At 46.1% G+C, this 58,913-nt stretch overlaps 1 protein-coding gene across 1 annotated transcript; it reads right to left on the reverse strand.

Moving 5' to 3' along the window:
• Nucleotides 1–30,211: 30,211 nt before the first annotated feature.
• On the reverse strand, nt 30,212–49,417 carry LOC141166508 (ras-related and estrogen-regulated growth inhibitor-like protein). Its single transcript, XM_073653250.1, has 4 exons — nt 49,145–49,417; nt 47,121–47,174; nt 45,998–46,074; nt 30,212–32,794 (listed from the first exon to the last, which is right to left on the reverse strand). Exons 1-4 carry the CDS (start codon nt 49,407–49,409, stop codon nt 32,366–32,368), a joined length of 825 nt encoding a protein of 274 aa, XP_073509351.1. The 5' UTR covers nt 49,410–49,417; the 3' UTR covers nt 30,212–32,365.
• Nucleotides 49,418–58,913: the final 9,496 nt, after the last annotated feature.

Below are 58,913 nucleotides of genomic sequence, written 5' to 3' on the forward strand. Positions count from 1 at the left end.
TGCTGAGTTCAGTCAGAGAGGAGAGGAACGGAGGAGGCTCCAGGAGTGGAGTGAAGGGACCCCAAGGGTGCGGACCGGCCAGTCGTCACCGTACACTACCAGAGTAGGGGGGTCAGGCCAAGAAAGGGAACCGGATCCCTCATCTAGTGGAGAAGAGCAACTACCCTCAGCTAGTAACCGGAAGCCGTGGCATTGCACGTGTTACAGCCCCTCACTACACCCGTTAGGAAGGCACCATATAGGGCCCAGGGAAACGGAACATATGTTTGCCCGCCAAGGCCCGAGGCAGCTGGACAGAAACATGGTCAATTGTGGGGTACAACGAGCCAGAGAAAGGACACACGAAGGGGGTCCTGAAAAGCATTCCAAAGGTACCTGGGAGTTGGCCGAGCCCCTCACCTGGTGAGCACAGTACGATGTGGGCAGCCATTACCTGCAGAAGTGGCTTGGAGTGTAAAACTGTGAGTAAAGACCCTGGACTGCATCACTGGACTCTGAGTCATTACTGTTGCTCCCGCGCACCATCACCCCCACCATCTGCACTCACTGCCCTGAGGCTATACTCCTCCCGTGGGGAGGTATACTACCCTCTGCTGCACACACAACATCAGCCTCAGCGGTCTGCCCCGCAGCGGCGGTTCTCAGTGACCGCAATCCACGGGTGGCGTAGTCGGACATTTAAACATTAAAAACCAAATAAACAGATCCGCCACTGGTTTGACCACCCTGAGCCACGGGACCGGGTCGCCGCCACGGAGACTACTACCCCTAGCATTACATAGAGACCCGGCTCCGGGTACTCCCCCACACACGGCCCAGGGGGCGCATCACATGCGCCTTACCACTGATATGACGTAGGCCCTGCTAAAGTGGTTTTAAAGTCCTCTTTTTTACTATTCATGTATATTAATATGACTGTTAACTGTGTCTTACATTACTTTTTACATTTGATGCTATTTGTGCAAATAAGACTAGCATGTTATATAACCTGTATTTATGCATGATGACCACTTTAGGGAGATATGGACATACATATGTTATGTTGGGTTATTCTGTAACCTATAAACTGTTTTCCTTTTTCTGTGTGTCGCTTAACACATGTACCTTCTTTTATATACAGTATAGACTAATATACTTAGATTCCCTAACTATATTGAGGCCTCACTTTTTCCTACAGTGTATCCTTTCACTCAGATTGACAGTTGGAGGATCAGAATAGCACTCCACTTGCATATGGACTGGCCACCCATTTGGCACCAAATGATGCATTCACGACCACAACCTATATCACCACTATCCTCCCTACTTACCATTGCCTTGGTGCTCCGTACATGCGCTGCCGCACGTCCCGGGCGTCCTGGGCGGTTCCTGGGTTGCCTTGGCAGCGGGAGGGATGACGTGTTCCTCCTTCCTGCTGTGCTCAGTGTGCTCGGACCCGCCTGGACGCCTGAGTGGGTGTGGCGCCGTGATTCGAGATGCGCCCATTGGCTGGACATTGTTGTTCCCTCATATATCTACACCCACCTGCTCAGTCATAGCCACGCCTCCTGACGAAGCCACGCAGGGGAAACGCGCGTTGAGGCACGCTATCCTTTCATCCACAGCCGCTTCTCCACACTTCTGACTAACATGTCTCAAGGTAATGTTTTTCAGTATCAGATCTGTATACACTAAACAATGTTAAGACATCTTGCATATATTCTCAAAGATCGTCACTGAATGCCCTTGCAGCTTTTGAGCTTTATGCATATAGCTCTGGTGTCTCTCTTACAAGTGGGACACAAGTTACTTTGTGCTTGTCCGAATATATATCCGGGCATGCTTGGTGTGGATTACTCTGGGGTTGGAGAAATGGTCTCTTTTTCCTTTAGGCTATTTCCATTCTATCCCTAGTTTGGCCTCTTACCTCAGTCACTCACAATATGTTTATACTTGTTGTTTATTATATAAAATAATTTATGCATAATAAAATTATTTATTTTTTTCTCATCAATAGCTATATCTCTGGCTGTTTTTGTTTGAGAGTGGTGTCCTCCATATACATCTTAGTGGACCTTGGTTACACTCCTCTCTATTTTCTTGGTGTTACATTCTGTCTACTTTGCTTATTTGTATTACTGACTTAGGAATTAAAAATTAAAATAATGTTTCGCCTTTAAGTAACTAGCTATGATGCACAAAGATCACACTCCGTGACAATAACTTAGTAATGGCTGAATTTCATTTTAGTATTTCATAAAGCATGTGCTGACTTTATTTTCTGAAATCCCCCCGGCTTAGGCTTCATATTTTGACTTTGGAAAGAACCATTTTAGATTATGCCGTGTGACGGGAGAATCCTGAGTAAAACCTGGTAAAAACAGATCTTGATTCTTGAAGCGGCACTGGAAACATTGTGTACTTCCAAGATGTGTTCCTGCTCTTGGTCTGATTCCTAGTGGATGATGAACTGTTACTGACAGCCCATCCATCATTGATCTGCAGAATAAAAACAGTCCTGTCTTCTGTACTTATCTTGTGGTCTCCCTCTGCAAATAAGGACACTGAAAATTAGACAGGGAGCCACAGAAAAATACTGAGGCTTATTCACACCTTGTGCTATTTGGCCAAAAGTTGTTTTACTATTGAGGCTGCGCTACACACAAAGATGAAATGATATGTAATGTGCAATGTCAAGTTTTGCAATACAGATGTTCAGAGGCGTAGCTAGAGGTGTGGTTAAGGGGGCGCGAAACTTCTGAGTGGGCCCCTAACCAGGTAACCCTGACTACAACTATGATAGTTCACTCTAATTGTGGATGGAGGAGAACCTCAGTAGATGACCGTGCTCTTACTATGTTACTAAAAAAAATCTCTATACGAAGACCAACACTGACATTATGCCATATGGTGACCATATAGTGGTAGATACCAGTGCTGCAGAACATGTAAGAGATTACAGTACCTTATAGATGGTGACTTACAGCTGACGTTCTTTCTGGTGAAGTAATTCACTTTTCCCGTCTTTTCCATCTGGCCCAGACTGACTGAGCAACTTCTCCAGCCAGGGCTCGACTGCAGAGATTACAACAAAGACACATATGACTTCTCACATTTCCAGCACTGTCCCCATCTATCCCCAACATGCACAAACTCCTCATTTTCTATACCCCAATGCTGAGCTGCTGATGTCATATGTGTCCATATTATTGCACTTACTGTGTGGTACTGTCTGCCCTCTAATTTTCCTCCTACTGGAGCCCTTGATTATTATTACTAGATTCCCCTTTCATTGCACTCGTAAAGTATGATGTCAACAAAAGTGCCCCACAAAAACTGTAAGATACCCCCACAGTGAATTCCTCTACAGCACCCTCCACATGCACAGTATGATGACCCTACTGTACCCCACCCGTCAACTCCACCGGAAAAGTATGGTGACCCCAACACAGCATTATCCACCAACTGTGACCCCACAGAGCCCTCCATGCAGTATAATGGGCCTACATACAGTATAATGGCCCCACACCTCTTCACATTGTATAATGGCCCCCACACAGCCTTCCACTCAGTATGATGGAACCCACACAAACGTTCACACTGTATAATTGTTTGCATACAATATAAAGGCTCCCACATAGCCCTCCAAATATTATAATAGCCCCCACATAGAATTCCATACAGTATACTGCATTCCAATAGTCCTCCATATAGTATTCTGCACTCCCCATATTTCTCCATATAGTATGCTGCACTCCCCATAGTCCTCCATATAGTATAATGCACTCCCCATAGTCCTCCATATAGTATATTGTACTCCCAATAGTCTTCTATATAGTATACTGCACTCCCCATAGTCCTTCATATAGTATTATGTACCCCTATAGTCCTCCATATAGTATAATGCACTCCCCATAGTCCTCAATATAGTACAATGCACTCCCCATGTGCCTCCTTATAGTAAAATGCACTTCCCATAGTCCTTCATATAGTATAATGCACCCCATAGTCCTCCATATAGTATAATATACTCCCCATAGTCCTCCATATAGTATAATGCACTCCCCATAGGCCTCCATGTAGCATAATGCATTCCCCATAGTCCACCATATAGTATAATATACTCCCCATAGTTGTCAATATAGTATAATGCACTCCTTATAGTCCTCCATATAGTACAATATACTACCCATAGTCCTCAATATAGTATAATGCACTCCCCATAGGCCTCCATATAGCATAATACATTCCCCATAGTCCTCCATATAGTATAATGCACTCCCTATAGCTCTCTATATACTACAATGCACTCCCCATAGTTCTTCATACAGTAAAATGCACTCCCCTTTGTCCTCCATACAGTATAATGCACTTCCCATAGTAGTCCTCTATATACAATAATGCACTCCCCATAGTCCTCCACATAGTATAATGTACTCCCTATAGTTCTCCATATACTATAATGCACTCCCCATAGTTTTCCATACAGTAAAATGCACTCCCCAATGTCCTCCATACAGTATAATGCACTCCCCATAGTAGTCCTCTATATACAATAATGCACTGCCCGTAGTCCTCCACATAGTATAATGCACTCCCTATAGTTCTCCATATACTATAATGCACTCCCCATAGTCCTTCATACAGTACAATGCCCTCCTCATTGTCTTCCATACAGTATAATGCACACCCCATAGTAGTCCTCTATATACAATAATGCACTCCCCATAGTCCTCCATACAGTATAATGCACTCCACATAGTCCTCTGTATAGTATTATAGCCACCATAATGTTCTCACTGATTAAATATAAAAAATATTCACCTCTCCTCCTCGTTACCCCGCTGCTCCCGTCTCTGCAGCGAGCGTTCTGAAGCACTGAACATCTCAGCGCAGTGGGCACCATGTAGTGACATCATCATGCCCATTGCGCTAAGACATCAGACGTTGAGGAAGAATGATAGGGGAGGAAGCAACAGCTGACGCTCGCTCTTTCATCATTGCTTTCAACTGTATCCAAAATCCAGGATTTTTTAATCAAATTTTTTTTGCAGTGAAAAAAACTTCCATTTTTATTTTCAGCCATACTGGTATTCATTGAGCTTTTCCAGCAACAGATATATTAAAGGGAATCTGTCACTAGGTTTTTGCTGCCTCATCTGATAACAGCATAATGTAGGAAGAGACCCTGATTCCAGCGACGTATCACTTAGTTTTCTTGGTGCAGCAGTTATGACACAATCAGAGTTTTTAGATGTAGCAGCACTCAGAAAGCTAACCTTCCCCACACCACAGATTTCTATGTACATTGTCTATTGACAGGGAGCTGCTTATCAGAGGAGGAGGTGTGGCCGGACCAGGGCTGCCATATAGTCCAGGCATTGATAATCTCCTGGTGATAAAACTATCATTGTAAGTAAACAAGAGCGAACAGTCTATTAAGTGGCACATCGTTGAAATCTGTGTTTCAGTCCCAATCTCATGCTGTCCTCAGATTACATAGCAAAATCCTGCTGACCGATTCCCTTTAAATAGCTATTTTTTCTACAATTTTAAAAGCAAAACATTCCAGAATCCTTAATTTGAAAGAAAAAAAAACCTGTTACATGCCTTGCATAGCATTTATTAGGTGCTGTAGACATTTTTTCTGACTTGCTTGACAAGTGGGAGTACGTTTAGCTAAAAGTAGGTGTATCTTACCAAGAAAGGGAACAAAATCAAAATTGTGCTAAATTTGGCACAAGTTATTGTCACAAAGTAAGCTAACTATTAGATGGCTTAAGTTTAAACTAGCAATCTATAAATCCACCCAATTTATCACCAGCATAAGCCAACTTTGGGGCATTTTTAGGCTGTCTAGCCATTGTCTAAATATGTCTATGTGTCTCCATGGTAATCGAGAAAAAACTGTAGTTTAGTCCTTACTTCTTTCTAACATACATCTCGCAGGTTAACAAGACATGAGGAAATTTTTAGGAAAATTAGTTTCTATATGAAATCCTACTGCCCAAATCTCTTACTGAAAAAACAATCTGTCTTTGCTCCGTTTGTTGATTTTTGCTACTTTCCTAGACGCGGGTTAACTACCCATGGTCACGACAGTTATGCGCATAAAACTAACGTGAGTCTAACTTTCATAACATCCCGGTGATGTCGGCTTATATTTACAAAACTTGTGGGGCAATGTTGAATTTATTGGAAAATGGCAGATGGTTGTAGAATGCAGTCATACAAAAGCATTCTTTTCACAGTTTGGTTCTGGAATAATGAAGCTGAAAATAAACAAAGCCCTTTGCCTGCACTTGTACGCGGGTTCATTTATTTTGCACGTGATGTTCTCCTTTTCATTCACAGCTGTAAGTAATTCAAACAGAAGGTTAGGAAAGTCCATGTTATGCTGTATGATATACATACACAGGACTGGTGCTCAGTGTTGTGTTTATACTATATATAATATTGAGCACCAATGTCTATATATGTATATATATATATATATATATATATATATATATATAACACACACACATATATATATAAAGAAGGGGGCTGGAAGCAAGTAAGCAAGTGTAACTAGAAGGAAGCCCCACATGACCGGGATGGGCCACGAGGGTGTAATTTTAATCCCAATATCGGGATTGGTTATAAGCCTGGAGGGGCGGGCATTGGGAAAGGGGGGGGGGGATATAATAAGGAAAAGTGCGGGAAAACGGTCAGTCCAGGAAGGAAGTCAGCGGGGAAAGTTGCTGAACTTAAAAAAAAAAAAAAAAAAACTGCCAATTTCCCATTGTTTGGTACACTTACCAGGACTATGGAGACCGTTGATTCCCTGATCACCAAGCTGAGGGAGGCTGCTAGATCCAGGCGTGGAGGGTGGCTCAAGTCCCAGCTGTCGGGATTGCTGGGGAACGCCGGGGCAGAAGAACCCCCGTCGGGATCTGGAAGAAGCGGCAGGAGGACGCAGCCCCCCGAGAGGCTCTCCCCGGAGATGGTTAGCACGGGCAGCAGGCGCAGGCTGCGGAGCCCCTCAGGGGACCCTGCGTCCGGTGAGCGGGCCAGCGGAAACCCCCGCTGGCGCGCCCGCCGCGGCAGGAATCTGCCCAGCCGGCCTGCGGGCTCCTCCAGCATCGGGTCGCGGTCCGCGACCAAGGCGCCCCGCTCGGCTGTAGTGCGGCCTGCTACGGCGGCGCGCCGCAATACTAGAGCCCGGGCTGCGCCGGAAGCAAGGCTCGCGCTGCAGCCGCGTCACCTTCCGGTGGGCGGGGTTTTACCGGAAGTGCGTCAAACGTCACTTCCGGAACCGGAGTCATGTGACAGGGGTGCTCAGGAAGCGAGCGGAGGGCGCCTGGACACGCCCCCGCTGCAGAAGCCGGCATTGATGCACGGCACCGCTTGCCCACCAGGAATCGGAGCCCCAGAGCGGATGAGCGGACCAGAGGGACCACCAGCACGGCAGGCACACCTGGCGATGTACCAGTCGGGGTGCCTGCCAGGGACATCAGCAGAAGGAGACAGCAGCCCAGGTGCACGGGCAGGCAGCAGCAATTCGGGTTCTGCTGCCTGGCTCGAGTCAGCAAATTCATGCCAGTGGAGCGGCGGGCAGCAGCACAGGGCTACCTGGCAGTCACCCATGGACCACCACGGATCGGGCTAGGGAGTCCGGGTCTGGAATTCAAGGAGTGCCGCGGATGGCGGGGAGGACCGGAGCCGGGACCGGCGGGAGACGATTGACGGGGACATCGGCACGTGCTCAGGTCCCCTCTGGTGACGAGGAGGCCAGGGGCGCGGGCCTTGAGCAGCAGCAGGAGTCTGGCGAATCAGAGTGTGGCAAGGATGAAAGCGAATCCAGGATTCATCAGGACTCGGGACGTTCGGCTGGCAGGGACACAGCACCTGCGCAGCTTGGTGAGTATGCGTCCATGTATTGTTTGTCGCCCGCTGGGTCATTAGTGGATGGGGGAGGTGATAGGCAGTTGGCTGGGCCCAGCGGGGAAAATACTAGGGGAGGTCGTGGGTCAGATGTAGTGGGTCTTAGGGACATTTTGTTTAGTATGTCGCAAATTTTGGCTAGAATAGACGGTGGTGGAGTTAATCAAGGGGGTTTGTTACCTACGGCGGCGTGGGTACCTAGTCAACCGGTGTTGTCGCAGGTGGGGAGCGAGTCGGCCAGGTCGGCGGTGAATGCAGCCGGGACACCTTCTGGGGCATCGGTTTGCGTACAGGCAGAGAAGGACAAAGCGGATACCGTAAAGCTGGATGATAGGGCAAAAGGGGAGATATATGTGTGCTTTGAGGGGCCGTTGGGGGCACACTTTAAAAAAAAAAAAGAAGAAGAAAGGAAAAAGTTTGGCAGGATGACTATGTTGAAATTTTTTCCCTTCTTCCGCTGGAAAAGTTTAATCTGGATAAGGGTAAAAAGGACGATAGTAAAAAAGAGGAAGAAGAGAAGCATAGGTGGAGGTTGATTCCTCAGACGTTTGTTAATTGGTTACAGGCTTTTGCAATATTGGCTAGCGTTATTGGGGAAAAAGCTCCGGATAATTGCTCAGGTTTATTTTGCTATCTTGATTCTATTGGGGAGGCTCATCGTACTTATGGGGGTCAGGCGTGGTTACGATATGACGAGCAATTTAGGCAGAGGAAAGCTGTCCGCCCAGAGATCAGATGGGATCAAAAGGACATTGGGTTGTGGTTGAAGGTTATGGCCCCACTGAGGTATGGACAGTCCTTTCACGGGAGCAACAGTAGCGGGAATCAGTCAGCAGGACACGGGGGAAGTAGTCAAGGGGCACACAGCACAAAAAAAAAAAAAAAGGAAGCGGGAACTTGCTGGCAATTTAATGACGGCCAATGCAAGTTCGGGACCTCCTGTAAATTTAAACATGTGTGCTCCCATTGTAACGGAAGTTTACACGGAGCATCAAAATGCTTTAAGAAGGGTAAGGGAAAGCCGACAGTGGGTACCGGTTAAAGGGGTGACTCCGGTGAGGGTTCACGCGATGGCCCCCCTTTCTAAGTAGGTATCCGGATCAATTGAAGGCTAAGGTCATTGCAGATGGTTTTTTGGAAGGGTTTAGAATCCCTCCTCCTGATCATGAGGCCCCCCTTTTTAGTTAAAAATTTGACATCGGCTTCCCTTCATCCGGAAGTGGTTAGTGTGAAGTTGGCTAAGGAGGTGGAAATGGGCAGGATGGCTGGACTGTTTCAGGAATTGCCTAGTAGAAAGGTGATTATCTCGCCTTTGGGGGTTGTGCCCAAGAAAGAGCTGAATAAGTTTCGTTTAATTCAGCATTTGTCGTACCCGAAGGGGCTTTTGGTTAATGATGGTATTGCGCAGGAGTTGTGTTTGGTTGAATATATGTAGCGCCGGCGTCCCTGCCCTCTGCTAGGCAGGGACGCTGTTCCCCTCACCTCTCTGCTCCGTGCCCGGCGTCCTCCTCCCGCTCTGCTGGCAGCGCGCGCTCCTTCCCGGCCACTGTGCTTAGGGCGCGCGTGCTCGCTCTCCCTCCCTCTTAAAGGAGTCCTAAGGAGTCCCCGGCCAATGGCCGGAGGACTTCACCATATATAAGGCACCTCCTCCAAAATGGAGGTGCCCGAGCAATGTTGTTGCACTGTTCACTACTCTGCTTCAGCCCTCAGGTCCCGTTGCCAGTTACCTGCCAGATACCTGCCAGATTCCTGCCAGCTTGCTTATCTGCTACCTGCCTGCTAGTCTGAGGTCCGACGGTCTGCCTTACTACTCCTGTCAGTCTGTCTAAGGACCAGCCTGTTCGCTCACCTGGGAGCGCACTTCAGCCACCTGCCTGCTTGCCTGAGGTCCGACGGTCTGCCTTCCAACTCCTGTCAGTCTGTCTATGGACCAGCTTGCCTGCTCACCTGGGAGCACACATCTGCTACCTGCCTGCTAGCCTACCAGGAGGCTCCGCCGTCACGTGCTGTGACCACCTGCCTGTCCAGTGACTCCTGCCCGCTCACCTGGGAGCGCTCATCTGCTGCCTGTCTGCTAGCCTACCTGGAGGCTCTGCCGTCACGTGCTGTGACCACCCGCCTGTCCAGAGACTTCTGCCCGCTCACCTGGGAGCGCTCATCTGCCGCCTGTCTGTTGGTCTTCCTGGAGGCTCCGCCGTCACATGCTGTGACCACCCGTTCATCCAGAGACTCTCGCCTGCTCACCTGGGAGCTCACGTCTATCATCAGCCGCCACAGGTCGTACCAACCCTTTACCCAAAGACTGCCCCGGTCACTTGCCGTGACCATCTGCCCGTTCTTCCAGAGACTGCCCCGGTCACTTGCCGTGACCATCTGCCCGTTCATTCAGAGACTGCCCCGGTCACTTGCCGTGACCATCTGCCCGTTCATTCAGAGACTGCCCCGGTCACTTGCCATGACCATCTGCCCGTTCATCCAGAGACTGCCCCGGTCACTTGCCGTGACCTCCAGCCCGTTCACTCAGAGACTGTCCCGGTCACCTGCTGTGACTTCCTGCCCGTCTTCCCTGGTCGCCACCCGCTCCCTTACAAGGACCGCCCCCTTGTATAGTAGCTCAGAGGTTCCGCCTCCCAGACCCGTTACAGTTTGCTCGGGCCATGGAACCCGGTGGCACCCAAGCTCCCTCGCTCTCGGACCTGTGTCATGAACTGTCCCGTCAAAGGTCCCAACAGGAGTCCATCCTGGGTCACCTGCGGAATGTCAATACTCGCCTGGACACTCTGACTGCTCCACCAGCAACCTCCGCCAGTGCCATGTCTCGCAATCCGGCAGCTCCGCGGCCCACTAATACCATGGTATCCTACCCCGGACCCCGGCTTTCTGCACCTCCTCGCTTCGGAGGCGACTCCGCCCAGGCTTGGGGCTTCATAAATCAGTGCACCCTGCACTTTGAACTATTGTCCCACCAGTTTAACTCCGACCGAGCCAAAATTGCATTCATCATGTCCCATCTCACCGGGGAGGCCCTGGCCTGGCTAAATCCTCTATGGGAGAGAGGAGACCCCCTGGTGTCCAACTTGCCTGCTTTTCTCACGGCTTTCCGGAAAGTCTTCGACGAACCCGGACGGAAGACCTCATCCGCATCATCACTGCTACGCCTCCGTCAGGGAAGTCTCACCGTGGGCCAATATGCCATACGGTTCCGTACCCTTGCCTCGGAGCTGGCCTGGGATAACGACGCTCTGGTATCCGTCTTCTGGGAGGGTCTGTCCGGCCGTATTAAAGATGAACTTGCCGGTCGGGACATCCCTACCACTCTCGATGACCTAATAACTCTTGCCACCCAGATTGACCTACGGTTCCAGGAGCGTGCCAAAGAGGTCACCCGTGAGAGGAGGTTACCACGTCTAGCTCCTACTTTTCAGAGACCCGTCACTCCCTCCGTCTCTACCCAGGTACACTCTCCTGAGCCTATGCAGGTCGACCAGACCAAGATGGTCAAAACCCGTCAGGACTTACGCCGTGCCGAGGGGAGCTGCTTCTACTGCTGCAGTAAGGAGCACCGGATCCATACCTGCCCGGAGAGGTCGGGAAACGCCTGTGTCTAGGTTCGCTCAGAGAGGTCGACCTAGACAAGAATAAATCCTCTCCATCTTTGCTGTTGTCAGTCTCAATCGTCTGCGGGGAGAACCGTTATTTCGAACTAGCCCAACTTGACTCTGGAGCAGCCGGGAATCTTATTTCACAGTCCCTGGTAGAGAAATACCGCATCCCCACCAAACCTCTGGCTGTACCCTTGTCTGTTGCTGCCGTGGATGGGGGTCTCTTACCACGCCCCATCCAACTCATCACCGAATCCATTACTCTGCAGGTGGGAATGCTGCATTCTGAGAGTATCTCCTTTCATGTTCTGCCTGGACTCTCCCACGCCCTCTTGCTAGGCCTACCTTGGCTCCAGAGACATGCACCCGTGCTTGACTGGCAGACCGGAGAAGTCCTTCGCTGGGGACAGGACTGCCATAAGACCTGTCTGGTTCCCGTCCATCCCGTCCGTCCTTCTCCTACCCCAGCTAATCTACCTGGACTTCCGATTCCTTATTGGTCTTATGCTGATGTCTTTAATAAAAAGGAAGCAGAGACACTACCCCCTCATAGACCATACGACTGCCCTATCGACCTGTTACCTGGTACTACTCCTCCCCGTGGGCGTATTTATCCATTATCCGCTGCTGAGACCCGGTCGATGTCCGAATATATTGAGGAGAATCTGGCCAGGGGATTCATCCGGAAATCTACCTCCCCGGCGGGAGCAGGCTTCTTTTTCGTCAAAAAGAAGGACGGCTCTCTCCGTCCCTGTATAGACTATAGAGGCCTCAACCAGATCACGGTGAAGAATAAGTACCCCCTTCCGCTCATTCCGGAGTTATTTGATCGTCTGAGGGGGGCTAGAATCTTCACCAAACTGGACCTCCGTGGGGCGTACAACCTGGTTTGTATCCGTCAGGGGGATGAATGGAAGACGGCATTCAACACCCGGGACGGCCACTATGAATATCTGGTAATGCCCTTTGGTCTCTGTAACGCTCCTGCCGTCTTTCAAGAGTTGGTCAATGACATCTTCCGGGACCTTCTCTACTCCTGCGTAGTGGTGTACCTGGACGACATCTTGGTCTTCTCTCCGGATCTCCAGACTCACCGGAGGGACGTTCGTCAGGTCCTGCTCAGGCTCAGGCAGAATCACCTCTTCGCTAAATACGAGAAGTGCCTCTTTGAGCAGACCTTGCTTCCGTTTTTGGGCTACATTATTTCTCAGACCGGCCTACGAATGGATCCAGAGAAACTGTCTGCCATCGAGAAATGGCCTCGACCGGAGGGGTTGAAGGCCATTCAGCGATTCCTGGGCTTCGCTAACTACTACCGCCTCTTCATACCACATTCTCTTCCCGGACTGCCCCAATTTCCGCGCTCACCCGTAAGGGTACTAATCCCAAAGAGTGGCCGCCCGAAGCAGAGGAGGCCTTTCTTTCCCTAAAACAGGCCTTCTCTTCCGCCCTGGTGCTGCATCGCCCGGACGGCAACAAGCAGTTCTTCCTGGAAGTTGACGCCTCCTCCTCTGGAGCCGGAGCGGTACTTACTCAAAAATCATCTTCCGGGAGAATGGTAACTTGTGGCTTCTTCTCCAAACTCTTCTCCTCTTCTGAGCGCAACTATTCCATAGGAGACCGAGAGTTATTGGCCATCAAGCTGGCGTTGGAGGAGTGGCGTTACCTACTCGAGGGGGCTCTTCACCCGGTAATAATTTACACTGACCACAAGAACTTGGCTTACCTCCAGCATGCCCAGAGACTTAACCCGCGCCAAGCCCGGTGGTCCTTGTTTTTTGCTCGCTTTGATTTTGTTCTTCATTTTCGCCCGGCTGACAAAAACGTCAAAGCAGACGCCTTGTCCCGATCCTTTCTGGTGTCCGATCTCGAGGAAGAACCTAAACATATCATCGATCCCGCCAGAGTAATGCAGGTGGCTCCCGTGAGTCTAAATCGTCTCCCTCCCGGTAAGACGTTTGTTTCAGTACCTGATCGGAAGAAGATCCTACACTGGGGCCATTCGTCTAAACTAGCTGGCCACGCCGGTCAGAAAAAGACCCTCCAGCTTATTGCCCGGCACTACTGGTGGCCTACCCTGCACAAGGACGTAATAGACTTTGTTTCTGCCTGTGTGTCCTGCGCCCGCAACAAAGTCCCGAGACACCTGCCAGCCGGTCGCCTCCTTCCGCTTCCTGTGCCTGCTGCCCCCTGGCAGCATATTGCTATGGACTTCATAACTGATCTCCCCATCTCCGCCGGTTGTACGGTCATTTGGGTGTTCGCTGATCCCTTTTCCAAGATGGCTCACTTTATTCCCCTGCTAGCCCTCCCGTCTGCACCCGAGCTGGCTAAAGACTTTATCCGCCACATCTTCCGTCTTCATGGCCTGCCCCTCCACATCGTGTCGGATCGTGGGGTACAGTTCACCTCACGTTTCTGGAGAGCCACTTGTAAACTGCTAGACGTCACCCTGGACTTCTCTTCCGCTTACCACCCACAGTCCAATGGTCAAGTGGAGCGGATCAATCAGAACCTGACCAGTTACCTCCGGCACTTCGTTAATGCCCATCATTCAGACTGGGTGGATCTCCTACCATGGGCCGAGTTCTCTTATAACAATCACGAGAGCGAATCCTCCTCCAAATCCCCGTTTTTTGTAGTCTTCGGTCAGCATCCTCGGATTCCTTTTCCTGTCTCCACCTCTGTGGACAACCCGGCTGCGGAATCTCTCGTTAGCAAATTTTCCTCCATTTGGGAGAGTACCCGATCCACACTCCTTCAGTCGTCCGAACGGATGAAAAGACACGCTGACAAAAAACGCCTGGATCCTCCACAATTTCGTCCTGGAGATAAAGTCTGGCTCTCATCTAAATATGTCCGACTCAAGATACCTTCTTACAAGTTAGGGCCTCGGTTCATCGGTCCTCTGGAGGTCATCAGTCAGATCAACCCGGTGGCCTATAAATTGAAACTCCCGGCCAACTTACGGATCCCTAACTCCTTCCATGTATCTCTCCTCAAACCTGTGGTACTTAACTCTTTTTCCAAGTCTACAGGTACGCCTCCTGCTCCGGTTTCTGCTGAGGACGAGTTTAAGGTAGAGAACATTCTTGCCACCAAAAGGGTAAGAGGAAAGACCTTTTTTCTAGTAGATTGGAAGGGGTTTGGTCCTGAGGAGAGAACGTGGGAGCCCCGGGAGAACATCCATGCCCCTCTTATCCTAGCTAAATTTCTGTCTGGCCTAAAAAAGGGGGGGCCTAAAGGGGGGGGTACTGTAGCGCCGGCGTCCCTGCCCTCTGCTAGGCAGGGACGCTGTTCCCCTCACCTCTCTGCTCCGTGCCCGGCGTCCTCCTCCCGCTCTGCTGGCAGCGGGCGCTCCTTCCCGGCCACTGTGCTTAGGGCGCGCGCGCTCGCTCTCCCTCCCTCTTAAAGGGGCCGCGCGCGCCGTCCTAAGGAGTCCCCGGCCAATGGCCGGAGGACTTCACCATATATAAGGCACCTCCTCCAAAATGGAGGTGCCCGAGCAATGTTGTTGCACTGTTCACTACTCTGCTTCAGCCCTCAGGTCCCGTTGCCAGTTACCTGCCAGATACCTGCCAGATTCCTGCCAGCTTGCTTATCTGCTACCTGCCTGCTAGTCTGAGGTCCGACGGTCTGCCTTACTACTCCTGTCAGTCTGTCTAAGGACCAGCCTGTTCGCTCACCTGGGAGCGCACTTCAGCCACCTGCCTGCTTGCCTGAGGTCCGACGGTCTGCCTTCCAACTCCTGTCAGTCTGTCTATGGACCAGCTTGCCTGCTCACCTGGGAGCACACATCTGCTACCTGCCTGCTAGCCTACCAGGAGGCTCCGCCGTCACGTGCTGTGACCACCTGCCTGTCCAGTGACTCCTGCCCGTTCACCTGGGAGTGCTCATCTGCTGCCTGTCTGCTAGCCTACCTGGAGGCTCTGCCGTCACGTGCTGTGACCACCCGCCTGTCCAGAGACTTCTGCCCGCTCACCTGGGAGCGCTCATCTGCCGCCTGTCTGTTGGTCTTCCTGGAGGCTCCGCCGTCACATGCTGTGACCACCCGTTCATCCAGAGACTCTCGCCTGCTCACCTGGGAGCTCACGTCTATCATCAGCCGCCACAGGTCGTACCAACCCTTTACCCAAAGACTGCCCCGTTCACTTGCCGTGACCATCTGCCCGTTCTTCCAGAGACTGCCCCGGTCACTTGCCGTGACCATCTGCCCGTTCATTCAGAGACTGCCCCGGTCACTTGCCGTGACCATCTGCCCGTTCATTCAGAGACTGCCCCGGTCACTTGCCGTGACCATCTGCCCGTTCATCCAGAGACTGCCCCGGTCACTTGCCGTGACCTCCAGCCCGTTCACTCAGAGACTGTCCCGGTCACCTGCTGTGACCTCCTGCCCGTCTTCCCTGGTCGCCACCCGCTCCCTTACAAGGACCGCCCCCTTGTATAGTAGCTCAGAGGTTCCGCCTCCCAGACCCGTTACAATATACATCATTCGATGCGGCAGTGCATTGGGTACGGAGATACGGGCCAGGCTCGTTGCTAGCTAAGACTGATATCGAGTCAGCCTTTAGGTTGTTGCCAGTTCACCCGGATAGCATCCCGTTGTTAGTTTGTTTTTGGGAAGGGGAGTACTATGTGGATAGGTGTTTGCCAATGGGTTGTGCGATTTCGTGTTCTTTGTTTGAAACGTTTAGCTCCTTTTTGGAATGGGTAGTGAAGGACCTGGCTTCTGTTAAGTCGGTCATTCATTATTTGGATGACTTCTTGTTTATAGGCCCCCCGCAATCGTTGTTGTGTAGGAATTTGTTAGGTACTATGGTGTGGGTAGCAGAGAATTTTGGCGTGCCGTTAGCAGAAGAACAAACGGAAGGACCTGGCACAATTTTAAGTTTTTTGGGCATTGTAATTGATACCGAAAGAATGGAGTGTCGGTTACCGGATGATAAATTGAGTTTGCTTAAACAGGAGGTCGATAGGATCAGGAAGTTGCGCAAGGTGACCCTGAGGGAGCTACTGTCGCTGTTAGGGCATTTGAATTTTTGCCTGCTGGATTATGCCAATGGGCAGAATATTTTGTCGCAGGTTGTCAGGAGCGACAGCAGGAGTGCGCGCGCCGCATCATTTCATTCGCCTTAATAAGGACCACAAGGAGGATCTAAAAGTTTGGAAATTGTTTTTGGAAAGTTATAACTGCAGGTCAGTAATCCCGCAGGAGTTCTTGAGCAGTTTTGATTGTGAGATATTTACGGATGCGGCAGGAGGTGTCGGTTACGGGGGCCTACTGGAAAGGGCGGTGGAGCGTTGGCGAGTGGCCGAAGGTGTGGAAAGAGTGGGGTCTTACGAGGAACTTGGCATTTTTGGAATTGTTTCCTATTGTTGTTGCGGTTACCATTTGGGAGAGTGTTTCGCCAACAGGAGAATTCGGTTTCACTGCGATAACATGGGAGTGGTGTCTGTCATCAACAGTTTGTCGGCCTCGTCTCTGCCTGTGATTAGGCTACTGAGGGAACTAGTACTTTGTTGTCTTAAGCTGAACGCTTGGATTTCAGTGGTACATGTTCCACGTGTACAAAATTCCATAGCAGATGCCTTGTCTCGTTTTCAGTGGGATCGTTTTCGGACGCTAGCTCCAGAGGCAGAGGACGTGGGACAGGAATGCCCTTCGCGCTTGTGGCAGCTGGTTATGGAAGAGCGGGATGGTTAATAACGGGAGTCCATCACGAGACAGACCTGGGCATTATACGAGGCATCGTGGCGAGTATGGCAAAGTTGGATTATGCAGTGGGGTGTTATGGAGAGTGATGGAGATAGAGAGATGGCGGTGTTGTTTCTCGTGGGAAGGGCAGCGGAGAGCGGATGGTCGGTTTCAAAAGTTGGCAAGTTTGTTGCAGGTTTAGCGTTTGGTTTTAAATTGCAGGGGATAAAGGATGTTACGAAGTCCTTTTTAGTGAAGCAAGCTCTCAAGGGCTTTAGGAGAAGAGGTAAAGAGTTGGATAAAAGGAGGCCGGTTACCTTTAGTATTTTGGAACGTTTGGGTTTTGTATTGGATAAGATTTTTTGTTCAGTTTTTGAAGCCACACTGTTTAGGTTGGCTTTTTCATTGGCGTTTTTTGGCGCGCTAAGAGTAGGTGAATTGGTGGCACCAAGCAGGAATAAGGTTGGGGGTTTGTTTGCTGAGGATATGAGTGGTCGAGATGGGGGTATTGAATTTTGGATTAGGTGGGGGAAGACGGATCAATTGGGCAAAGGTAAACGAGTAATATTGGGTGAGGTTATGGGATCTTTTCTTTGTCCTAAGAGATGTTTATTGGCTTATTCGCAGGTTTGGCCAGGGCGGAAGGGCCCATTATTGTGTCATGAAAATGGAGACTTTTTGTTACGTTTTCAATTCATAGCGGTGTTTAAAAAGGGGATTGCTGAGCTGGGCTTTAGCCCTGAGGTATACGGGTCACATTCATTCAGAATTGGTGCGGCATCAGAAGCGGATGGCTTGGGGTTAGGCAAGGATGTGATAAAACGTATTGAGAGGTGGAGTTCTGATCGTTACCTGTCTTATGTAAGGCATTAGGTATGCGGTCTTAGGTAATTTGCCCTTTGAGATTCGAATACCTTTTGGTTGTCTTGTTGCTGGTGGCGTCCCATTGTTAGTTTGGATGCTAGGACACTCTTTCGTCAATTGGGGGGCGCTGAGGGTGGACGTGAGGCCGGACGGTAAGCAAATGGGTTTTAGCAGGGAGCAAGCGGTGGTTCGGTGGTTGGGTTTTTCGAGGGATGGTTTGGAGAAGGGTGGTGCCAGAATTCCATAAAGCAGCTCGTTTGGATCGGGCTCCGGATATTTTGGTGGTGCATATGGGGGGAAATGATTTGGACGGCTCGGCCGGTTAGGGAATTGATGAGGGACATTCGAATCGGTCTGTTAAGGTTATGGACATCTTTTCCTGAGGTGTTGACAGTGTGGTCTGACATTGTGCCCAGAGGAAAATGGAGGGAGGCCAGATCATTGAAGGGAATTAATAGGGCACTTATAAAGTTGAACAGAGCTATATCAGCTTTTGTTACCAGGAACGGGGGAGTAAGCGTGCGGCATCTTGATCTGGAAGTGGGAGTTGGAGATTTTTGGAAAAAAGGAAGGCGTACATTTGAATGATATTGGCATTGATTTATGGGCATTGGTCATACAGGAGGGGATCGAAAGGGCTTTTGTTGTGTTGGGGCGCTCACGAGCCTGAGGTGGTCAGGGCTGTTCGTTGGTGGCGGGGGGGTGGGGTTCTTGGAGTTGGCACAGAAGTGGCGGTGGAAAGAATATTGGATAATCACAGGCAGTGCCTTGATTAACCGGGGTGATCTGGCATTTGGTTTTGGGCTCTGGACGGGGTTTTACCCTGGGAGCTTTAGGTGCCCTTGAGCTGGTGATGGACGGCTGAGGGTAATATGGTGGTTCGAGTTCGGTTTAATTTATGCCAGATCTAATTTTAACTCCAAGAACCCTCCCTTCTTATTTATTTTATAACACTGTTAATATGTTAATGTTGTTTGTTAATAAAATGGCCGCTGTGGCCAAATTTATCCAGAGAAATACAGGTGCAGTGTTTTTATTTGGTGGGGGAAAGGTGAGTGCTGGAAGATGGGGGCATGTTGAACCATGGAACCCGTGTTGGCAGTACACGGTCAAGAAGGGGGCTGGAAGCAAGTGTAACTAGAAGGAAGCCCCACATGACCGGGATGGGCCACGAGGGTGTAATTTTAATCCCAATATCGGGATTGGTTATAAGCCTGGAGGGGCGGGCATTGGGAAAGGGGGGGGGGATATAATAAGGAAAAGTGCGGGAAAACGGTCAGTCCAGGAAGGAAGTCAGCGGGGAAAGTTCCCACCCACCCACCCCTTCTTTCTGTTGGTATTCTGTGAAGTTAATGGTGAAAGGGTGGTTTTACTGAGGAGGAGATAAAGGAGTTATTGATATTGTGTATTATCGATGGGTTATATTAAAAAAGGACATGTAAAGTTTTATGAAGGTTTGTCGCAGTGGCTTGGCGGGGGGTGGGGTTCTTGGAGTTGGCACAGAAGTGCCGGTGGAAAGAATATTGGATAATCACAGGCAGTGCCTTGATTAACCGGGGTGATCTGGCATTTGGTTTTGGGCTCTGGACGGGGTTTTACCCTGGGAGCTTTTGGTGCCCTTGAGCTGGTGATGGACGGCTGAGGGTAATATGGTGGTTCGAGTTCGGTTTAATTTATGCCAGATCTAATTTTAACTCCAAGAACCCTCCCTTCTTATTTATTTTATAACACTGTTAATATGTTAATGTTGTTTGTTAATAAAATGGCCGCTGTGGCCAAATTTATCCAGAGAAATACAGGTGCAGTGTTTTTATTTGGTGGGGGAAAGGTGAGTGCTGGAAGATGGGGGCATGTTGAACCATGGAACCCGTGTTGGCAGTACACGGTCATGTAAAGCACTAGTATTATGAATGTATATCATGCAAGTTAACATAGTAAGAATATGAGCATCTGTTTTTAGGACAAAATAGATTATCTTGACTGTCAAAATACCATGAGCAGAAGACAAAATAGTTAAAGGGTTTTTCTGGGCTCAAGAAATTTCTGCAGGTGCTCAATATGACGGTACATTGCCAAGAGAAGTAGACATCAAGCAAGTTACCATAACTATGCAAATCAGCCACTTACTCTAGAAATAGAGGGGTATCCTGACAGTGTGTACAACATACACTGTCAGGATTCATCAATCAGCAGTCAAATAGAGTGACTGCAGAAATGTCTCTTAAGCCCAGAAAACCCCCTTTAAAGGGGATCTGTCAGCAGGATTCCACCCCCACATCCCTCAAACTATTTAAATGTGCATGTAGTTCTTTGAAAGATAAGTCCAGCAATAATTTTACCTACACAGTCGGTTCCTCCATTGCTGAGAAATTAGCTTTTGAATTGATAAGTAAATAAAGCTTAAGATCTGAAGCCTCTGTCACTCCAGCTCTATTCCCCACTCAGAGCTGCTTCCCCCTGCTTGATTAACATCCTCAATGCTGTGGAAAACTTGCAAGAAAAAATATATGACGTATAATCCCACAATATAAAAATATAAATCTTTATTAAATATATATGAATAAAAATCCATGAAATTACATACAGAGTATGAAAACACAAGAAGTCATGTGCACGATTGAAAGAACAAGGGACACCACAAAAATCTCCAATAAGTATAACCCAACAACAATAGAGTAAAAGTACTAGATGAGATCATGTGACAAAATCATCATTTTATATAATTATTTATATCAGAAAGGGACCATTCCCAAAACATGATCATCAATTAATATATAATTTATTATGGCTGATAGTTGAATTACCAAGGGAAACTAACGCAGGCAAGAAATAAACCTAGGGCTAGTTTGGACAAGGCTCAGGATCATATAAATTGTGCTGAAAAAAGTGCTTAAGTACAACAGTAGTTGCAAAGTCTATTTAGTCAGAGCACATGTTCCTGTGCGGTAGGGGCTACACAATCTAGGCAGCATATATAAGAAAGGTTATATTAACACACATCAATACCTTGGTATACAGTACCAGCAGAGGGCCAGAGGATAGGTGTCCACCCCAACGCGCGTTTCGACGAGCCTTCTTCATGTCTACTACAGGTCTATAAATAGCCCTTCATCCTCACTTACATATCAATCAAACACTGATTTCTCAGTAATGGAGGAATGGACTGGCCATGTGAAGGTATTGCTGGACTAGTATTTTAAAGAGCATATTAATAGTTTATAGTGTGAAAGAATGTTGACAGATTCCCTATAAGTATAATTGTAGTATATTTCATTATGTTAAAGGGGTGGTCCAAAATCAAATATGAATTTCATACTAAATGTCTATCTATTTAATTAAATAATAATCAAACCACTTTTCTAATATACTTAAATTAACTTCCTGTCTTTTTTTTTTTTTAAACTTCCGATGACTTATTGTTTGAGTATCCCAGCAAGCACTAGTGATTCTCAAACAGGACGTCATCAGGTGGCTTATGCTGCGGTCACTGCTGCAGCTGCTCTCACCACCCTGTAATGAAGCACCATCAGTGATGTCCGTTTCAGGGGTTGGGCTAGTCCTGTCTCTACTGAGCATGTGCCGGTTGTTAATTCCGATGCATGCTCAGTATGTGTTTCCTGCTCACTGCGCCTTTCAATGCACACTGACATTGCAGTCCCTCGCTGGGTCTAAAAAGAAGTGATGAGTCATCAAGAGAGCACATTGTCAGTGCGCATTGTAAAAAGAGAACATGGCAAGCAGGGAGAATGGAGACCAGCTCCCGAAACAGACGACACTAATGACATCTTGTTTCAGGGCACTGATGTCCATTTCACTGGCCATCCTGGTTTCTGTTGTCCTCGCTTGCTTCCCCAAGAGTTTAGACCTGACTTTTGCTAAGAAGTTCTGTCCTTTAGGGAGTCATTAAGGACAACAGCTCCTGATTAAGGAAAAATACTAAATATTCATGTTGCATTCAACCTTTGTAAGCACTGTACAATTCTTTGTCTCTTTATGTAACCTTTCACATCTACTGGTGCAGTGATACTCATGTTTGCAGAAGAAAAAAATATTCATGTTAATATACAGGTGCATCTCACTAAATTAGAATATCATCAAAAAGTTAATTTATTTCAATTCTTCAATACAAAAAGTGAAACTCATGTTATATAGAGTCATTACAAACAGAGTGATCTATTTCAAGTATTTATTTCTGTTAATGTTGATGATTATGTCTTACAGCCAATGAAAACACAAAATTCATTATCTCAGTAAATTAGAATACTTTATAACAACAGCTTGAAAAATGTTTTTAAAATCCGAAATTTTGGCCTACTGAAATGTATGTTCAGTAAATGCACTCAATACTTGGTCGCGGCTCCTTTTGCATCAATTACTGCATCAATGTGGCGTGGCATGGGGGCGATCAGCCTGTGGCACTGCTGAGGTGTTATGGAAGCCCAGGTTGCTTTGATAGCAGCCTTCAGCTCATCTGCATTGTTGGGTCTGGTGTCTCTCATCTTCCTCTTGACAATACCCCATAGATTCTCTATGGGGTTAAGGTCAGGCGAGTTTGCTGGCCAATCAAGCACAGTGATACTGTTGTTTTTAAACCAGGTATTGGTACTTTTGGCAGTGTGGACAGGTGCCAAGTTCTGCTGGAGAATGAAATTTCCATCTCCAAAAAGCTTGTCGGCAGAGGGAAGCATGAAGTGCTCTAAAATTTCCTGGTAGACGGCTGTGCTGTCTTGATAAAACACAGTGGACCTACACCAGTAGATGACATGGCTACCCCAAACCATCACTGATTGAGGAAACTTCACAATAGACCTCCAGCAGCTTGGATTGTGGCCTCTCCACTCTTCTTCCAGACTCTGGGACGTTGATTTCCAAATGAAAATTGGAACTCTGGGACCTTGTGGAGTGTGTCAATGACTGCCTACTGGACATCTGTTAAGTCAGCAGTCTTCCCCATGATTGTGGAACCTACTGAAACAGACTAAGGGACCTTTTTAAACGCTTAGGAAGCCTTTTCAGGTGCTTTTGTTAATTATTTTAATTTACTGAGATAATGACTCTTGTGTTTTCATTGGCTGTAAGCCATAATCATCAACATTAACAGAAATAAACACTTGAAATAGATCACTCTGTTTGTAATGACTCTATATAATATATGAGTTTCACTTTTGGTATTGAAGAACTGAAATAAATTAACTTTTTGATGATATTCTAATTTAGTGAGATGCACCTGTACTGTGGTTTAATGTCCAGATGTTAAATAATATGTTCACTCTAAGACAAGACAAAGCAGCAATTTTTCTCCATCTTGTTCTTATTCTTTTTCCGTCAACAAACAGTCCTGTTTTTTATATTAGATATTTAAAGAGGAGCTGTCACAAATACCGTGTTAAAATCCATGAGCTCTCGATTCTGCTGCTTTTTTTTCCATTTTGTGCTACGTTGCACCATCGCTGTTAGATTCACATTTTTTGCTTTTGGAGCGCATTAGGTGAAATCTCTGCTTGTAGTTCAACTGAGTCTTCTCTGGGGGCATGCATTTTCACTCCTCCATCCGAGATGCCGCTGTCATTCACAGCTTGGCAACTGATCCAGCAGTCTAGCAGTCTCAGAGGCCGCCTAGTTGTGATTAAGCAAGTGACAGGTCCTCCTTAAGGGCACTACGTTCCAACTTAATGTTTCTAGTTAGGTTACTTGAAGAATCCACTGTAAAAATGTAAAGTCCAGCAACTGTCTACTTAGGCAGCAGCAGAGTTCAGTAGGCAAAGTGATCAATCTGTAGGAGTGTCTTCAGAAGGGAAAGACATAAATTCACTTCAGCAGTGACAAACTGCAGATAAGTGGGAGATTACTGGGCACTCAACCAAAGCTGAATGGTTAGTTTATAATAGGTTAATCCAGTACAAACATATGACACTTCAATTAGACCTAGTGGTTTGACTCCCACCAATCCGAAGACTAGTGGTGATTGTATTTTAATGTTTTGGGCAGGAGTGTAACTACAGTATAGTGGTTGCAGGGGTTGCAATATCCTTTTGGTCCATATGAAAAGACCTTTAGTAATAAAATTGGGGGGCACTTTTGGAGATTTCGCATTGGGGCACACAAGCTTGAAGCTTTAACCACAGGCCTAGAGCATATTTCTGGTCAATTTTCCCCAGATTAATTCTTATAATACTGTTATTCTATAGGTCTTTGGCTGCTAAACTGTCACTTACTGCTTGGTCACCTAAGTTCAGAAAGATTTCCATGAGTTTTTAAAACTTGCTCTTTCAGATATCACTAATAATGTATGTAAAGCGCTGTGGAATATGATATGCATTGCTTATACAGCGCTATGAAATAAATAATAAATAATCACCTTGCTATTAGAAGCTATTGGCGTATATAATCAGCAGTACTAATTGAGCAAATGCCGAAACATTATATTATACATATAAAGTCATGGCTGAAAGTGTTGGCACCCTTGAAATTGTTCCAGAAAATGAAGTATTTCTCCCAGAAAACAGAAAATTATTGCAATTACACATGTTTTGTTATACACATGTTTATTTCCTTTGTTGGTATTGGAACAACAAAATATATTGAGAAAAAAAAGGCAAATTGGACATTTCACACAAAACCCCATAAATGGACCGGACAAAATTGTTGGCACCCTCAGCTTAATATTTGGTTGCACATCCTTTGGAATAAATAACTGCAATCAATCGCTTCCCATAACCATCCACAAGCTTTTTACATCTCTCAACTGGAATTTTGGACCACTCTTCTTCTGCAAACTGCTCCAGGCCTCATATTTGAAGGGTTTGGATACTCTGGTTACAAGTAAGCTGAGTAGCAGTACTGTCAATGTCAAGCAGCCACAAAAGCAAACAAGATTCTAGGGTGTATAAAAAGAAATAAAATCCCGCAATCCCAATGTATTGTTACCTCTCTATAAATCACATGTGAGGCCACATCTAGAATATGGAATCCAGTTTTGGTCTCCACATTTTAAAAAGGATATTCAGAAGTTAGAGTCAATTCAAAGGCGGGCTGCTAAATTACTACAAGGGATGGAAGGTGTGACGACACAGCATTTATTTTAATTATCCAGATGTAAAATCAGTAGGTCAGGAGACATACGCGATTATCTTTATGTTGACTTTTGAATTTATGTGTTTTTCTTTGGTTGGTCAAGAAACAGACTATTATTTGTATAACTCTCGATGTTGACACTTGAGTTGATATTTACTGCAACTTATTGTCTGCTAACTTTGCAAGACAGGGACGCAGGGTCATTGAACAATGATGTTTGCTAATATGTTGATTACCATTGTATAAGTCCTTATGGCTTGCTGACCTGCAGAGCAGTGGAGGACAAACTATGCAAATTAATTAAATACTCAAACAATGAGAGATGAGCCCCTACCACCTTCCCCTTGACCTGTGGATGATGAGAGAGACTTTACAAAATCACAGCCCAGAGAGACTCTTCAGGACTGGAATCAGGACACATGGCTCCATCAAGAGGGACACAGATTTGACTCTACGGGATGTCAGCTTAGGGGACCATGGCCCCAGCTGGAAGAACACAGATCTGCTCCATTGACCATCACTGGAACCCATGAATATGCTCGGAAAAGCCAAGTTGGGACCCTCCGGTCATGGATATGTTTGGGGAAACTAGGTTGGGACCCTCCGGTCACCTGGCCCGATGGACACGCTCGGAGAAGACAGGTTGGGACCCTCCGGTCACCTGGTTACATACCTCAATGGATTGTCAGCTTCCTAAGCTTGTCATTACCTCCTCTCTGTGGGGGCCCACCAAAAGCGGAGTGCCACTGCTGGGGGTAGTCGGCTCTGGAAGCCCCGGAGTCACAGCTGCTCTAATCCTGGCGAGTCAGAGGAAGGGTGAGACTCTGTAACTTTGCACCATCTTGGGTGTTTTTGCTGGGACTGTTCTATATGTTATTGTCTATTTGGTGGCTCAATAAAGTAATGCCATACTGTTTTACCCTCACCCTATCTTGTCTGACTAGTATTATGCCCATGGGAGACCTCCGTGTCTCCACAGAAGGCCGCTCATATGATGAAAGGTTGGAAAAGTTGGGTTTGTTTAGCTTAGAAAAAAAAGACACCTCATAGGAGAGATCTGTATAAATATACGTGTGGTCAGTACAAAGAACTGGCACACAACTTATTCCTTCTAAAGACCAGGGGGCACTAATTACGGGTGGAAGAAAGGTGATTCTGGCAGGTAAATAGGAAAGGGTTCTTTACAGTTAGAGCAGTCAGGCTGTGAAATGCCGACCACAAGAGGTAGTAATGGCAGACACAATAACAGTCTTTAAAAAGGGCTGGATGATTACCTCAATACACATAACATTGGAGGTTATAGTTAATTTAGTGAAAAAAATTAACAATTGGTGGAGGAAGGTTGAACTTGATGGACCTAGGTCTGTTTTCAACCTATGTAACTGACGCACCCCCTGGGCCATGTTCAGGGGATACCCGGAGCCGGATCTGGATAGGGGTAGTAGTCCTTGTGGCGGTGACCCGGTCCGTGCCCAGGGTGTCAAACTAAGTGGCAGTCTATGGCAGTAGATGTTAACTTGGATGTCGACTACGCCACCCGTTGAGTACGGCTTTGCAGCCGCCGCTACAGAACAGTCCGCTGAGGCCGGTGGTATGGGTGCAGCGATGATGGTATAACCCCCAACGGGAGGGGTATGGCCTCAGGGCAGCAGGTGAAGATGATGGGGGTTGTGACGGTCAGTAAGAAGAGTCAGAGTCAGGAGATGCAGTTTCAGGGGTTTTACTCACAAGTGTTCTCTCAGTCACTCTGGCCTTGAGTGACCACCCGAGCCGTGCTGCGTCCACCAGGTCCTGGACTCGGCTAACCCCCAGGCAGTTCTGAAGCGTGGTCCTGAGCTCCCTTCTCTCTCTCTGTCTCTGGCCGTTCCCACCAGGGATCCACCTTTGGCCGGCTCCCTCGGGTCTCTTGGTGGTCAAACCTCCTCTGGGTTCCCTGACCCTATGCTTGGTGTGCCTTTCTGGTGGATTTGGTGAGGGTCGTGGCAAATCTTGACCACGACCTCCGGTTCCTGGCTGAGGATAAGTGGCCTCCACCAGTTCGGGTTCCGGTACCCGTGTCCGCCAACCCTTCACCCTTTCTGGTCTGTTTCTGGGTTCTTGGGGTTCCCTCTGTCTTTCTCTCTCTGGGTCCTTCTTTCTCCTCTCTCCTCTGCAGGCTTGGCTCTGGAGCTGGGCCCAGCTGGAGCCACAGCTCCCTGTCAGCCCTCCTGGCTGAACTCCTCTGCTCTGCTCCTCAGGCTAAAGACTCACTGACTGACCCTGTTCTAAGATGGTGCCCACCTTATATACTCCCTCTATGTGTGAGCTCAGGTGACCAGCACCCAATGAGCTCCTATCTTTACCCAGACTACTCCCCCTATCTGCCCCTACACTACTGGGATGTTCCACCCCCCTCCCACTCCAGCCAGGGACAGACGCTGTCGTACCTGCACATATACTGGTGGGAGTACCGTAGTTCTGTCCCCCGGAAATGGGATGTATGTAGTGCATGCAGCCTACTGAGCTCAGTCCCACACTCCATCCTTACCCGGGAGTGGAATACCACACCTCTGGGTCGAGGTGCAATACCCCTGTAGCAGCCGAATCCTCAGGGTGCTACATAACTATGAAGCAAACCGTTGATTGGACGTTAGCATATTACACTTCTGCTAATTTCATCCCTTTCTAACCAAGCACAGCGTATGTGAAGGTATCCAACTAGAATGACTTCGTAATAGATAAGATTGTAAGTTATTATGTGCAGGGTCCCCTTTCCTCTTGTGGTCACTTTTTTCAATAGTGCACTTTTTATTTTGTTCAACACCCGCAGAGGCAGACCAGGCAACTGCCATAAAGCCTGCGGAATCGGAGGGCCTGGGGGCAAGCAAAGTCCCACAGATATTAACAAAGCGAAACTTTGGGAATAGAAAAAAAATAACTATAGAAAGTGTCATATAATTTCCTAAATATTAATATTATAGAATTAAAATGTCCTCCACCTTATTATACTGACAGAAACCGGTCCTAAAATGTTAATAGGACCGGTGCCTGTGCAGTAGAAAGCTACACTCCCCTCCTATCATATGAAGGAAAAGGAGATTCTAGTGGATATTCTAATCTAAAAATGGAGAGAACAGGAGTGCTGAGGTAAGAAGAAGAGGCTGCTCACACTGCTGCCCACCCTGTCAGTTAGATCTGATATTGGAGATCCAAGAAGTGCTGAGGAAAGGAGAGGATGCACACACTGCTGTATACTCCACACTGTATCTGATCTAATACTGGAGATACCAGATACCGGGAGTGCTGAGGGAAGAAGAGGCTGCTCACACTGCTATACTACCCATCTATCTGAACGAATACTGGAGATACCAGGGGTGCTGAGAGAAGACGAAGTTGCTTACACCGCCGTCCACTTTGTCTGTCTGATTTAACACTATAGACATACGGAGCGCTGAAATAAGAGGCCACTCACACTGCTGTCCACCCTGTCTTTCTTCCTTATCGAATAATGGAAATATCAGGGCAGGTTTGCCAACCGTCCAGAAAGCCCAGGACAGTCCATGAAAATTGGTCACTTTTTTGCCTTGTCCGTAAAAAAAATTAAGGCATCTGATATTTTTTTTTTTTTTTTTTTTGAGGCTGAAGAAACTTATACAGATTATATGGACTCTAATTATCATAATTTTACATTTACAGTGAAATCAGCTGATGTCTTCACATCAGAATTATTGGTTGTATACATGTATCACTTATAAATCATAATGACTTATGGTTTTCCTATGTGCTTGCAAAAAAATAGTCTGTCTGTGATTTATGGATAAACTGTCCAGAAAAAAATAAAAACTCAAGTTGGCAGCCCTGTATCAGGGGGGCAAAGGTAAGAAGAGGCTGCTCACACTGCTGTCCACTATTTTTATCTAATCTAATAATGGAGACAGGGATGATGAATTAAGAAGAGGCTGTTCACACTGCTGTCGACCCCAACTTTCCGAATGCCGAGCTGCTGCTGTGTTCTGCAGATAGCCTTAGGCTGTGTGCCCACTATGCGTTTTTCAAGCATTTTTGCTGCGGACTTTCCGCAGCGTAAATGCTTGCAAAACGCTTGGTAATCCGTGCTCCATGATCCCCAATGAAAATCTGCATGTTCTGTGCCCATGCAGCATGTCCATCCGCAGCATGTCCATTATTTGTGCGTTTCTGCATGCGGATTTGAGGTCCCAATGAATTTGAAAAACGCAAGTCAAATCCGCATGTAAAAACGCTGCAAAAACGTGTGCAAAATCCGCAAGCGTTTTTCACTACCAAGAATATGCAGAAATGCTGCAGAAATTTTCTGCTTCATTTCTGCATCGTGGGCACATATACCACATACCCTTACAGTAAGTCATCTGCAGAACACAGCAACGGAGCTTTCAGCTACACATGCTCACAGGCACCTGTCCCATCAAAATTTAGGAACAGGTTTCTATCAGTGTAACAAGAAGGTGGACATATTAATTATATAATAATTACCTCCCTAGACATAACAAGTGTGATTTGCTAATTGAAAGGTATTTATTCAGAATAATAATAAATAATTTTTATAGCGCCAACATATTCCACAGCACTTTACAATTTGGGGGAGGGGGGGGCGCTTGTTCAGACAAAAATACATTACCAAATAAGCATAACTCAGATATTAAAAGGAGTGAGGGCCCTGCTAGCAAGCTTATAGTCTATGATTCATAATTACTTTTTTTATTCCCAGTGAACCCCTTTAATCCAGCCCAGCTCTGTATTTCCTGTATGTTAAATCCACATGAGCTGACATTTCTAGCCCTGCTTCTCTCGCACAGTGATTCCACCTGGTCCAGTCAATGACATTGATCCAAGCCCACCATGACCAGTGAAGGCTACTACAACATGACACTGGCTCCGTGTCTGAGGACCATCCCTAGCCATTCGGTGCTGCAGCCAATAAAGGACCGTCTGTCTGTGACCATCTGCTGGAGCCACAGGTAAGCTCCTAAGAGTCATATCCTCTAAAAAATGATATTACGAGACACATGAAAATGACATTCATACTTACATATGTTAAGAGTGTTTTATTTGTATATTGAATATATTATGCACACTGTTTTAAATATTTTCTTTGCTATGTACATATACATGTCTTTGACCAGTTTACACATATGAAGGTTCATATACAATAAAAAGACACAGCTCTATACAAATTATATATGTACATACTATATACTACACTTACAGAAACTCTTGGATACATTTATAAAGCAAAACATGACAGATTGTCAAACATTGTAACACAGACAAAGTCACTTGTTCCAGGGGAGTTAAAAACGGATCTATATGAATCAAAGGTACACATTAAAATTCACTGCTTGTAATTGGGATTCTCTAGGCCGGTATGCATCAAAATATTTTTTTTTTCTTAAATGTTATAAGAAAGTTAAGCCTGATTAGCTTTCTTATACATTATGACATTTTTTCCCTTCTATGGGAGGTGTACTTTTGGGGGGAAAACTCCCAACATATACCTCAAAGCATGTGAACAGACCTTTACCATGAATAGACCCCTGGAATTTGCAATCAATGGTGCTTTTACCAGGAATGGTAGACACATTAATGGACAAAGGAAGACATACTATTAAATACAGAAATACAATTCAGACTGTACTACATGCATAGTGATCACAACCTATTAAAGGGGATCTTTTTAAGGGCTTCACTGTACAAAATAAATAAACTAATAGCAATTTTAATGGTTTGGATCATTATGGAAAACACTATTATCTAAAAAAAATACTAAACATAATTGGCATCAATTGGAAAGTATTTTCTGCACTTATGAACTTATTTTTTTTTTGTATCACATGTAAGTCACTTGTATAATACCTCTGTATTATTGCCCTTCAGAGAAACCTTCAGATCTAAAATTAGCAAAAAGATGGCAGACACAGGGCTTTCCTTAGGCTTCCAGCTGTTTGGAGGCACCCGTTAGATCATGCTATCGGAGCGCGGGGGTTAGATATGATTATAAGGTAGGTAGTTGCCTCCCTTTGTCTAACTGCCTAGATCTCATGGTATTCATTTACCATGGTATATAAAGGGGTTGAAAGGCCTGTGAGTTTCAACCGATCCTGGTCATTGCAGCATAGTGTTCGCTTTAATAAAAACGAATGGCTGCTGTGTAAGGAAGTGGCCCACTCCACACAATACCTCGTGCCACAAATAATGTTGTTACTTGAAGCTAGTGGGGCAAAATATTCAACAGCCTCCCCCCCTTCCCAATTATCACAGGTCTTTAATAGTACAGGTCTTCTAATATGGGCCAAAGGGACCTTTTTTCCCCCCTTATGTTCCATGGCTCCTGACCACAGAAGTAAATGAAAGGTGGATTGGGCCAAAAGGTTACTAACAAAATTATTTCCCTTAAATATGAAGTTTGATCATTACTGAATCTAACAGTCAAGTGTATAACTGGCCTAAAACGCCACTTGCACATAAGACTGGTGATCCTGCCAATTTACAAATAAACTTGTGTCCATAAGCTTTTTATTCCCAGTCTGGGGAATGAACTAGTTCACTTTATGATTTAACCGCAAAGTAGAGAGACGTCTGTTTATTGTGATTTCTGCAATTAGCCATGAGGTGCCTCTGTATTGTCACAGCATGGAATGTCTGCAGCACACATTCCTTTACCCTCATAAAGGAGCATTCCTCTCCGTGCATACAAGGGACATCGCCGAGAACACACAGAGCTCAGAAATAAGGCACAAATGGGAATATGTGCATCACTGTACCAAACAGGAGCCACTCGCTTATTATATTCATGGACCCTTCACTGTGTATGGAAATCTACGGAAAAATGGAGCCAAGATACATGACTGAAAACAAAACAGCGCAGGCAGCAGCAAGCGCCAACAGGCCTGATAGAAGATCTTACGCAGATGAAAGATGAGGACTCTTTTGATCCTCCTAATTTGTGGTAAATCTCATCAGACTGATGTTTCCACTGCTTTGCAGCAATCTGTGGTTATTTCTAACATCTCCACAGATTGTTCCACATTTCAGTGACAACTTTAGAAGCTGTCAAGTAAACCATTTAACCAAATGAAAAAAAGCAATGATAAACATCACAGAACGGCAGTTCTAGATAAACTGTAGTCTGCGAGGCAAAAAACTCCACAGCAAAGACAAAAATGAAGTGGGTTCAAGTTCTCCAAGTGTTGGCAGCTTATCTGAGGAATTACAGAGAGTCCGTTCTTCTCCTGGCAAACACTGCTGACATACTCTTTACAATGCCTCGTATTCCTGTCCCCTTCTTTGTAACCAACTTGGATTCCTTGATTTTGTCTACTAGTCCATGAAATACCATCAGGACACCATGATAGGCCTCTGCCGCTGAAACCTCATAGAAGTCACAGTCCATGGATAGAGCCAAGAGCCTTCCTTCTTCACTAGACACTGTTCGTAGATGATGGAGATCACGTTTGTTGCCCACAATGACTATTGGCAGTTTCTCTGGGCCTAAGCAGTCTTTGGAAGCTTTGATGAGCTCGATTGTCTGGTTTATTACGTTAAAACTTGCTCTATCACAAATGCTGTAGACAAGGACAAAACCATCTGCCCATTGAATACGTTTCTCCTCCTCAGCACAGCTTTCTTCCGTAGGCTCCTGTGGGGAAATAAGTAAATGCCATCATTAGTAAAGACCAGAGACCTAATTACTTTCACTGAGCAGATATCCAGAGTTTGGAATTAAGGATCGGAAACCTATCAACAAACATCCAATAATCAAGTAAATCGGCAACCCATGTTCATGTGGCAGGTCCGCCAATTAATAATCTCAATGCTGGTCACCTAATATTAACAGGGCAACCACTGAGTATATCATTTTGAATAAAAATCAATGGGTGTGATTGGTTCTTGTTCAGGACCACCCTTTCTAGCAGCTCTCTGAAGGGGTTCTACTCTACTGCAAGCCTGTGCAATTAACTCCATATTCCATTATATTACCTCCTTTATTCCTATATTAAAAATTTATCCCAGAAGGAGGTAAAATGGATTTCCCCCCCCCCCCCCAAAAAAAATTGAGGCTGGATAAACTTAATACAACATGTATCTTGTGAGCACTCAATGCAAGTCAGATTTCAGATTCATTAAAAGGGTTTTTTGGGGGGGGTCGACAAAAACTAGGCTAAATGGCATAAAATAACAAAAGAGCCATTAATTACCAGATGAATCCCATGACGCCTTAGTGTTCCCTGCTGGTCTGTGTTGACCACTTCAGCTTATTACGGACCTCAACATAATGCCAAGGAAGACAGCAGAGTCCAGTGAGGCCAGTGACTGACTGAGGCACTTATATGGGGATGGCACATGAATGCCACAGGAAAGTAAACAAAGACCAGGAGGAAACAGAGCAGCAGTGTCATCTACTGCTTTTAGGGAACACGTTGAATATTTGCAGCAGATTTTTTTGCACCAGAGTATTGGCAGGATAAACGTAGAAAATGAGCGTGTTTTTTTTATGCGTTTTTTTCCCCCATTCCTTTGACTACAAAAACGCTGTAAGAGTTCACATACTGCAAATCTGAAAAACGCTTTGATGGTTCATATCTGAAAGGAAAAAATAAGCTGCAATTGCATGAGATTTTAGAAATGTCATTCACTTTGCTGGTACTGTAAAGTACAGCATTTTTTACCCTTGAAAAAAATCCTGAAAAAAAACCATGTGAACAAGCCCTTTGTCTAATTTTGTTGGTCTCAGGAAATCCATTAAAATAAAAGCCAAATCTTATGATGAGTTGAGCCTAACCCAAATGGTAATTGTATATTTATGCCCAAATGGTAGCCTGCTACACTACTATTAGATATTTTACAATTTAATGTCAGGACGGTAGGCATGTAGATTGTGAGGAAATATAGGACAGCAATAGAGACCAGTAGTAACGTTTTCGGCTACACCCCAGGCATGCATTACTATTTTTTTTAATATCAGCTGTAATAACTAACTGAAGTCTTATTGAGGAAACCGAGCAAATCAGGTTTTTACATTTCAAGGAAGCTGATTTGGGCCATCCTTTCAGGATAAATACTCAATGCAGGAGATTAACCAAGACTGGCATAGTGCACAATCACGCTACACCAATCTTGCTAAAATAGAAGGTGCCGCAATCATTAAGAGGAGCACGGCACTTAATGAATTCAGTGCCTCTTGTAATTGGAGTATGCCTCAGTGTGATGTGCTGGAAATGCTACTCCAGTCAATGACTGGAGTAGAATTTCTGGAGCACAAAGTATCAGGATTTTGTAATGAATCTGACCGGCGGGTGTGGCCATGCCCTGTGCCATCCAAGCACTGCCCATTTTGGTGGAGACGAGTCAAACTGGCGAAAAAAGGGCAAAAGTTGCAAAACTTTCACGCAACTCCCCATTGAGCAAAAAAATCGTGACTTTTCAAAGCTTTTGCACAAGTTTCCTGGCGTAAAAACATTGATGAATCGGTCTGAATATTTCTAAAAATTGTTTGCTATTGCATCTACACTAATGCTCATTTAATTCCAGATGAGTGGGACATTGAAGGCCTACCTACACAATAGATTAAAATTGGCTAAGTGTAAAATGTGCATGGGGGCTTCCCAACTCTCTAGATAGATGATGGTGAAGGAAACAAGTGTTGGGCAGTGTGAATTTTAACGCCCAACACATTTGTTATTCAGAGTTGCCTGGTAGCGGCTTTTTTTCGCTCTCCCCTTTGAACACACATGAGCGTTTGGCCAAGCCAATAGTTCCTTTGTATGGCAAAGTCGATCATTCGTTCAACAGCTAATTGAAAAGACTCAAATCCCCCATAGATATGAGATGGCAAAGAGGCCCGAATTAGTATTATGCCTGGGGAATTATTTGAATAATATCTAGTGGTTCACATTATGGCTGAACAAATTTACTGACTTTACTACAGAGCAAAATTTGCCAGGTGGGATTTTAATTTTGTTGTTTATTTTAAAAGAACACACTAATAAAAGTGACGTTTTAGGTACATTCCACTCTTAATTCGGAGAACATAACCTGGTACATTCCTCAATCATTGATCAAACTGGAAAATATGTGAAACCAGTTTGTGAAATGTCATAAACAAGCAAGTTGTGAGTACCCCAGCAGGTGGTAGTAATTCTCCTTATCTCACTTGACATTCTACACATGATCATACGCTGGTACAGGAGGTTCAGAGCTATACTTGTTATGCTCTTCAGATGCCGGTTCTGTCTTTTCAGATCTTCAACCAATCAATATTGTTATTGAGGATCTGGACAGCGGGTTATGGAAAGTCACTGGTATTTTCTCGGCTACTTTTAGTTACATATTAAAGGTTTAAAAGAGTAACTTATTAAAAAGACATTGTGCCCGTGCCATGTAACAATTTCTTTTACCATTTTATTCCTCTACAGGCTGAATGTGTCGGTCACCATTCCCGTTACAAGCAGGACAATACCCAATACAAACCCTGCATATTTCCACCACTAAGCTATAAAAGATGACAACCATGCAGTGTTGCAAGAATTCTCATAATTTATGCCATTACCTGGCATGAGGTGTCAATGTACAAGGAATCAAGGGAGTAACTATCGTGGTCAGAGGGTGTCACCGAGACCAGGCCCATGAAGGAGGGGGGCCCGCCGACGCCAGTTCCACCTGGATGTGCATCCTCGGACGCACATTCAGTTGAAATGTATTGTGGCGCAGAGACCCCTCGCGGCGTGGGAGCGGAGAAAGGCGAATAGAATCGTTTGTTTCTTTTTAAAATGTGCTGGAGAAGAATAGAAAGGGACAATATACCAGGATGGGGCACAGGATAGGGGAGGTTATTACAAGAAGGAGCTAGGACACGGGAGATCACTACATGGGGGGCGAACACGCAAGTCTTTATAGGATCTAGAACGCTACACGGGCCCATACATCTGACCAACATGTAGGGGGGGGGGCCAGATCCAAATTTTGCACTGGGGCCCATTGGACTCTAATTATGGCACTGCAAAGAATGTCAAAATTTTAGCCTCTTCCCTACTTGTAGGGTCAGCAGAATACAGACTGTTTATGGCAGTCTGTACCCGAGCAATGCAATGCCTGTGAGCACATCAGCCATAAACAATGCCTGTATTCTGAGGATTTTAGGGAGGTGAATAAAACAAAATTCTGAAATTCCATGCAATCCAGAAGGGATAACACAATGGAGGAGATGAGCTCTGCAGCGCTATTATAGGAACACTCCTGTTTTCAAAGTGGCCAGTTCCAATAATAACAATATACATAAAGAATATTAATGAAATGGAGGCCATTGTCTATCAGAAAAGGGCAAGAATTCCTCAGGAAAGCTGCTATAAGCTGTTGTCTCACTATGCATCACACTTACATCAGGTCATAACAGCCAAAGGTGCTCTACCAAGTACTAAAGACGCTTGTCATGAAGGGGGTGAATAATTTGGAGACTGCAGGATCAAAAAAAGTAGTATTTTTTTGTAGAACCCACTTGTTATATTGGTTGTGTTGAACTATTTAAATTATTCTTGTTTAAATTGGCTTATTGCAAACAGCAGAAAGTTTGCAAATTTTGATAATTTACTACTTGAGGACTAAGTGCGTCTGCAATCATTTTAATATATGGATTAAAGGTTATGTTTTAAATTTACCTCGCTCCGTTTGATGGATGCTAATTTGCAATGGGGTTTGAATAATTTGATTGCAACAGTATACAAATGAACTTTTACTTCGCTTTTAGTAAATAGTGCTATAATTTCTTGATTTACTAAATAGTGCTAGGACCTTGATTAGCTATAACATTAAAACCATCTACCGAATATTGTGTAGGGCCATCTAGAGCCACAAAACCAGCTTATCAAGAGACATGCAGCACTGGGACATTAGTAGAAGAACCTTTAGATTGCCAGGCTAACTTTCTAAGTTGCCAGGTGAAAACTCATGTCTTGGATTTGTTTTTCTAGCACATCTCACAGTTGATTGATGGAGTTAAGATCTGGGAAATTTGGAGGCAACACTTTTGAACTTTTTTTTTTTTTCTTCAACCGTTGCGCAACAATTTTTGCAGCGTGGCTGGATAAACAATACTGCTAAAAGATTCCACTTCTATGAAGTGATGTACTTGGTTTGTACAATGTTTAGATATGTGGAATACGTATGTCAAAGAGATATCCACATAAATGCCATGACTCTAGGTTTCCCAGCAGAGCGTCACTCTTCCTCCACCAATTTGTCTTCTTCCCATACTGGTGCCATCTCTTCCTATAAAAATGATATTCTGATGCTTGGCAGTGGACGGAGGTCAACATGGGTTTTTTAAGTGGTCTGAACTAAGAAGCCCCCTACACATCAAGCTTTAATGCCCTGTGTGCTCTGACCCATTTATATTTAGCAAACATTAACATTTTCACAAATTTGTGCTCCAATAGTCCTTCTATGGGATCGGACCAGACAGACTGACCTCGTCCATCGCTACATGCATGAAAAACCCCTAGTATCTATGACCCCATTGCCGGTTCACTGGATGTCCTTTTCTTGATATCTAGAGCCGCTGAAGACCCCACAAGTACTTGGTAGATACCTTGATCCAGTCGTGCAGCCATCACAATTTGGTCCTGGTCACTCAGCACCCAAATCCTAACACAGGCACATTTTTCCAACACATCAACTTGTAGAACCGATTGTTTACTTGCTCTTAATATATATTCTATGCCCTAAAGGCAAATTCACAGTATAGCAGCCATATTTTCAAGTTCATAATATGGCTGCAAGTCAAGGACAAACTCAAACAAGCCTATGAAGATGTTAATTTTGGTCAAGCTGTGACTGCTGTAGCCTGAATACAGGTAAGAAATTACGGCCAGTATTCTGTAGCGTGAACTAGTCCTAAGAGCTACCATTGTACTGATATAATCAGTGTTATTTAGGCTTTATTTATACATCAGTATTTCTCATCTGTATTTTTATGACAAAACCAGGAATATCTCCAAAACACACAACAGGCGTCAATCTTTCAATTATTGTTTTTCTCTGTAAGGCCCACTCCTAGTTTTGACACTGATGCAAAATACAGACGTGTGAATGAGCCCTTACTTCACCTGCCAGCGGTTTTAATGTTAAAGGCAGATCAGTGTTTGCTTATAAAAAAAAATATTGATACCTCATCACACCTTAGGCCTCATTAACCACTTCGCGCCAGAGCCTGTTTTTGCCTTCGTGACCGGGCCAATTTTTTCAATTCTGACCACTGTCACTTTATGAGGTAATTACTCTGGAACGCTTCAACGGATCCCCCTGATTCTGAGATTGTTTTTTTTGTGACATATTGTACTTCATGATAGTGGTAAAATTTCTTTGATATCACTTGCGTTTGATTGTGAAAAAATCGGAAATTTGGTGAAAATTTTGAAAATTTTGCAATTTTCAAACTTTGAATTTTCATGCCCTTTAATCAGAGAGATATGTCACACAAAATAGTTAATAAATAACATTGCCCACATGTCTACTTCACATCAGCACAATTTTGGAACCAAAATTTTTTTTTGTTAGGAAGCTATAAGGGTTAAAAGTTGACCAGCGATTTCTCATTTTTACAACAAAATTTACAAAAACATTTTTTTTAGGGACCACATCTTATTTGAAGTGACTTTGAGGAGCCTTTATGACAGAAAATACCCAAAAGTGATACCATTCTAAAAACTGCACCCCTCAAGGTGCTCAAAACCACATTCAAGAAGTTTATTAACCCTTCAGGTGCTTCACAGGAATTTTTGGAATGTGGAAGAAAACAATGAACATTTAACTTTTTTTCACAAAACTGCTACTTTAGCCTCAAATTTTTAATTTTCACAAGGGCAGCCAGAAAAAATGGACCCCAAAATGTGTTGTGCAATTTCTCCTGAGCACGCTGATACCCCATATGTGGTGCAAAGCCACTGTTTGGGCGCACGGCATGGCTTGGAAGGTAAGGAGCGCCATTTGACTTTTGGAATGGAAATTTGACTGGAATGGATAGCGGACGCCATGTTGCATTTGGAGAGCCCCTGAGGTGCCTAAACAGAGGAAACCCCCAACAAGTGACCCCATTTTGGAAACTAGACCCCTCAAGGAACTTATCTAGATGTGTGGTGAGCACCTTGAACCCCCAGGGGCTTCACAGAATTTTATAATGTTGAAGTGTGAAAATAAAAAAAACACATTTTTAACACAAAACTGCTACTTTAGCCTCAAATTTTTAATTTTCACAAGGGCAGCCAGAAAAAATGGACCCCAAAATGTGTTGTGCAATTTCTCCTGAGCACGCTGATACCCCATATGTGGTGCAAAGCCACTGTTTGGGCGCACGGCATGGCTTGGAAGGTAAGGATCGCCATTTGACTTTTGGAATGGAAATTTGACTGGAATGGATAGCGGACGCCATGTTGCATTTGGAGAGCCCCTGAGGTGCCTATACAGAGGTGACCGAATTTTACAATCTACTCCTCTGTATAAATTAATCTAGTGGTGGGAAAATAAGTAGATAGGTAAATGGTCACTAAACCCATAGATGAATTCCCACAGAGGTGTCATTTCTATAATGGGGTCACTTCAGGGGGGATTATGCTGTTCTGGCACTTTTCAGAGTACCAGAGCTAAAGAATCCCCCCTGAAGTGACCCCATTTTGGAAATGAAACCCCTCTGGGAATTCATCTATGGGTTTAGTGACCATTTTAACTCAATGGATGATTTCCAGAAACAAGCACGCAATGGAAGGTTTAGATTCCGGAGAACCCCCCCTGGAAATTAAGTGAGCTCTACTCGAATGTGTCATTCACTAAATGAACCAAATGTTTGAATGACAAATTGGGATACATTTTTACAGTTTAAAAACGTGGTTCTGTGTGGAAGATTTTAAAGCAGTCAGTGACGCATAAGGCTGGCAATGATGGGCATTGTGGGCAATAGTAGCGGGTATCACGCCTCATTCCTCTCTTAGTACATACACGACATCTTTTCTGGGGGTTCCTTCTTATTTCCGTTGCTGGAATAAGTGCAATAAAATGTCGCTCAGTGAGTCTTTTCACATCCTCAGATTCTAATGGATGAGCGGGGCTAACACTTTGAAAGACAAGATTTTCAATTACCTTTTCTTGATAATCAAGAAAAGGATCTGAATTTCCTGCTTTTTTGTACAACACAAAAGAATTGTATGTGGCCACCTGAAACAAATAAATAACCAACTTTTTATACCAGGTATAGGACTTTCTTGATACCTGGTATGGCTGTAGAACCTGGTCTGCAAGGTCCACACCTCCCATGTGTTTGTTGTAGTCAATGACTGACACAGGTTTTTGCTTCGGAGTGGTGGATCCTAGTTCTACAGTGGCCCTTGTGGCATCTGTGTGGATCGAGCTGAGGACAAAAATATCCCTCTTATCCCTATATTTCAGGGCAAGCAGCTCTCCGTTGCGTACAGCCCCTGACTGCCCCTTTTGAAACTTTTGGTTGACCAATGGTTGTGGAAACCCCTGACGGTTTTTACGGATGGTCCCACAAGCCCCGATGTTGTGTTCAACCAGACTTTGAAATAGGGGTATGCTGGTGTAATAATTGTCCACATATAGATTGTAGCCTTTTTGAAAAAATGGACTTATCAGCTCCCAAACAATTTTTCCAGATGTCCCCAGATAAGTAGGGCATCCTGGTGGGTTTAGTTGGCTATCTTTCCCCTCATATATGCGAAAAGCGGATGTGTATCCGGTTGAACTTTCGCACATTTTATAGAGCTTTATTCCAAACCTTGCCCTTTTAGATGGGATAAATTGCTTGAGGTGCAGTCTTCCTTTGAATTTTACAAGGGACTCGTCTATAGAAATATTTTGTGTTGGGGTGTAGAGGCTTAAGAATTTTTCTGACAAATTTTCAATGATGGGTCTAATTTTATATAACCTGTCATGTTCTGGGGCATTTCTGGGCAGGCATTGACTATTGTCGTTAAAATGCCAAAACCGCATGAGCATTTCATAACGGGTCCTAGGCAGAATGACTGAAAACATAGGGGTGGCTTGAACAGGGTGGTTGGACCAGTAGGATCGAATGCTCGGTTTTTTAACAAGCCCCATGGCAAATGTAAGTCCTAAAAATTTTTTTATTTCCGGGACATTAGTTGGTGTCCATAAATTTGCCCTAGCATAGTAAGATCGGGGATTCTGGCTTATGAATTGGGACGCGTATAAATTTGTTTGCACGACAATATGCTCTAGCAAGCTGTCTGTAAAAAACAAATTAAAAAAATGAATTGGTCCAAAATCTTCCACCTCCACATTTATACCAGGAATGGCGTTGAAATCAGGGCTGAATGGAGCAGCCGAATCTGAAGCCTCCCATCTGGGAAATGCTAGATCATGTGGCAACGCCCCTTGTACACTGGCGTGCGCCAATTCACTAGTAGCAGGGACAGCGCTTGTACTGGGCAGTGTTCCCTGATTTGGAGACGTTTCTCCAGTAGCGCTATTTGCCCCTATTGCTGTACTGGTCCTTGGGCTTGAGGATGGAACAGAATCACTGCTCATTTCTGGGCTCTCAGTGTCGCCGCTACTAAAGCCCTCAAAATCCATATCTCCATCTGAGATTGCACTGTCATCACTATCAGAACACAGCAGGGCATACGCCTCCTCTGCGGTATAAGTCTGACGGGCCATTTTATTTTTATATTTTTTGACTGGACTGAACGGACCAGACTGAAAGGACGGGACCGGACTGGACTGACCGGACTGACTGACTGACAGATCTGACAGATCTGACAGGACTGACAGATCTGACAGGACTGACAGGACTGACAGGACTGACAGGACTGACAGGACTGACAGGACTGACAGGACTGACAGATCTGACAGATCTGACAGGACTGACTGACTGACAGGACTGACTGACAGATCTGACAGGACTGACAGGACTGACAGATCTGACAGGACTGACAGGACTGACAGATCTGACAGATCTGACAGGACTGACAGGACTGACAGGACTGACAGGACTGACAGGACTGACAGGACTGACAGGACTGACAGGACTGACAGGACTGACAGGACTGACAGGACTGACAGGACTGACAGAGCTGACAGAGCTGACAGAGCTGACAGAGCTGACAGATCTGACAGGACTGACAGGACTGACTGACTGACAGATCTGACAGGACTGACTGACTGATCTGAAAGGACTGACTGACTGATCTGACAGATCTGACCAGACTGACAGATCTGACAGATCTGACAGGACTGACAGGACTGACAGGACTGACAGGACTGACAGGACTGACAGGACTGACAGGACTGACAGGACTGACAGGACTGACAGATCTGACAGGACTGACAGGACTGACAGATCTGACAGGACTGACAGGACTGACAGGACTGACAGGACTGACTGATCTGACAGGACGGACTGACTGATCTGACAGGACGGACTGACTGATCTGACAGGACTGACTGACTGATCTGACAGGACTGACTGATCTGACAGGACTGACTGATCTGACAGGACTGACTGACTGACAGGACTGACTGACTGATCTGACAGGACTGACTGACTGACTGATCTGACAGGACTGACTGACTGACTGATCTGACAGGACTGACTGACTGACTGATCTGACAGGACTGACTGACTGATCTGACAGGACTGACTGACTGACTGACTGACTGACAGGACTGACAGGACTGACAGGACTGACAGGACTGACAGGACTGACAGGACTGATCTGACAGGACTGACTGATCTGACAGATCTGACTGGACTGATCTGACAGGACTGACTGATCTGACAGACTCACTAACCCTAACTCTTACTTTCTTTTTTATTTTTTATTTTTTTTACTTTCACAGTGGCAAGGCTGACAGCTCTTGTCACACTGTTTCTCCTCTGCTCTCTCACTGAGATCGGAGGAGAAACTGCATTTATCAGGCAGATCGCCCGGGAAAGTTTGTTGCTAAAACAAACTTCCCTGGTGATCTCTCTGATTGGCTGGTGTGACGCTGACATAATCGAGACCTGAGCCAATCAGGTCTCGATGATGTCAGAGGTCACAGCACCGGGATCCCCGCCGCTGACAGGTATGTGACGGGTCCCGATCGCCGACCACCGGCTGTCCCTATCTTTTAAATGCCGCGATCGCTATGGATCGCGGCATCTAGAAGATAGGAACAGGTTAACATCATGGGGACCTGATCCCATCAGGTCCCCATGATGCCACATGTCAGAGCTATCGCTCTGAACCGGTACCGCAGCGCTAGCAGGACCCTGGGGGTCCTGAGCGCTGCGGGACCACCCACCGTTTTTAAACGTCGGCGCTGCACAGAGCCCAGGCAGCGCCGACGTTTATGTACAGTGGGCGGTCCTGAACCGGTTAAGATGTCCATGTTGCATGTACGTGTTGTATTCGTTTCTTTTTTCACAGATACAACATATACCCATTATAATCTATGGTGCTGTTCACATGTCCGCTTTTACAGACAGCACGGAGGACAATGGCCAATACAAGTCTATGGATCTGTGAAAAACACATACAGAATCAGTGTACAGTCCATGGGCCGTCTGTTTTTAACATTGCAAAATATAGGAGAAGCTTTGCAATTTATTTATTTATATATTTATCCGTGAAATACACTGATGACACACTGATGGTAAAAACAGACACACAGACCAAACACTGATGTACAACACGGATGACAGGGCCGGCGTCAGCACCCGGCGCACCCGGGCAAATGCCGGGGCCCTGAGCAGGCAGAGGGGCCCACTGGCGGTCGCGCACCCCGCTGGGCTATGGGCGGAGGAGAACGGTGTCAGCGCCCGCCCTTCTCCGCCGCTTGCTCAGGGCCCCGGCAGCTGGATACTTACCTCTCCCCATGCCTCCGCAGATCAGCTGTCTTCCTGCTCTGCGCTCCCTGTGACGTCTCAGGTCAGAGGGCGCGGTGACGTCTTTACACCGCGCCCTCCGCTGAGCCATCACAGGGATAGCTGAGCGGGAAGACGCAGACAACGCTGGAGTTCGGACCCGAGCAGCGGGCAGCAGGTGAGGAGAAGGGAGGTGAGTATTTGATTTTTTTTTTTTTTTAAATGTATGGAGGCATGGGGCAGTATAAAGAGAAGTGGGGGGGGGGCATCCTCCATGGGGCATTATAAGGTGGGGAACAGCCTGCATAGTGCATTATGTGGGGGGGTAACAGCCTGCATAGTGCATTATGTGGGGGGTAACAGCCTGCATAGTGCATTATGTGGGGGGTAACAGCCTGCATAGTGCATTATGTGGGGGGTAACAGCCTGCATAGTGCATTATGTGGGGGGTAACAGCCTGCATAGTGCATTATGTGGGGGGTAACAGCCTGCATAGTGCATTATGTGGGGGGTAACAGCCTGCATAGTGCATTATGTGGGGGGTAACAGCCTGCATAGTGCATTATGTGGGGGGTAACAGCCTGCATAGTGCATTATGTGGGGGGTAACAGCCTGCATAGTGCATTATGTGGGGGGTAACAGCCTGCATAGTGCATTATGTGGGGGGTAACAGCCTGCATGGAGCATTAAAAGGGGGGGGGGCTGTATGGGGCATTATGTGGGGGGTAACAGCCTGTATGGGGCATTATGTGGGGGGTAACAGCCTGCATGGAGCATTATAAGGGGGGGACAGCCTGTATGGGGCATTATGTGGGGGGTAACAGCCTGCATGCAGCATTATAGGGGGACCGGTATCCTGTATGGAGCGTTATAGGGAGACCATTATCCTGTATGGAGCGTTATATGGGGGCCAGTATCCTGTATGGAGCTTTATAAGGGGACCAGTATCCTGTATGGAGCCTTATATGGGGGCCAGTATTCCGTATGGAGCCTTATATGGGGGCCAGTATTCCGTATGGAGCCTTATATGGGGGCCAGTATTCCGTATGGAGCCTTATATGGGGGCCAGTATTCCGTATGGAGCCTTATATGGGGGCCAGTATTCCGTATGGAGCCTTATATGGGGGCCACTATTCCGTATGGAGCCTTATATGGGGGCCACTATTCCGTATGGAGCCTTATATGGGGGCCAGTATTCCGTATGGAGCCTTATATGGGGGCCAGTATTCCGTATGGAGCCTTATATGGGGGCCAGTATTCCGTATGGAGCCTTATATGGGGGCCAGTATTCCGTATGGAGCCTTATATGGGGGCCAGTATTCCGTATGGAGCCTTATATGGGGGCCAGTATTCCGTATGGAGCCTTATATGGGGGCCAGTATTCCGTATGGAGCCTTATATGGGGGCCAGTATTCCGTATGGAGCCTTATATGGGGGCCAGTATTCCGTATGGAGCCTTATATGGGGGCCAGTATTCCGTATGGAGCCTTATATGGGGGCCAGTATTCCGTATGGAGCCTTATATGGGGGCCAGTATTCCGCATGGAGCCTTATATGGGGGCCAGTATTCCGTATGGGGCCTTATATGGGGGCCAGTATTCCGTATGGAGCCTTATATGGGGGCCAGTATTCCGTATGGAGCGATTCACCGGTTTCTGAGCTATTGTGGAATTTACAATAGATACCACTCATGTAATGTAAGAAGTGAAATCTTTGCATTGTACTATATATATCTCTGCGGTATCTGTGCATCATGAATCATGGTATGTGTTAAAGGGGCCCACTGAGACTCTTTCGCCCGGGGCCCAGAAAAACCTGGAGCCGGCCCTGACGGATGACACTGGTACCTTTTTTTCATGTACTTGTTTAAACACGGATATGTGAATGAGGCCTTATACAAATAAATGGTAATGTTTTCTGGAAAACTACATAGAGAGGTAATGGCTAGGAGAAATACAAGTAACTCACCTTGGAATATGGAAAATCCCAAATATTAAAGACGACTTCCTTTCCATCCACCAAAACATTGTGGCTGTATATAGATTCTACAATGAAATCACAGGCACAGTCAGAACAGGATTAATACTGGAGGACTGGCGCAGTGGAGTGCAGGAAAACCAGTTTGCGTGTTCAGGACTTGAATACATCAATATCCACATCTGCTTCTGGTCACCTTAATACTGCGCCTTCATTTCATTACATCTATATGTAGGATTGTACAGAAAGCCTCAGACAAATTATGTTATCCTACAGTTTCTAAGTTAATTAGGCAGCTTCTTTATTTTACATGAATGGCACCATCTAAAAATAGGTTTATTATGACGTTAGGATCAAACAGGAGGATGACAAGTACAATGCACTTTGCAGTAATATGACATTAGTGATGTTTCCCAGGCAGTAGGATTATGGAAATTGGAATATATGGCCCACAACAGTATCTACAATGGTTCTTTACTATACTATGCATAGTGTATTTTACACTGGAAACTGCTATACTGTACATGCACACTGTAGTAGACACACATATATGCTGTATGGTTATGTATCTGTAGATGTTCCTGAAACAGGCCTGGGTACAGGGGAAATATGACAGAATGCAATCAGTCTAGGGCAAAGTATATAAAAGATATTATTGCTATATATTTTACATTAAGATGAATGTTTTATTATAGGTCTTAAAACTTCCTTTAGCACTTGCCCTTTAACCGGATTGCTCACCACTAAAATGCAGTCCCCTCAGGCAATACATGGGTTTCACATTCTGCCTAAAATCATCATATTAAAACCTTGACCTTTTCATCATGGACCTTTAGGGGTTTTAAAATGGACTTGGATTTGCAGCTTTCTTTATTACCTTATTGCATTACATTATATAAGATCAGCAAATCCATCTACCAGATAGAGGGGTCTGCCAATCTGACATCTCATGGAAAGTTAATTTACAACATATTCACTTCATTAATCAAAAGATAAGCACAAGCATGGCAAGTAATGCAGACTGGCCTATCACAAGTTGGCAAGACTAGTGAACAAATTTGATTCAATATGGAAATATTAGATACGTCACATAAAATATAAAGTAAACATTTACCAAGATCACCATATTCTCCAATGAAACGTCTGGTGAGAAATCGGACTGTCAGTGCTGTTAAAGAAACAATATCTGATGTTACAATTAGCAGGAACCAACACTGACATCCTGTCCTGCTATACAATGTGACTAGTAACCCTGGTTCTGTTTGTGCCATCAGTGGTATATTGCACAGAGTCCATGTATTTTACCATAAACTGATGCATTATTTTTTTTCAAAGGGGCTTATGACTACTAGGTAAAACACATGTAAAGGATATTATTTAATTACTGTACAGGCATTATTTTTGTTTTTGCCATGCAGCAAACTCCTGGAGCGAGCCAGAGGCTACGGTCAGACGACCGTAGATTCTCTCATTAGGTGGATTATGCTAATGACAGTCTGATCAGAGTTTGATCCAAGTGTCAGCATAGTGTGATCGGCGTCTATCGCATGAGAGAATCGGTGCAAACTGCGAGAAGATGCAGAACAAATTTCTCCATTCTTTGAGTCCATGGAAATTGGACTGCACTCAGATGTCATCCGAGTGCAGTGCAATGTTTTCCACGCACCTACAGACTTGAAAGGGTGAGTGGCATCAGATTTCACAGTGAAATTGCAGCATGCTGTGATTTTTTTCACTGACAGATTCGGTCAGTGAAAAAAATCGTGCATCAGCACTGCCCCATTGACTAACACTGGTCTGAGTGCTATCTGATAAAAAAATAAATAAATAAAAAAAATTGGATAGCACTAGTCTGATGTATATGTTGGTGTTACCGAGCCCAGAATGAGACAATCCATCCTTAGTAAAGAATAATCACTGTTTTACCCTGTAATCAAGACATGGATCGGGCAATCTAATGAGTCATATAATATATTCACAATGAGATAAAATTAGCTACCATTGTATTCACTGTTCGTACATCACGTTGCAGGTCCAAAAAACACTATGCAGTTAAGAAATATTCACATCTTATAGTGATGGCATAATGATAGAATCTGAAGTCTACCCATCCTAAGAATAAAAGGGGATGCAGCACCAATTTCGCCCCACCTAAATGGAGCTTGACCGCTACAGTAGGTGGCTGGGACAGCACTGTTCAGAAAAAAACAACCTTCTTAACGGGGTGTCCCTTTTATCCACAGGATCAGAGTGGTCCCAGAATTTGGATATCAACCAACCGTACCCTAAATAATATGCCATCATTTAAAATATGGGAATAGTCATATAATATGCAACAATTGTTTAGCTTGACTCACATTTCTCAGTTTTGCAAAATAATTACTGCTTTGTCAGCCATTAGGGTTTATCAACCACTCTTACATGTTTGATTAAAAATAGGTGTTATTTTAGGACAACTTAGGCCAGGTTTCCAAATGTTAGTGCCATCCAAATGTTTTTTTTTGTTTCTTTTTAGCCACAACTGATGACAACTTTTGTCAAAACGACATCAGTTCTCATCTAGTATTTTCATAAATTTTTTATGGAAAATTAGTGAGCCGGATGAAATAACCCAAAATATAGCATTTTTTGTTCCGGCTCTTTTCAGAATCTGGTGCAATAAACGAATGCATCAGATAAGTATGAGAGATCCCATAGTAAACTAGGACATCCGTTCACACATCTGCTTCCCTGCGGCATTTCACTGACACACGGAAAAATACGTATGTCCAGATATATATGGATACCTGGCCTTAGAATCAGGGGCAGAAATAAAAGGGTCCATAGAGTATAAACCACCAGGGCCCCATTGCATCTATGTGATCACCTCTAATATTAATCACTTATGTAGAAATAACAGGAAAGTAACTTTTCACTGTTTACAAAATGATGGATAATAAAGAACCTGATGCCATATAAACTACATGGTAATGGAGGAGGGCGCCTATCAGGGGTAAAGCAGCAGATTTCTGCACAGAACTATGTAATCACACATCCTATGAGCCCTGTATAGACCTGAACTTCTCCATCTGTAGAACTCCCTGACGGCATGCTTGGAGTTGTAGTCCCACCACAGGTTGCTCATCACTGGTACCTCACCTGATTTTCCGACTCCGTCTGCACCAAGAACTAAGATATTTGCTTCCATCTTTAGCGCAGTGGGTCCGGTCATGTCTGCTGGGGGCACAGAGGGCTGATGTTCCGGGCTCAGGCTGACAGATCTCCGGAGAGGGATTTTTAGAACCATTTGCAGGTGAGCACTGCAGTGACTGGCGGCAGCGCCTCCCTCCCTCCGCCAGCGACCGCTCAGTGTGTGTGAGCCCCGCACCGAGCGCAGCGCAGGCATTTCAATGGACCCTACCATTCAGCACCAGACAGGGGGGTGCGGGAGGACTGCAGTGAGAATGCTGACGTCACACATGCTGAATCTTGTAAGGCAGTATAAGTCAGTATCTCTGAGTATAAAAATGTACGAAAACAGTCATTTTAGTTTATAGGAGAATATTACTTTTCGGTATTTTGGAATATCCCACTCTTTAGTATTCTGGCTGCTGGATCACAACTGTATGGATGTGAGGTAAAGCGCTGAGTGTGTGAGGTACAGAGCGGAGTATGTGAGGTACAGAGCAGAGTACGTGAGGTACAGAGCGAGTATGTGAGGTACAGTGCCGACCGAGTACGTGAGATACAGAGCTGAGTAGGTGAGGTACAGAGCTGAGTAGGTGAGGTACAGAGCGAGTAGGTGAGGTACAGAGCGAGTATATGAGGTACAGAGCGAGTATGTGAGGTACAGAGCCGACCGAGTACGTGAGATACAGAGCTGAGTAGGTGAGGTACAGAGCAGAGTACGTGAGGTCCAGAGCAGAGTACGTGAGGTACAGAGGGAGTATGTTAGGTACAGAGCGAGTATGTTAGGTACAGAGCGAGTATGTGAGGTACAGTGCAGAGTACGTGAGATACAGTGCCGAGTACGTGAGATACAGAGCGGGGTATGTGAGGTACAGAGCGAGTATGTGAGGTACAGAGCGAGTATGTGAGGTACAGAGCGAGTTGGGAGGTACAGAGCGAGTTGGGAGGTACAGAGCGAGTTGGGAGGTACAGAGCGAGTATGTGAGGAACAGAGCGGGGTACGTGAGGTACAGAGCCGAGTACGTGGGGTACAGAGCAGAGTACGTGGGGTACAGAGCAGAGTACGTGAGGTACAGAGCGGGGTACGTGAGGTACAGAGCGAGTATGTGAGGTACAGAGCGAGTATGTGAGGTACAGAGCGGGGTACGTAGGGTACAGAGCAGAGTACGTGAGGTACAGAGCGGGGTACGTGAGGTACAGAGCGGGGTACGTGAGGTACAGAGCGGGGTACGTGGGGTACAGAGCAGAGTACGTGGGGTACACAGCAGAGTACGTGGGGTACAGAGCGGTGGATTGAGATGGAATCCGAATATGCTGCTAGTTGCGGAGAAGAATCCCTAGGGCTAGGGGAGTTAGCAAGAGGGATGCTCTACCTGTACCGAGAACCAGGGCTGAAGTTGTGTGATGTAACTGTGGGAAAGATGACAACCCGTTGGTCCTTATCCTTTATACCTGTTTGTAAAGACTGCCAGTTACCCAGTAAAAAGTTGATTGTTTTTATGAATTCCCTGTCCCCTGGATTGATTGCTGCCCTGGTTCCAGAAGAGGAATTCCTGGAGTCAGAGGAGGCCGGTGGGCCAGACGTAAGTGGGAAGCACCACATACACAGCAGCACACTGGAACGGGGAGAGCTTGCCCACAACTACCTTGTTCGGGCACCTTACATTTGGCATAGTCGACAGGATGCGAGCTCCTCGCATGAAGAAAGCGGGGAAGAGCCGACCCATAGCACAGATGGAAGAGTGTTGGATAACATGCGGCCCAAGATGGCGGCCAGAAGCATGGACTCCAAAATGACTACGGAAGCAGTGAAGCGATGGAGAAAAAACACCTATTGTGAGCGTGAACGGCGCCCGAGAGTGCGAAAATGTTTCCACCACCTACGAATGTCGGCCTGAAGAAGGATGTGCCCAGCAGCCAGGATTCAGCCAGGAGTGTGAGGCGGGTGGAAGATGGCAATGAAAGGAGGCGCAGCCAAAGGCAAAGCCGCCAGCAGTGATGAGTGACTCGGCGGTCACATCAAACGTTTGACTTAGGAAGAGGCGGAGCCAGACGCGCGGGAAGCATGTCACCGGAAAGCGATCGACTCCATTTTCCTTGCTGCGCACGAGGAGTGAGGAGTGTGGCAGCGAGTCTCCAGTGACGATGGTGTGGAGTGGATGGAATGCCAGTGAGTACTCCGATTGTCTGATAGACGTGGGTGATGAAGAGGAGGAGATGCTGGAGATCATCACCCTTGGGGCCGCCGCGTGGAATCATCGGGCGCCGCACAGGGACCGGCACCCTAACCACCCATTGTGATGCAGTGGTCAACCACGTCTCCAGTGACGATGGTGTGGAGTGGATGGAATGCCAGTGAGTACTCCGATTGTCTGATAGGCGTGGGTGATGAAGAGGAGGAGATGCTGGAGATCATCACCCTTGGGGCCGCCGCGGGGAATCATCGGGCGCCGCACAGGGACCGGCACCCCAACCACCCATTGTGATGCAGTGGTCAACCACGCCACAGCTAGACATGGGTCTCTTGATCCACGAGTTAAAAATACTCTGCTCGAGCCGAATGCAAGAAAGAGTGGCTCAGCTGAGGAAGAGCAGACCCCAGGGGCCGCCGGTGTATCAACAGCGCGCTCTGAGGAAGAGCACACCCCAATGTGGCTGGTCCCAGCCCCCGCCTTTCTCAGGGGGATCTCTGCGGAGGGGGCGCGCGTAGTCGTGCCTGAGATCAATAGGGCAGAGGTAAGGCCAGACAAGAGGAAGGCCCCTTACATTAAGTGGAGGGGGATAGAAAGGGACATTATGAGTACCACACCGGTCGAGGGCCACTGTGGCTAGCTGAGCACCCGCTCGCAATGAGTCTGCTGGAGCGCAGAAAGTGGACTGATCTATACCTGAGGGGGTAGCTAAAAGGGTCCAACGATGCTCGGCGGGAGTCGATAGAGGAATTCGAGACCCGCGGATGGGTTGTTGAGTTTATCATCAAGAAAGGATATGGGTTCCTAGAAGAAGAATGGACAGGTGACGAGGTCTATGTGAGCCGTGATGTGGTGAAATGCAAGTACCTGCCCTCACGTTTCCACAGACTGTATCCGGGCGAGATTGTCGAGTTTGTGAAATGTGAGTGCTGACAGGGCTGGTATGACGCGGCTTTGGTGCATCCTCACACATGGGTGGATATACTAGAAATAGAAAGAAACCATGAGGTCTTCAAGAGAATGGTTAAAAGAGAGGATCGGCAAAAGTGTGCTGAAGAAGCCACCAAGGGTTTCCTGAAAACGCCGAGGACCGTGGACTCCTGTGAGGAGAAGGTAACCCCTGAAAAGTTGCCAGCAGAAGTTGAGGAGGTATGCCAGAATCTCCCAGAAAGTTGTGGTTGGGCTGAATCTCTTAATGAGGCACAGGCATACAGCTTGCCAAACTCACAGGCTGGATGCTCGGACTTAGCAAAGTCAGGGCCCACAGAAGATAACAGGGCCACAGCGGGCCAGGTGGTCCAAAAGTTCCGGGTCACCAGTTATGGTCCTACCAAAGTGGGCTGCGGGAGCGTCACTTCAGGAGAAGAAGACCCTGGGCCCAGCAAGTTTCTGGACCAGCCCTGGAAGTGGAAAAGGCTACCGTTCCCCCCACCGCCTTGGCGGCCTTTTAGAAGGAGAGCTGGAATGCCCAGAAAAAATCTTGAGGGAGGAGGTGGTCTTGGCCTAATCGGTTCTCCTGCAAAGTCAAAAGTTTCACAGGAAGCCGTCTCAAACAAATCAGGTGAGACGTCTACAGAAAATCCCTGTTGAGGGCAAACTGCCCCATTTCAAGTTGACTGTTTTGTGTTGATAAAAGTTTGTGTGCCATTAAAGAGAGATACGAGGGATCGTTCCTTTACCTTCAGGGCCGGAGAGGCTTGGGGCAGCTGAGTTCATTGTTTTTACTTCTGGTTTTCTTTATTTTTGTTGTACTTGTTGCGCCTTTTTCTGCTAGAATTGTAGTCGCTGATGCAACCTTGAGGACTCGATATCCTCAGTAAAAGAGACTGTGCATTTTTCTTGGACTGCGCCATTAGCCAAAAGGAGGGCTGCTGCTGAATTGGCATACGGGCCCTTGTTATTAATATACTCTGCTTCCAGGGTCAATACCAAGAAGGACCGATGCTACTAAGAATTTTAAAGTTTTATGGTTATGGACTGTTTTACTTGCTGTTCCGGGGACCTTAACCGAAAAGAGCCAGGTCTCCAGGAAGTAGATGTCGGGACCAGTTTTTAGTCTAATGTTTTATAATGTTTTATGATGTTACAATGAGTGGTGGAGGCGATGGTTTGCTTCCTGGCACTCTAAGGGGTTAAATGTGCGTTTCTGAATGTAGAATCCTCTGAGGCTGCAGTTTAGCCTAGTTGAGGGAGGGGGGGACTGAGAGTTAGTACCAAGTGAAGGAAGTAACAGTTGTGAGAGGTGACAAGCAGCAGTGACAGGTTACTGGCTGCCAGGGACAACGTGGGCCTAATACCTTGGGGCAGTGGATTGCCAGAGAACCCCTCCGCATGAGTCCCCTTGCCAGCCTGGGAACCTCAAGATAGATGTCGGAGCCCGGGGACACACTCCTCCTGCTAAGCTCCAGGAGATATTGTACTCAAGATATCAGAGACCGAGTGAGAGGAATCCGAATATACTGCTAGTGGTGGTGAAGAATCCCTAGGGCTAGGAAAATTAGCAAGAGGGATGCTCTACCTATACCGAGAACCAGGGTTGAAGTTGTGTCCGTTAGCTGTGGGAAAGACGACAACCTGTTGGTCCTTATTCTTTATACCTGTTTGTAAAGACTGCCAGTTACCCAGTAAAAAGTTGATTTTATGAATCCTGTGTCCTCTGGATTGAATGCTGCCCTGGTTCCAGAAGAGGAATTCCTGATGTCAGAGGAGGCCTGTGGGCCAGAAGTAAGTGGGAAGCACCACATACACAACAGTACACCGGGATGGGGACACACTTTGTCTGTAGGGTGCCAGAGTGAGAAGAAGTAGCATCTCGCCCACAACTACCTCGTTCAGGCATCTTCATTTGGCGTAGTGGGCAGGATGCGAGCTCCTTTCATGAAGAAAGCGGGTAAGAGCCGACCCATAGCACATATGGAAGAGTGCTGGAAGACATGCGGCCAAGATGGCGGCCAGAAGCATGGATTCCAAAATGGCTACAGCGGTGGTGGTGAAGAGATGGAGAAGAACCGCCTTTCGTGGACATGGACGGCACCCAAGAGCGTGAAAATGTGTCCATCCCCCACGAATGTCGGCCCGAAGAAGGATGTGCCCAGCAGCCAGGATTTAGCCTGGAATGGGAGGTACATTCCGGAGTAGGGCGCGGCGCAGTGCGAGGCGCGGCCCATCGAGTGGACAATAGCAATGGAAGGAGGCGCTGCCAAAGGCGGCGCAGCCAGGAGTGCTGCGTGACGCGGCGGTCACGTCAGATGTTCGGCCTAGGAAGAGGCGGAGCCGTATGCGCAAGAAGCGTGTCACCGGAAAGCGGCCGGCGCCTTTTTCCTTGCTGCACACGAGGAGTATGGGAGCGAGTCTCCAGTGACGATGGTGTGGAGTGGACGAGACGTCATTGAGTACTCCGATTGTCCGATAAACGTGGGTGAAGTAGAGGAGGAGATGCCGGAGATCATCACTCCCAGGGCCGCTGCGGGGAGTCACCAGGCACCGCACAGGAACCAGCACTCCCACATCTCATAGTGATGCAGTGGTCAACCACGCCGCAACTGGACATGGGTCTCTTGATCCAGGAGTTAAAAATCCTCTGCTGGAAGTAAATGGGAAACACCAAATACACAGCAGCACATCGGGATGGGAACACACTTTGTAGGGTGCTAGAGCAAACAGAGGCAGCAGCTCGCCCACAACTACCTAGTTTGGGCACCTTACACTTCAGCATTTGGTGTTCAGTACATTGTTCTAACAGGCATGGGTGGTTAGACATTAACCCTATTATGGCCATGCTGCCCTTGTTTAGCATGCATCCTTTTCCCTTTATATAGTCTATTTTGGTATGCTTAAGGCTGATCCCAGTCTATATGGTGGTGCCCTCTTTACAATATTATATCAGATGACTGCATCCCCGGCCCACTAATGACTTCCCAATTGGGTATCCCAGCATGCACTGGGGATTCTGAAATGAAATGTCAACAGAACAGAAGTAAAAACAAAACAAAACCGGAAGATAGAGAGGGAAGGCTAGGAAATTTTTAAATGATTTTTCTGTCCACACAGACGTAAGAGACTTGTTTTATGCGGGACGAGTTGTATTTCTGAATTACACCATTCATTTTACCACATAGGGTACTGCAAAACGGGAATAAGACCTCGCAATTGTAATATTGTTGTTTGGGAATTGTTTTTACGGCGTGCATTGTGTGTTAAAAATCACCTGCCAATATGATTCTCCTCGTCAGTACGATTACAACAATACAAACTTGTCCAGTTTTTTTTATTATTTTAGTGGTGGGAAAAAAAATCTGAAATTACAAAACAAAAAAAAATTTTTAGATTGTGTCTCCATTTTCCGAGACATGCAACATTTTCATTTTTCGGTCAATGGAGCTGTGTGAGGGCTTATTTGAGACAACTTTTTTATTGATAGAATTTTGGGATAGATCTAACATTTTTATTGCTTCTTACAGCATTTTTTGTGACAACCAAATAAAAAACGCAGTTTTAACATTTTTAATTTTTTTCTGTTTACCGATCAGGTTAATTATTTTTATATTTTGATAGATCTGAATTTTCTGGACGTGTGTGTGTAATTTTCTTATTTTTTTATTATCTTTATTTTTAATTTGGAAAATAGGGAGTGTTTTGAACTTATGTTTTTTTTTATCCTTTTTTTTAACTTTCACTGTATTTATTAATCCCCTTAGGGTAATTGAATCTCAGATCTTCTGATTGTACTATATACCGCAATACCACAGCACATTCCTCAACCATGAATCTGCAAATACACTAGTGCATGCATCATCTCCCGCCTCGACTACTGCAACCTTCTGCTCTTTGGCCTCTCTTCTAAAACTCTTGCACCCCTCCAATGTATCCTAAACTCTGCTGCCCGACTAATCCACCTGTCACCCCTCTATTCCCCAGCCTCTCCCCTTTGTCAATCTCTGTACTGGCTCCCCATTTCCCAGAGACTCAAGTTCAAAACCCTAACCTTGGCATACAAAGACATCCACAACTTGTCTTCTTCATACATCTGTGACCTAGTCTCCCGATACTTACCTGCGCGCAGCCTCTGATCCTCACAAGATCTCCTTCTCTACTCCTCTCTTATCTCCTCTACCCACAATCGCATACAAGATTTCTCCCGTGCATCCCCCCTAATCTGGAACTCTACCCCAACATTTCAGACTCTCGCCTATCGTGGAAACCTTCAAAAGGAACCTGAAGACCTACCTCTTCTGACAAGCGTACAACCTGCAGTAACCCTCTCTCCACCATACCGCTGCACGACCAGCTCTACCCTCACCTACTGTATCCTCACCCTTACCTTGTAGATTGTGAGCCCTCGCGGGCAGGGTCCTCTCTCCTCCTGTACAAGTCGGTGACTCGTTTTTGTTAAAATTATTGTACTTGTTGTTTGCTATGTATACTCCTTTTCATATGTAAAGCACCATGGAATTAATGGCGCTATGATAATATAGTAAAAATCATTACCTCTATTGAAGTCCAGCCACAGGCTGGTTTTCAAAGGAGGTTTGTGATAATAGGGGAGGTCTTCAACAGACCCCCGGCTGTCATAACAACCCATCAATGCCCCACGATCACGTAATGGGGGCGCCATAGAATGACGCGCCCCCATATCGCTTCACTGTTAATGCTGCTGTCAGAGTTTGACAGCGGCATTTACCAGGTTAACAATCATGGGCAGAACTCCGCTTCACCCATGGTTGTTAGAGGCAGGTCTTGGCTGTGTGTCACAGCCATTATCTGCTGGGCATGGGTTGGGCTCACCCGCTACCAACTTGCTCGGTAGATGTACAGGGGATGCAGGAAGGGGGTTAATGAACGTGGCTGCTGGAGTAATATGTGCCTACTTACTTGGGATGCGCACGCCACTTAATGAATTAGGCCCATCTTACCAGTGTTGTGCGCCTCCATCAGAGATGACTGGACTACATTCCTGGCGTAAGTGCCATCACTAAAGTGGCATAAATTTTAATGATTTAGATGAGTGGGCTTAACCATGCCCCTTTTCGCTAATGCTCCTCTTTTTTGGCAGCGCTGGTAGAATCTGTGGTGAAAACACAAAAAGGCGCTAAATTCTGGCACTACTCTTGAGTTACACAAAACTGTTATAAGATTTGAAGGTGTTTTACGCCAGAAAACTGTTGTAAGCACCTTCATGAATTGAGGCCATTTTGTTACACGAACTTCTCTTCTGACCTAATCAGTGTACAGCTCGGCTTTTTTCAGAATTTTAGGTTTTCCTCATATGGTAAACAATTCTGAAATAGTAGAGTAGACACATAATGAGAATAATTGCTCAGAGTCTCTGGATTTTATATCCCGTATCTATTACTTTGTTTCATCAGTGCTTCCATTGTATCCCAGAATATACTGTAAATCATTATAGTCTAGCATACTTATCATTCTTTAGTTGTTTAAATAAGCAAAATATAATTGGATGGTCAAGCATGGTTTCTTAAATGCTTATGGATACAAGATAATTAAAGGTTCAGCAGAGTCTTGTAGGGTAGATAATAACTATACACGTAGCAGACATGAAAGTAAAAGCAGATGTGCAACCTTTGTGTAACATCCCTGGCGGTGTGCTTGCATAGTGTACCACCTCCCACTATGCAAGACCGCAATCTTACCTGTCTGTCCAGTCTGCTTTTCCTGCTCCAGTTCATGCTGTTTGTATGTCCCTTGACTGACTGCTTAGGGTGGCAACCCGGTTACTTCCTGATTCTTATAGCTGCTGTGGGCGCACCCCTAATGCGTCTCCAGCCTATTGCTGTGAGTCACTGGATATTTAAACCCCCTCCACCCAGTAGGAGGTGCCTGAGCAACATCTTCACTCAGTTAGTCTTTGCTACTGAATTGCCAGGTCCTGTTCTGTCCTGTTTCTAGCCTGTTTCCGCCACTCTGGGGCTGCATTCCCAGACCTGTTACCTGTGACTTCTAGTCCGTGTCCGCCATCTGGGGGCTGTATACCCAGGCTCATTCTTGTATCTCCTTGCAGTAGCAGTTCCTGTCTGAACTGTACCTTAGCCTGTTACCTGTTTTGTCTCTATGTCCGTACCCTCCCTTTTCCTGCATTGTCTGAACCTGCACCTAGCTCCAACTCGTTGTCTCTGTACTTCTGTTTGTGAGTTTTGTGTCCACTCGCTACTTCATTGTAAGTACCTTGTGTGTATTTGGTTCTGTTTGTCTCTTTTCCCTTCCTCCGTATCTACCTTCTGTGTTCTAGCCATTTTTCTGTATTTTCTTATCTGTTCCATGTGAACAGAGCTCTGTCCTTTCTGCTTGCACTTTCAGTCCTGTTCTATCTTGTCCACCGCGCTTGCGGTTCTGCTCCGCTCTGTCTGTTCACCGCGCTTGCGGTTCTGCTCTGCTCTGCTTGTTCTCCGCACCTGCATTTTTGCTCTGCTCAGCTTGTTTACCGCATCTGCGGGTTTTGTTCTGCTCAAGCCTGTCTACCGCATCTGCGGGTTTTGCTCTGCTCAAGCTTGTCTACTGCATCTGCGGATTTTGCTCTGCCTAGCTTGTCT

This window comes from Phyllobates terribilis, unplaced genomic scaffold (assembly GCF_046119375.1).
Source record: "Phyllobates terribilis strain yellow unplaced genomic scaffold, ASM4611937v1 Scaffold_11__3_contigs__length_659146591, whole genome shotgun sequence".
Classification (NCBI taxonomy): domain Eukaryota; kingdom Metazoa; phylum Chordata; class Amphibia; order Anura; family Dendrobatidae; genus Phyllobates; species Phyllobates terribilis.

Excerpts from the sequence above, each read along its gene's own strand:
- LOC141166508 (XM_073653250.1), bottom strand. The coding sequence starts at position 49,409 with ATGGTAGGGTCCATTGAAATGCCTGCGCTGCGCTCGGTGCGGGGCTCA. Across the intron at positions 46,075-47,120 it reads TGGAGAATATGGTGATCTTG|AATCTATATACAGCCACAAT; the intron begins GTAAATGTTTAC and ends ATTTCATTGTAG. Across the intron at positions 32,795-45,997 it reads GGGATTTTCCATATTCCAAG|GAGCCTACGGAAGAAAGCTG; the intron begins GTGAGTTACTTG and ends ATTTCCCCACAG.